The sequence below is a fragment of the Lepus europaeus genome, chromosome 22, assembly GCF_033115175.1.
Source record: "Lepus europaeus isolate LE1 chromosome 22, mLepTim1.pri, whole genome shotgun sequence".
Taxonomy (NCBI): domain Eukaryota; kingdom Metazoa; phylum Chordata; class Mammalia; order Lagomorpha; family Leporidae; genus Lepus; species Lepus europaeus.
In genome coordinates, this window is record NC_084848.1 from 39398007 (window position 1) to 39470095 (window position 72089).

General features: G+C 40.8%; 2 pseudogenes; both read right to left on the bottom strand.

The window, feature by feature from the left end:
* Positions 1-20202: 20202 nt before the first annotated feature.
* LOC133751454 (ATP synthase subunit alpha, mitochondrial-like) lies at positions 20203-21535 on the bottom strand (annotated as a pseudogene).
* Positions 21536-22677: 1142 nt separating this feature from the next.
* LOC133751736 (U2 spliceosomal RNA) lies at positions 22678-22819 on the bottom strand (annotated as a pseudogene).
* Between the last annotated feature and the right edge of the window lie 49270 nt (positions 22820-72089).

A 72089-nucleotide genomic window follows, 5' to 3' on the forward strand; every position in this document is an offset into this window, starting at 1 on the left:
ACACATATCTCCTTTTGAGAAATGTATATTCAGATCCTTTAACTGTATGATTTGTTTTATTGTCAATTTGTTGTGACTTTTTAAAAAAGATTTATTTATTTGAGAGAGAGAGACAGAGACAGAGAGGTCTTGCATCCACTGATTCACTCCCCAGATGGCTGCAATGGTTGGAGTTGAGCCAGTTCAAAGCCAGGAGCCAAGAAGGTGTTCCAGGCCTCCCATGTGTGTGCAGGGGCCCAAGCACTTGGGCCGTCTTCTCCTACTTTCCCAGGTCATTAGCAGGAAGCTGGATAGGAAGTGGAGCAGCTGGGACTGGAACTGGTGCTCATATGGGTCGCTGGCACTGCAGGCGGAGGCTTAGCCCACTTTGCCACATTGCTGGCCCCTTACTCCTCTCCTGCAGAACAGAACATCTAGACAACTTCCCCAGCTCCTTCTCAGTCAGCCGTGTTTCTCAGAGACAGGTGCCCTTCTAGGTTTCAGCACTGACTAGCTTTGTCTGCTCTAGGAGCTCACATAAGTGGAATCACGCAGATACTGGAATCCCGCTCTTTTCTCAGTATCTTTGTAAGGTCCAACCTTACAGCTACATGTGTCAATAGTTAGTTCCTTTCACGGCCTAGCAGCAACCCATTTGTTGGATATATCACAATTCTTTATCCATCTCCAGCCATCAATGCTCTGAGTCTGTCCAGTATTTGGTTTAATTATAAGATAACCTGAGTGTTTCTATACAAGACTTACACTCAGTCATTCCAGCGAGTATGTAATAATGTCTTATTGTGATTTAATTTTCACTTCCATGATGCAAGCTAATGATGTTGAACATTTCATTTTCTCATGAACATACTTTTGAAGTGTTTCCATAAAACTTTGTCAATTCTTTGCTTACTTTGTTTTGAGGTGTAGGAGTTCTTTATATATCTTGGATACCAAGTACTTCTCTTTTATTGCATTATTTGCTTTTATTGACACACAATAATTATACATATTTATGGGGTACAATGTTGTACATTTTAAAATACATGTTTCACAACAATATTCTCCTAGTCATATATATGTAATATTATCTAATTATATATATTATGTATATAAATGATGTCTTTTCATAATCAGAAGTTTTAAATTTTTACTAAATCAAATTTGTCATTTTTATTGTGCTTGCAATATCAAATCTAAAATCTCTTTAATGCATCCTAGTTCAGAAGGTTATTCTAAGGTTTATTCTAAAAACATGTAATTCAACATTTAAATCTATGATCCATTTTCAGTTGATTTTTGTACAAAATATGCGATTTACATTAAGATTCTTTTTTTGCATATGGCATCGAATTGTTCCAACACCACAGTTTCTTTTTTCTTTTCTTTTTTTTTTTTTTTTTGATAGGCAGAGTGGACAGTGAGAGAGAGACAGGTCTTCCTTTTTGTTCTGTTGATTCACCCCGCAATGGCCGCTGCGGCTGGCGCACCACGCTGATCTGAAACCAGGAGCCAGGTGCTTCTCCTGGTCTCCCATGAGGGTGCAGGGCCCAAGCACTTGGACCATCCTCCACTGCCCTCCCGGGCCACAGCAGAGAGCTGGACTGGAAGAGGAGCAACCGGGACAGAATCCGGCACCCCGACCAGGACTAGAACCCAGGTTGCCAGCGCCGCAGGTGGAGGATTAGCCTAGTGAGCCACAGCACCAGCTCCCAACACCATAGTTTCAAAGACTATTCTTTCTCCATGGGTTTTCCTTTGTGACTTCATTAGAAATCAGTTGATAGTATTTATGAAGGCTTATTTTTAGAATCTCCATTGTTCCATGATCTAAGTATCTATCCCTTCGTCAACATCACCATGATTTGACTATATGGTAAGTCTTTTTTTTTAATATTTATTTATTTGAAATTCAGAGTTACACAGAGAGAGAAGGAGAGGCAGAGCAAGAGAGAGGTCTTCCATCTACTGGTTGACTCCCCAGTTGGCCGCATTGGCCAGAGCTGTGCGGATCTGAAGCTAGGAGTCAGGAGACAGCAGCTTCTTACCAGGTCTCCCACACAGGTGCAGGGGCCCAAAGACTGGAGCCATCTTCTTCCACTGCTTTCCCAGGCCATAGTAGAGAGCTGGATTGGAAGTGGAACAGCTGGGACTTGAACTGGCACCCATATGGGATGCCAGCGCTGCAGGTTGGGGCTTTAATCTGCTGTGCACAGTGCCAGCCTATGGTAAGTCTTAAAAATAAAACAGCTTTGGGGCCAGCATTGTGGCATAGCTGGTGCCGATATCACATATGGGTGCTGGTTTGAGTCCTGGCTGATCCTCTTCAGATCCAGTTCCCTGCTAATGGCCTGGGAAAGCAGTAGACAGTGGCCCAAGTGCTTGGGCCCCTGCACCTATGTGGAAGACCAGGATAAACCTCCTGGCTCCTAGTTTGGGATCAGCACAGCTCCAGCAGTTGCAGCCATTTGGGGAGTGAACAGCAGATGGAAGACCCCTCTCTCTCTGTCTACCTCTCTCTATAACTATTTTATTAGATTTATAGATATAAGTATTATGTATGTATGTGACCTACTTAGGTAATATATTTTAAATTTTACAAAATTATTCCTTTCTAATATATGGAAATATGATTGATGTTTCATGTTAAGCTTGCTAAACCACTTAGAATCTCCAGGCGATTACTGAGGGTGGGCAGTTGGTGCAGTTGTTCAGACACTGATTGAGAGGTCTGCAGCCCATATCAAAGAGCTTGGATTGGAGTTCTGGCTCCACTCCTAATTTACACTTCTTGTTAATGTGCACTATGGGCACAGCAGTGATGGGCTCAAGCAATTGGGTCCCTGACGTCCAAATGGGTGTGTGTGGCCTGGTCCAATGCTGGCTGATGCAGGCATTTATGGGAGCTCGCTCTCTCTCTCTCTCTCTCTTTCTCCCTCTCTCTCTCTCTCTGCATTTCAAATGAATAAATATTTTTAAAAGTTCTAGAAGATCCTTTATAGACTATGATATTCTCCAAAGACTATCATATCATCTACAATGCAGAGTACTCTATTTCTTCCTTTATATTTCAATTACTTTTTTTTTTTCATTTTTTGCCTTACTGCACTAGCTAGTACTTCCAGTAACACATTGACTAGAAGAAGTGGTAAGAGTGATCATTCTTACATTTTTCTGGCTTTATGAGTAGTTGCTCTGCCACCACTAAATATGATGCTGGATGTAGACTTTTTGTTGATGCTCTTTGTCAGTTAGAAGAAATATACTTTTCAGTTTGTTAAGAATTTTAATCATAAATAAATTGTTCAATTTTTTTGCATCTATCATATGATCCTATTTTTCTTCCTTGGACTACTTTTTGTTTATTTTTTGTAAAAATTCATTTATTTACTTGAGAGGCAGAGTTATAGACAGAGAGAGGGAGAGGCAGAGAGAGAGGTCTCTCATCCATTGGTTCACTCTGCAAATGGCCGCAACAGCCGGAACTGCACCAATCCGAAGCCAGGAGCCAGGAGCTTCCTCCAGGTCTCCCACATGGGTGCAGGGGCCCAAGCACTTGGGTTATCTTCCACTGCCTTCCAGGCCATAGCAGAGAGCTGGATTAGAAGAAGAGTAGCAAGGACACTAACTGGCACTGCAGTCAGAGGCTTAACCCACTATGCCACATTGCTGGCCCCTTTGGACTACTGAGATATAAAACTACACTGAGTGAAACTTGACTATTTAATCAGCTTTGCATTACTGGAATGAATATCAAAATTATTTTAATTTTTTTCTGGACTGTCGCTAAAATTTTGTAAAGGATTTTCATGACCTGTGTTTATGAGAGCTGTTAGACTGAGGCGTCCCTTTTATTGCACCGCCTGTCCATCTTTGGCATTACAGTAATAATTGCATCATAAAACTGGCTGGAAAGTACTATCTACTCCTTATTTTTTTGCAAAAGCTTGCATAGAGTTAGAATGATTTATTCTTTAAATTCTGGTAAAACTTGCTGGTGAAACCATGTGGACCTGGTGATTTATTTTTTGGAAGGCTTTTCATTACTAATTCAATGGCTACAGTACTGTGTTACTTCAATTAGTTTTAAAACTTTGCAATTTTTGATGAATTGGTCCAATTCATTTAAGTTTCAAACTCATGTATGAGGAATATTTCTTAGTATTCCTTTATCCTTCTAATGTCTAGGGAAAGGGTCGTGGTGCCTCTCACTTCCTTCCTGAAAGTGGAAACATGCAGCTGCCCTTTCTTTTCAGTTTTATAAGAAGTTTATTCGTTTTCTTCATCTTTTGAAAGCCAACTTTCGGTTTGACTGGTTCCTTCCAGTGGCTTCTCACATCCCACTTCATGATCACTGGTCCTATGTTACTTATTTGCTTCTTTCTTTTTGCCTTGCCTTTACTTTACTCTGCTATTTCTTGATTCTCCATAGGGATTCTTTAACATTTTACAATATTTTTATTTCATGATTTATTAAACAGAATGCAAAAATATTAATGGAGACTTTATGTTCCTGAAAAAGCAAAAAAAAAAAAAATTGTTATGTGGACCTTTTTAGGAAAGTTTACCCAAACCTGGCTTAGATTATTGAACTGAAAATTACCTTCCTTCCTAATACGACCATTTAGCATTAAAAATTTTTCTCTCAGCATGGATCATTCAGTATCCCAACGATTTTTATTGCTGAATTTTCATTTTTATGGAGTTCAATACAAATTATAACTTTCCTTGAGTTGTCCTCTTGTGCTCATACATTATTTAGAACTACTTTGTTTAAATTGCGAATGAGGGGATATTTTCCTGTTATCTTTTTGTTATTGGCTTTTATTTAATTCTAAGGTCAGAGAACACACTTGGGTAATTTTGAGGCTTTTACTTTTTTATAGTCAGCTTTATGACTCAAAATAAGGTCTGTTTTGATGAAGGCCCCACTTGAAAAGAATGTTCATTCTGTTGATGGTGATGGAGTATTCTCAGAATGACTGTTAAATTCAGTAGGTAGCTGTTGAGGTTTCGTTATTATGTATACATCATGGCGGAAATGGTGGACCAACTACCATTCTCATTAGCAAGAAGCAGCAACCAGTGCACTGTACTCAGACTTCCTTGCTCTCCATGCCAAGAGGAGCTGACCCCTTGAGTCTGGACTCATAGGTAACTCTAGCTGGTCAGAGACTAGCCCTGTCGCCCAATGAAAGAGTCCAAGAGCATTTCCTTTTGAGTTTATGCACAGAAACCTAGTCCCATTACAGTACCTCCTAACAACATTCCCACATCAAGTCAAATCAAGTCATCCACATTCAAAATTTCATCACATCTATTAGGTTCCTGTTACACTTTTTATGGACATACTGATATCTTCAGTGTTAGCAAAGCAAGAGAACAAAATGATAACAGTTGCCTGATACTCAAAGCATGATACATGGGCTACGAGCAGTATCAGTCTACAGTCTTCAGCCTGAAGACCGACTAAGCCAGCATACCATCAACATGAACATTCCTCGTTTTCAGATCCATTGTTTCCTTCAGAAAACAGTGCTAAGTGTGACTACAGCAGCATCAAGATTTATGTACCATACCGTAGCTACATTGGGCTCACTTGAGAAATGTTAACTTATGCCTCAAAGCTTCTTAGATACACAGATTTGGAATTATACACGAAACTTACACTAAATGTTCCCTCCTCTTAATTCCTCACCTGTTCCACACAGAGGCTTCAGAAAACTCTGTGCTGATACTCTTCTCTAGTACTCTCTCCCAAGGCCATACCTGGCTTCTTCAATTTCCATTATACTTGCATTATAGAAGAAACAGCCCTTCGCATTGTATCTTATTTAAACATACTTTGTGTTAAACAAATCTATATGTATTTCATCTATTCTGCTTCTTAGACAAAGCTTGTTTTTCTTACATTAATATCTTCATTAATAAATTCATTTCTAAAAATTCTCACATTGTCTTTCTGACTTTATTTTAACTTATCAATATCATCATAAGGAGACTTATAACTGTAGGCTTTGATGACTTCAAGTCATAGTCTGGCAATAATTAGAAGACATTTTCATTGAATGGGGGCCTGGCAGAGAATGGGTAAGGAAGTGACTAAATGTCCACTATGTAAAAATCCACTTGAGAACAGTACCTGACTGTTAGCATATTTCTGGGTAACCCAAGTCCATATTTATGCTGTCTGCTGGTTCTTCCTAAAGCTACAAATCTCAAAATCTTTGAGTTGACCAAATTATAAGAAATGCCCTGTAGTATTCAGATTGCATGCACCTTGGAGAAATGGGAACAGCATTTCTTTCTCTTCTGATTACCATAGATTGTCACCTGGATTGCAAAGCAATACCTGCACCCTCAGTCTCAAAGAAGCCCAATGAAAGACACTCTGCCATCTTCTGTCATTACTTAAGGTGAGCAAACAGTGAGAAATAAAGTGGTATGACCAAGAACAGATTGGAAGCAGAATCGTTATGATAGCTAGGGTTCAGATAAAAATTAATGGGGGATTGAATTAACATAGAGAGACAAGAGAGGACAAAACAATTTTGAAGGAACATTAAAGAGATGGATAAGGAGCAAGGAGCGTGGGGCTTTGAGTCAAAAAGAATGTGAAATGAAAAATAAATAAAGTGTACTTTTTAGTAATTCAAATTTGAAGTGTCAATGGATTCCAAGTGGCAACCATAATTTTAGAAATCTGCATAATAAAATCCCCATGAAGATGTGAAATAATGGCAAGCAACATCTGGGTAAAAATATGAGTAAATTGTTGTAAAAACAGCAATTGCTAGTAATGACTAAGTGGTGAGTTAAGAAATTAATGGATGTATGTTTTCATGCCCAAAGGGCATTGAACTGCAAAAATATAGCTTTAAAATGTCCTACAATGCAGCATATAAAACATCATAATACATTATATAAAATTTCATACAATTAATTAGAAAAGCATTAAGATCCTAAGACCCCAAGAGAGAACAAGCAGTCCAATGGCAAAAAGTTGAAGTAGATAATTCATGCAAAAGAAAATACAGTCAATGAGCACTTGAAGTAACTTTTCTACTGAAAATTAAAGGAGTTTAAAATTAATTGAAATATGTCTATGTTTAATATTCTTGGCCTTAATAAATTTGCAAAGATTTTTAAAATATTGTGATTCATCTAAGTTAAGGAATAAGACCATTCCTAAAGTGCAATTTAAAAATATATGTCAAAAGCCTTAAAAATGCTGAAGACTGGACTTACACATCTAGCTTGGCCCTAAGAAAATAATCCAAAATACACATATTTAAGCACAAAGGAACATTATAACTTTATAATACCAAAATATGGAGAAAATCTAAATGTACAATAATTTTAAATTCATGGTAGAAAATGTATCTTTTTGAATTTTGGAATATATTGGGTACATAAGTTTGCATAAATAAATTGTGTGGATGTTGAAATAACATTTATGAATTTTGTGGAGAGTGGTGCTAATGTAACATCAAGTTAAAATGGAAACAATATACCACATGTGTATAGGGAACTGCATCAGGTTCTTCAGGGGTTTCTGTAATAGCCCAGCTGCTTTGCTGGAATACAGTTTCCCCTCAACACATTCTTGCAAGGCTGATGTTGGCATCTGCTTCCCAGAGGACCTGAACAAACAATACACTTACCTGCTGATGGACATTTAGTTTGATCCTACTATTTGACAGCTAGAATTAAAATTTCTGCAAAACAAATTTGGGAGAGGGATGTATGCTTTTATTTCATTTTCACTTAGATAACTATCTACAGTGAAACTATTAGATAATGAAGATGTGTATGCTACATTTTGTAAGAAACTGCCTAACTTTTAAAAGTAGATCTACCCTTGGTACAGTCACCAAAAATGTATGAGAATTGTCACTGTTCCACATCCACACAACACTTGCTATTGTCATTTTAAAAAATAATGGGTCTATTTAGGTTTCTTTTTGTGGTTGTAATTTGCATTTCCCTGAAGGCCAATTGTACTGAATGTCTTTCCAGGGCTTAATGGCCATGCATGTATCTTCTTTTGTCTACTGAAATTTCAGGATTTTTTTTTTTTATTTGGACAGCTTTTTGTGTTTTTTACATTAGATGAATTCTTTTGTAATATGTTCTAGAAAGTAATATTTTCTTGAAGATCTGAGCATTGTGAATATTTTCCCCTATTTTTGTAGCTTTTCAATTTCTTAATGGTATCTTTTGAAAAGAAGCTTTTAATTTTATAAAGAATACTCAATAGGTTTTTTTTCCCTCTGTTAGTAATTTTTTGGGCTACAGTTTCCTCCTACTTTTTCGAGAATTTTTTTAGTCTTGTTACGTATATTTAGGTCTGTCATCCATTTAGATTACTTTTTTTTGTGTGTGGTTTGAAGAATGGGTTGAAGCTCTTTACTTTTTAAACAGAGATGACAAGTTTATTCAAAATATTAGTTGAAAAAAAAGTACCTCTCCATTGATTTTTTTGTTTTTTGGACAGGCAGAGTTAGACAATGAGAGAGAGAGACAGAGAGAAAGGTCTTCCTTCTGTTGGTTCACTCCCCAAATGGCCACTACAGCCAGAGCACTGCACCAATCCAAAGACAGAAGCCAGGTGCTTCCTCCTAGTCCATTGATTTTTATATTTGAGCACACTTTAAAGAACCCACCACCAGCCTTATATATATGGGAATATTTCTGTAGAATCTACTCTGTTTCATTGATTCATTGTATCATTGATCCATTGTATCATTTCCACAGTGTACTATGAGCATGATTTTAAGGGAAGTCTTGAAATCAATTTTTTTGTTATTAAAAAAATTTCATGATCTCAAGCCTCTAAGGCTCCACAGAAAGCAGACAGTCCACTTAATATAGAGCCATAGTGTAACAAGAAAAAACACCACAGTGAAGAAACCAAATATCTCCAACATGCCAAACAACAAACGCAAAAACCGAGGTAACAAGAACAAGGAAGACACTATGACGCCCCCAAATGAAAAAGACACCCCAGTTCAAGATTATGAAGATGATGAGATTGAAGAAATGTAAGAAGAAGATCTCAAAAAATTGATAAGAACATTAAGAAGTTCTCAAAAACAAATTCTTGAACTACAGAAATCCTTAATGGACAAGATAGAAAATCTCTCTCGTGAAAATGAAATATTAAGGAGGAATCAAAATGAAATGAAACAATTAGTGAAACAAGAAACTGTGATAGTGACGAGAAATCATAATGAAATGAAGAATTCAATAGATCAAATGACAAACACATTAGAGAGCCTTAAAAACAGAATGGGTGAAGCAGAAGAGAGAATTAGAAGACAGAGAACAGGAAAGGAAACAGTCAAATCAAAGAAAAGAAGAGGAAATTAGAAATCTAAAAAATATTGTCGGGAATCTACAGGATACTATTAAAAAACCTAACATCCGGATTCTAGGAGTTCCTGAAGGCATGGAGAAGGAGAAAGGATTAGAAGGCATTTTCAGTGAGATACTAGCAGAAAATTTCCCAGGTTTGGAGAAGGACAGAGGCATCTTAGTACAGGAAGCTTATAGAACCCCTAATAAACATGACCAAAAGAGATCCTCACCACGACATGTTGTAATCAAACTCACCACAGTGAAACATAAAGAAAAGATCCTAAAATGTGCAAGAGAGAAACGTCAGATCACTCTTAGAGGATCTCCAATTAGACTCACAGCAGACTTCTCATCAGAAACCCTACAAGCTAGGAGAGAATGGCGAGACATAGCCCAGGTACTAAGAGAGAAAAACTGCCAGCCCAGAATATTATATCCTGCAAAGCTCTCATTTGTGAATGAAGGTGAAATTAAGACTTTTCATAGCAAACAGAAACTGAAAGAATTTGTTGCCACTCATCCTGCCCTGCAAAAGATGCTTAAAGATGTGTTACACACAGAAACACAGAAACATGGTCACCAATATGAAAGAAGGTAAAGGAAGGAAACCTCACAGCAAAAGGTCACAGGAAGCTCACTTTCTCTTTGACATAGAATTAAACTCTGATGCTCTGTTAAAGCAATGTGTTAAAGTAATCTATTATGTTCTTTTGATGTCTGTTAAATTCTAATTGTTCAAAAACAGCAGAATTTTTATTAAGAGCTATAGGTTATTTAAATATGTGCTTATTTTCAAAGATTTGAATAATCACCTTGTAACAATGATCAAATTTGGTCTATGTTATGTCATGATTTTAAGGAATCTTATTTCAACCAGATATTTTGGATTTTGAGCCTTCTTGGCATTCTTGACAGGCATTCAAAAAATCAAAGTTTCAAACAATCTGGTCTCTAAAATTTCCAGTACATCCTGGACTTTGGTTTTTCCAGTTTGGGCCCAACTGAAAAAATCGAAGGACCTATGTCTCTCATCTTATGGAGACACCAACTAATCAGGCTATTTGGATTATATTAGAAGTACTGTCAAGATGTGACGTGGTACCAAACCTTAAGTTTCTATAATGGAAAATGCTATTAATACAAATGTTTGAGAATTGAAAAGTCTAATGATCTTGTGTTACTAGACATGATAGTTATCTTAATGGGAAAGCCCTAGAGGCCGAAAGGGTTAAATACTTGTAAAATCCTACAAGTGCTTTCAAAAATACTGTGAAGTAAACAAGTGCCTCTTGTTGGTTGATGAGTTTATAATTTGAATAATGGTGACTTAAAGTCTTTTGTCATCCACAGTTATATATGATTTGCTGCTCATAAAACTAAAGCGTTGTTGGTTCTGTGTTTAGCTGTCCTCCGATAGGTTCCTATGGACTTTTTCCAGCCACTTCTATTGTATTCAGTACTTTGGGATGGCTCTGTAAACAGATGAAGCCAATAATGTATTAACAGTACCAACTGAGAGAAAGTATGGTTAACTGAGGTTACTAAAAACAAAAAGCAATTCAAATCAATTGGCAATCTACAAAAAGAGATAAAGATTTTAAAAGCTATTATTGAAATTGCTATATTGGTCTATTATGCTATGTTATATGTGTGTACATATTGTATGTCCACATGGGGAAATTTTATTAAGAGTTTTATTTTAAATGGTTTATAGATAAGATTGTCCATAAATTTAAGCTGCTAAAATCAATCGAAGATACATTTTAATTTGTGTGACCTGAATCTGTGTATCATATGTTTTAAACGTGTTGGTAGAAAGAAACTAAAAACATTTTATATGGTTGTGCTTAAGTTTACTGGCTAAACAAACTACACCATGTTAGATATTTAAGAGGTGTTTTCAAATACATGATTCTTAAAATTTATAGAAGGCATTGGACCTTCTGGTAAATGTTTCTTAAGTTGTTATCTAATGGTTGAAACTGTTTGCTAAGTATTCATGTGATATTGCTATTGTCAGCAAGTGATCTAGGACTTGCTCCCTCATTTCTCTATTCTAAGCCCAACTTGTTCTTTCATTTCTCTATTCTCTTCAAGGTAGGAAACTAAATCTATTATGAAGGAATCTGTAGGACGCACAATTTAATCTTTAGACCTTATAAAAGAGATGGCTAACATTTTTCTGTAATAGCAAAGCCAAGATAAAAACTTAAATAATAATCTCATAGCTAGATTTACTTCGCCATCAGCAAAGTATACAGTAAGTAGAAAAAACCTCCCTTTCAGACCAAAGGGAAAGAAAGTTTTAAAGTGAGAATATAATTTTCCTCATGGGCATTGTCTACCTTAGAAAAACTACTACAGAACATGCCTGTGACTATAGACTTGTAGTTCAGGCCACCGAAGATTAGAGATGGGACACGGGCACTCCCTTGACTTGCATCCTCTGGTCTGCTTTAACAAAAACCAGGAGGAAAAGAAAGCTAGGCATCAGAAGCAATGGGTGGCAGGCCTATTAATGGCTGATCTGTACAGTGATCTGCCCTCAAGGAGACCCAACAGGCCAGTCCACTGCAGTGGCTTTTAATGTGGTAAGGCTGGGCTTCAGCAGAAGTCAGCTTGTGAAGAGCCCTGGCAGCTCTGCCAAGAGTTGGATCACTTGAAATGGACCTGCCCTGGAGTCGAAGGATGCCCAGGTCAGAGCCACAGATCTTCTTGGCTCTAAGCTGAAAAGCCCTTCACTCAGCCCAACTTCCAAAGTGACCACTGCAGCTGAGGGTGTGGTCAAGTAGGGTCAGCAACATTGCAGGCAGAACTGTAAATTTCTTGTTAGAGATGCCCCCTGCCTTTACCTGGCCAGCTCTCCTCCCAGGCCAGCCAAGTAATGAAAGTCAACAGAGTGCCTTCCCCTAGGAGGTTCACACCTCCCTTAGGCTATACCCCATGTGAAGAGATAGATAGGTCTGGGCCTCTTAACTCACAAGGCCTAAAGCCCACCAGATTATTATCAAGCCCCTTCTATCAGGTTCTATTTGCCTCTCAATCAGAAAACTTAATTGTAGCTTAGACAGCACCTTTCTTAGCTCCTCTAATAATGACTCTGTCCTTTGTTCTAGACCCTGTCTAGCGTACTTGGGCCTCATTCCTTTGTAATCATAACCTCTACTCTACCACCAATGGCTCTACTCCCAACCTGTGTGTACTGATGGTCCTCTTCCCCACTTAATGCTGTATAATTGTTCAAACCTGGTAAATGCCACTCTTAGGATCATTGGTTACTATCCTCACTCTGTCTTTTATGACCTTGTCTAAATATGATCAGAGTCGGCAAACTTGGAAGGCTTCCATAGCCTTGGCAACTCATGACGACAGCCTAGGGTGGTTACTGGCACCATAAACTAAAGTGTCAATTTGTTGGGTCAACAACAGGAGCCACTGTGCACTTGCTCCTCATGTGGGATCTCTGTCCTTAATGTGCTGTACATTTTGATTTAATGCTATAACTAGTACTCAAACAGTATGTTTCACTTTGTGTTTCTATGTGGGTGCAAACTGTTGAAATCTTTATACTAAATTGATCTTCTGTATATAAAGAGAATTGAAAATGAATCTTGATGTGAATGGAAGGGGAGAGGGAGCGGGAGAGGGGAGGGTTGCGGGTGGGAGGGAAGTTATGGGAGGGGGAAGCCATTGTAATCCATAAGCTGTACACTGGAAATTTATATTCATTAAATAAAAGTTAAAAAAAATTTCATGTATTTCATATATATAGATTCAGAAACGTGCTGATTCTTCAAATCATAATTTTCATTAGCCTAATTTACTTTTATATATTAAATTCAGTTTCTTTTTTCTAAAACCTCCAATCTGATGATTCTACTCATAAAGTTTTAATTTAATATTGTAGTTTTCTTTCCAGAATTATTTGGGCATTTTTTATACTTTGTTGATACTCTCTCTGTCTTCATTCTTTTTTACTTTTTACTTGTTAAACTCTATATTTAGTGGAACATTAAGCCTGTGACTCCAATGTAAATTAAAAATGTGTTACCTCAAAAACTCAAAAAAAGGAAAGAAAAAAAGAAAGGGAGGAGGAGGAGGAAGGGCAGGAGGAAGAGAAGTATCATCACATCTTTAGAATTTTATTTATTAAATACATTGAATCTGCTGTTCTCTTTTGTGTTACTATCACATTAACATGATTGGTGAGAATCATGTTGTAATAGCTATCACTCATTTGCTATAACCCTGAGACTCTGATGTCGTAATTAATTCCTTTAAAATGTGTTTCTCCTTTATTCATGCAACATGTTTATAAAAGCTATTCTGAAATCTTTATTTAAAAATGGGTCACACAAAGGACCAGTTTCTGCTGACTTCTTTTTCCATGACTATAGGTTACTGTTTCCTATTTCTTCTTAACCCTACAAATTGGTTACATTTTAATACACACCAGAAAAGCTTATTAAACTCCCAACCCTTTTTAACTTGATTGACTTTGATGTTCAAACTCTGTCTTCTCTGTATTTGACTAAGACATGGCTTCAGGCTTGATTGAGAAAGACATAGAGTAAGCTTTTCTTTTCCCTCCTTTTTTATGGGGGGTTTTCTGTTGTCTCAGCTGAATTCTGGCCAGTTTTTAAAAGTGTACAAGAATTCTAAGGTAGCTGCACTCTGATAAGTCCCATGCTGCCTTTCCTGGCTCAGTCCAGTCCATTATTGAAAATCCACCAGGAAAGCCTCGGTGCAAATGCATTCCTTCCAGTGATTTAAGCTCCCAGTAGCTTTTGACATCCAGCTCCCAAGCTCAGCATGACTGCCACTGCTGACTATGCTACGGTCAGAATATTCTTCCCAGGCAGCTAGGTGTTTCGAAAATGGACCTCATCTTTAGTTTCCCAGCCATTAAAGCTTGCACTCTTGCAATTCCCGCTGTGTAGTGCCTGAATACAGCCGCTTCATTAACTTTGTTCAATTTCACAGTGTTTACAGGAAGTGGTTTAGTCTAGTGAAGCAAGACACAGAAATGGGCGTCAACTTGAACAATTCTGTGCCTGCGGATGCCTTCCCAAGAGGTAAGGAAAGCAGTGTGAGATCACAGTACATGGTTGTAGCACACTAAGAAAAGCTTCATGAAAGAGGGCAAAAAGGACACTTTTGGATGATCCACATCACTCCTCCCCTAACCTCAGGCAGCAGAGGATGGGGAGGGAGATAACCTAAGGGGAAAGTGAAGGGAGAGAGCATAGGAGTACACTTTAAACCCTCCAATCAGATCCACCACACTAAAACACAGCACCCAGATCCGAGGCCAGTACCTCAATGAAGTTCTCGAGAATCACCCAGGTGACATGGGATCCCACAGCTGCAGGTTTCAGATCTGTAAGGTAGACTCAATCTCCTGTGTACCCAAAATTCACACAGACTTCAGAGAGCCCAGGCGTTCAGGTCGTTTCAGATGGCTTGCCAAGAAGGCTCTGGACAGGTTGACCTTTGAAGGATTTTCCTAGACAAACCCAGTCTGTGAAACTTTGATAATTACCTACTTCTTCAAGTTAATATACATGGACACACAAGGAAAAGAATCAAAAACAACCAACAAAACATGATGTCACAAAAGGGATAAAAGAAAGTGCCAATGACTAACACTAAAGAAATGGAGGTGGTTGGGGCCAGTGCCATGGTGCAGTACGTTAATCCTCCACCTGCCGCACTGGCATCCCATATGTGTGCTGGTTCTATTCTTGGCTGCTCCTCTTCCAATCCAGCTCTCTGCTGTGGCCTGGGAAAGCAGTAGAAGATGGCCCAAGTCCTTAGGCCCCTGTATGCATTTGTGAGACCAGGAAGAAGTTCCTGGCTCCTGGCTTTGGATCTGTGCAGCTCCAGCCATTGCAGCCATTTGGGGAGTGAACCAACAGATAGAAGACCTTTCTCTCTGTCTCTGCCTCTCACTGTCTGTAACTTTAAATAAAATCTTTTAAAAAAAAAGAAATGGAGGTGGTTGAATCACCTGAAAAGGATTAAAAAGCTTTAAGAAAGCTCAGGGAACTTCAAGAAAATACAAACAGCTCCTTGAAGTAAGGAAAACGATACATGACCAGAATACAAAATTTAACAGAGATTGAAACAATAGTAGTAATGAAAAACAAAAATCTGGAGCTGAAAAATGCAATGAATGAAAAGAAAATGGTAATATAGAGCCTACTCATCAAGCAGAAGATGAAATCTGAACTACAAGATAGGTTGCTTGAACCTAGAAATTCGTGGAAAAGAAAGAAAACAGAATGAAAAGGAATGAAGAACTCTACAATATTTATGAGGCAGTAACAAAACAACAAATGTTCGAGTCATGCAAGCAAAGAAGAGAAAGCCAAAGATTTATAAAGGTTAAAGTACGAGTTAAAGAAATAGCAGAAAACTTGTCAAATCTACAGAAGATGTAAACATCCAAGGTCCAAGATGGTCAAAAGTCTCTAATCATATTCAATCCAAATAAGACTAACCCAAGGGGCCAGCGCTGTGGCGTAGGGGATTAAAGCCCCAGTCTGAAGCCCCAGCATCCCATATGGCTGCCAGTTCAAGTCCCGGCTGCTCCACTTCCAATCCAGCTCTCTGCTATGGCCTGGGAAGACAGTAGAGGATCGCCCATGTCCTTGGGCCCCTGTACCCGTGTGGGGGACCAGGAAGAAGCTCCTGGCTCCTGGCGTCAGATTAGTGCAGCTCTGGCCGTTGCAGCCAATTGGGGAGTGAACCAGCCGATGGAAGACCTCTCTCTCTCTCTCTCTGCTTCTCTCTCTGTGTAACTCTGACTTTCTAATAAATAAATAAATAAATCTTAAAAAAAAAGACTAACCTGCGACATATTTAATCAAACTGTAGAAGACCAAAGACAAAAGGAGGCCCAAGAAAGATCAGGATAGAGAAGCCCATCACAGATAAGGAAGTTTCAATACAACAAGCAGTATGTTTCTTAGTAGCAACCAAGATAGACTGGGATGATATATTCATAGTACTGCCAGCCAAGAATACATTAATGAGGATAGCTGTCCTTAGGAAATTAAGAAGAGAAAAAGATTTTTCAGACAGCTAAAAGCAGAAAAAGTTCGTCACCTCAGCTCTATTTTATAAGAAATAATAAAGGGGGGTCTGGCATTGTGGTACAGGCAATGAAACTGCTGCCTGCTATGTCAGCATCCCTGAGCACAGGATAGAGTCCTGGCTATTCCACTTCTGATCCAGCTACCTCCTGACATACGCAGGGAAGCAGCAGAACATGGCCCAAGTATTTGGATCCCTGACAACCATATGAAAGACTCAGATTCTTGGTTTCCACTTGGATCAGCCCTGAGAATTATGGCCATTTGTAGAGTGAATTAGCAGGTGGAAGATCTCTCTCTCTCTCTCTCTCTCTCTCTCTCTCTCTCTCCCTTTCTCTGTCTCTCTCTCTCTCTCTCTTTGTTTCTCACTTTCTCTCATTCTGTAATTCTGCCTTTCAAATGAACAATAAAATAAAGAACTAAAACAAAGAAGTTCAAAGTTTCCAAACAAAAAATTATGATAAGCAGCTGGAAATGCTAATTTCATTCCTTGATCATGGTATACATGTGTTGAAATATCACACTGTAACCCATAAAAATGTACAATTATCACACGTTAATCAAAAATTTTAAGCATGCTTCTGAATAACAAATAGAATAATTAAGAGACAAATATAAATGTTTTTGAAACAAATAGGAAGGAAAACTTAATGTACCAAACCTTATGGGACATACCAAAAGCAGTTCTAAGAGGGAAGTACTTAGTAATAATAAATGCCTACATCAAAAAGAAGAAAAATATCAAATAAATAACCAAATATTATAACACAAGGATCTAGAAAAACAAGAATAAACAAAATCCAAAGTTAGTAGAAGAAATCAAATAGTAATGATTAGAGCAGACAAAGAAATAGAGACTAGAAAAACAATTTTAAAAACAATAAAACTTAGAGTTCTATTTTTGTAAAGATAAACAAAATTCACCAAATCTATAGCTGTATCAAAAAACAAGAAAGCTTAAATAGGGGAAATCAGAAATGGAAAAGTAGACACCACAACTGATATAACATAATTAAAAGCACCCTAGGTATATTTTGAATAATTATACACAGGAAATTGGATCCCCAAATGAAATAGATAAGTTCCTTGACACATGCAACCTACAAAAACTGAATTATGGAAAAATCAAAAGCCTGGAAAGGCCTTTGAGGGAGGAGACTGAATGAGCAATGAAATTCTCCCATCCAAATAAAAAAAGCCCAGGGCCTGAAGTCTTCACTGACAAATGCCACCTGATTTGATTATCCTGTATTATATATTTTGAAATATTGTCCTATACCCAACACAAATGTACAAGTGTTACATGTTAATCAAAAAATTTGAAGTTAGAGAGAGAGACAGAGAGGGAGAGAGAAAGAGACAGAGAGAAATCTCCCACCTCCTGGTTCATTCCCCAAATGCCAACAACAACCATGACTGGACCAGGTTGAAACATGGAATGTGGAACTCCATCCAGGTCTTGCACATGGGTGGCAGGAGACCAAGTCCATGGTCCATTATTTGCTGCCTCCTAGTGTGTTAGCAGTGGCCAGATCAGAGTCAGGGAGTAGCCAGGACTCGAACCAGCACTTCTGTGTGGAAAAGAGGCATCTCAAGGTGTGGCTTACTCTGCTGTGCCACACCAACCCCAGTCACTGTCTTGACAAACTTCTGCTCTTTTTTAATATTATGAATAATTAGCATTTTGTTAGATATTTTGATTTTGAACCATCAAACAGCACAGAACTTTATATTTTTAACAACATCTGTACACCAGGAGTATGAAAGTAATCCATTTAACTGATTACTAGGAAAAACAATGACAAAACCAAACTGGCATTTGATATTCACCCATAGGACTTTAAGCTTCAAATCCAGTCAAGAAGTTTCTTACAGTCTCCTTCTAGCTTTGCATTTGAATGCTCTAAGTTCTTTCCATCAGCCATGATGTTGTCTAACAAGGCTGGATGTTGGCTGATAACTTTCACCAAGAAAGCATTCTTGAACTTTGTGACTTTCCTTGGCCCCTGTTTATCCTGACACCCCTTACATGAGCACAGATAGTGGCCATTTGTTTTTAGTAGATATTGAATAATGTCCTTGCCTCAGCAACTTAAGAGCAGGCATTCTGATGCAGTGAGTTAAGCTGCACCTTAGACAATAGCATCTCACATATAAGAGTGCCTGTGATTGAGTGCTGCCTCTGCTTCCAAACCAGCTTCCTGTAGGTGGGCACCCTGGGATGTCACAATGATGGCATCCTGGAAATTTGTGGAGACCTGGTGGAGTTCCTGGCTCCTGGCTTCTACCTGGCCCAGTTATAACTATTGTGGGTTTTGAGGAGTGATTCAGTGGGTGAAAGATTCTATGTCTCTCTATCTACCTATCCATCCATCCATCTATCTATCTATCACTATCTCTCTGCATCATTCTGCAATTCAAAATCAATAAAAATAATAAATATGATTTTTTAAAAAAGAATTGTTCTAGTATTTTTTGTTGTTTTTCATGCAAATTTTGAACTCTTTACATAGTATAGAGCTGGTCTTCTGTCTTTAAAGTTAATTGAAAAATGGATCTCAATGAAGAATGGGACTGCTGGGGCTGGCACTGTGGCTCACTTGGCTAATCCTCTGCCTGCGACACCCGCATCCCATATGGGTGCCAGGTTCTAGTCCCGGTTGTTCCTCTTCCAGTCCAGCTCTCTGCTGTGGCCTGGGAAGGCAGTGGAGGATGGCCCAAGTGCTTGGGCCCCTGCATCCGTGTGGGAGACCAGGAAGAAGCACCTGGTTCCTGGCTTCAGATTGGCACAGTACCATCCGTAGTGGCCATTTGCGGGGTGAACCAACAGAAGGAAGACTTTTCTCTCTGTCTCTCTCTCTCTCACTGTCTATCTCTATCTGTCAAAAATAAATAAATAAATAAAAAAGAATGGGACTGCTAATGGGAGAGGGAGGAGGAAGAGGGGTGGAAGAGTGGTTGGGAGGGTGGGTATGATGGGAAGAATCACTATATTTCTAAAGCTGTGCTTATGAAATGCATGAAGTTTATATTCCTTAAATTAAAATGTTTCTTTGGGGGAAAATGAGTAATTTATCTGAAGATATATTTTAAAATATATAAATAAATACATTTATACATACTTTAAAAAGTATTGTTCCATCATATTTCTTTTCTAGCCTTTTAGTACAGCAAATCATATATTATTTTCACATGAGCGTTGGTAATTTGGAGTATGGGGTACTAGGTAAGAAATAATTCTGTGATTGAGTTTTGTACTCACTGTACATGAATCATTTCTCCTCTATAACATGCCGCAAATGCAGCTTTATTTTTCCAGATACTTTGATGCAGAATAAAGTTTTACATCATTAAAAATTTTTTTGACTGGCAGCTTTGAAGTTAGAATCAGATTGGACAAAAGCAGCAGCTAGTTACAGCTATGCAGCACCTGCCTCCCAATTCGTGGCCTTGGTTTGGGCAGCCAATCAAAACAGACAAACAAACACCTTTGGGACAACTGTGTTTCCAGGAAGATCTATAAAAGTCTGTCCATCAGTAATGGAAAAAAATGCATTCATTGACATATAAAAAGATACATCCCCAGTTCATGTTTTTATGACCGAGAAACAATTAAGGAGCTGCTATTTAATAAAAATCACTTATTTGGATGGTTGCTGTCCCCAGCAGATGAGAATCTAAGTAGAACACATCACCTGAGAGGATGTTAGGCTTCTCAATCAGGCACACAACAGAGCAACAGAGACATCTCACAGCAAGCAAAAGTCTATTTGATTAGGTCATCATAGATGACCACAGCCTCTTTGCCATTATTTTTCTCAAGATTTTGTTCCTTTATTTGAGAGGTAGAGTTACAGGCAGAGAGAGGGTAAGACAGAGAGAAAGGTCTTTCATCCATCAGTTTACTCCCCAAATGTCCACAATGGCTGGAGTTGAGCAGATCCAAAGCCAGGAGCCAGGAGTTTCTTCTGGGTCTCCCATACAGGTGCAGGGGTCCAAGCACTTGGGCCATGTTCCACTGCTTTCCCCAGCCACAACAGAGAGCGTTATCAGAAAAAGAGCAGCCTGGATGTGAACAGGTGCCCATATGGGATGCTGGTGCCACAGGCAGAGGCTTAACCCACCATGCCATAGCACCAGCCTCTGCCATTGTTTCTAAAAGATTCTCTCATTGAACAAAGAATCAAGAGTCGGATACTGAAGTGAGCAAGCATCATAGGCAATAGCTGGAACCACAATGGTATACATACTGACATCTACACTTGCAGTCTCTCCACAACAGATTTCTTTTGACTTATTGTAACACAGATACAACACAACCTCTTTTTCTCAGATCATTGAAAAGTTTGTGATTAATAACTGTATCAAGAGCAATTGATGTTTTGCCAATGAGCCATCAATGACCAACTCACACTGACCACAGCCAGTTGATGCCAAGCCATCCACAGCCTTAATACGAGTCTGCTGGGTTCTTGCAAAGAAATTTGAAGAATGATTCCTGGGGCTTTCAGACCAACATGCCTATGGGTCTTTCAACCAACTTTAACCTAATAATAATGACATTACCATGGTCATTTAATATACAACCCAATAGCTCCTCACCAATTGGAGTAGCCACAATAGCTCTGTTCTCTTCACATCACTTTCTTTAGCATATTATGTGACCACACCAACATTGTCAGGTTCCGACTTCAGAGGCACGCTCATTAAACCTGAAGAAAACTACGGCTTCTATCGTCTGAATATTCCTCAGCTCATGAACTTGAGTGACACCATCCCTGGCGTTTAAGATTGTCTACTCAAGGTCAGCAGAGGCCGCAGCTCCAGGAATACACTCTCCAAGAATACAGGACCGCTCTGCTGTGTGGGTTATGAGGAAGAACTTCAGAGGCAAGGAGATTCCTTCTAGCCATTGAGGATGATCCCAATGTGTTCATGGAAACCACACCACTCTCTGAAAAGAAGGTGCCAGCACCAGCTACTGTGTTGACTTCAGTGCCCAAAGACAGCTTCTCCTTCTTTGCAACCCCTCCCCACTTTGCCCCTCTGTAGTCATGGCCTCTAGGCTGATGAGGTAGACATCTCTTATATTTTAGCATTCATCCAAGTGGCTCGACGTTTCAGCTTGATGAATTGCTCTTCATTGTTAAAGATTCCAATAGATCTTTTCACATCTCCCAAGACATTTAGTTTGGTGTTTTGTATCAAAGCACCCAAGTTCTTTGAAATGGCCCAGTCCTGCTAGCTCCAGAGTTAAAAAGTAGAACTCTGAACCCACTCGCTGATTGCCTGAAATCAGTACATGTTCTCTCATTCTATGCTCTATATCACTGTAGAGTTGGGTGTGAGTTCCTTAGTCTTCTCAAGTTGTTTTCTTGCTGATTATTCTCCAGCATAGGTCCTTAACTACTTAGATTCCTCTGCTGTGAATGGCCAGCACAATGCACAGTAACTATGAAACACTCAGGATAGTAAACGCTCTTTGTTCATGCAACTGGAAATGAGTAGTATTTGTATTTTTGCCGAGTTTTCATTCTTTTCTATGTGCTGAAGAGAAGCAGCCACATGGACCAAGGTAGCTGGGTTTAGGTAATCGGAGTGAAAAAGAACTGAAGACACAGAATCATTGCTCTGTCCACAGTGTATAAAAGTCTTGGGCAGAGAGGACATGGGGGTAGGGGTAAAATGACCAGAGAAGGGGAGGGGGACTTATGCTTCCTGATTAACAATTTCCTGACATTCTGATGGTTTTCTACCTAACTAATGTCACTTAACGTACACTGGCAGCTGGTTGGCCTAAGCTTCTACCTCTTTGAGTCTTTTTCAAGTGAAAAAGAAAACTCTTTTTAATTGATTGAATTCTAAATATCTTTTGTGCATGTTTCAAGGATAATTTGTGAGGATTCTGCCTTACCAAATACATATTAGACTTGTCCATTGATGCCAGAAATTCCATAGTTGGGACAGAAGGACAATTATAAACATCATTTAAAATAAAGTGAACCATGCTATTGGATCATTAGAAACAAATAAATAGTGACTGTCATGAGCTTTCTTTTAGAATTTCTCTGAGATATCAAAGGTAGATAAGAAAGAGCTGAAATCTTGAATATACCAGAATGAAAATTTTAATATTGTCATGTTCCATTCATAACAGTGATGAGAAAATCCTTGAATGAAGCAGCTATTTTAAATGTTACCTATGTTTTTAACCCTTTGACTTCTGAACAACCCTGCAAAAAATGACTTCTTCATATGTTGGAACCAGCAATAACTAAGTATGCACTAAGATACAAGAATACCTTGAGCAGCAATCCGAAGATAAAATACGTTAATTGCAAATTATCCTACACTTGATCTTAGCCAAAAGGCTGAGAAGTGATTACAAATTATCCTAGGTATATAAAATTCAAGATACTGATGATGATTATCAGAGGCTTTTTGATAACTTAAGATCATTACTTTTATTCATGTTAAGTATCATATTTAACATGATAGACATTCTTATATAAATGACCCTAAAGAAATAAAGTCCAGTCTAGTTTATTAACTTCTGTATATAGTAACACGACTGATTTCATTAAGTGTACATTGGCCAGCTGCTAACCATTCATTAGTGTTTTGTTTATGTAATTTAATTTTATGCAAAGCAAACTTTCCATGCTCCATAAGCTGGCCCAGACAACCATATCCATCTATGGCTCCTATTGTTTGCTTTTAAACAATTATTTATGAATGAGCTGACTCTAAGCTTGCAATTTTTATCATGTAGAAGCAAAACTGCCAATTCTGCTACACAATTTCACTTCTAAAACCTTATTTCTAAAATCACAGGTAAGTAAATAAGATAATTCTGGACTATCGATTCAGGCTGTGGCTAAGCTGGTCAAGACAAGTTTAAATCTCAGTTCATTTCTCTTTGTGTTTTTGTGGGTGGATTCTAATACTTTCGTGGTATAAATGAAATCTAAGATTATTTCTCCTTTGTAACTATGACAACTAAATTGGACATAGCTCAAAGAATACAGAGATAGGAAATAAGGAAACAAGCAGGGATTTTGGAAGAAAATTTGGTTATTTATAACACATAACAATGTTTTGTCCTTTTTTTTTTTAACCACAGTGAAGTTCTTAGCAACCATGGGAGTTTTATGGTATTTTCGCAAAATAAAGAAGATGATAAATACACCGTGCTGACCAATTTCTCTCCTGTTGTGAACATTTGCACCCTTTGCCAAGTGGCTGTCGTTAGCTGGCGTGCTAAGACAAATCCTGGTGCAGTGAAACTGTAATTTTAAATCGCATGTGTTCAGTTTTTTATATGCTAATATTTTATTTTCTAAAACTTGTTTTATTTTTCTTGTCTAATAAATTAAGAACAGATTGATCTGGAAAAGAAGTTAAGAATGTGGTATCCCTTTAAATCTCTCTGAGCATACTGAATAGAGCTGTATTTCTCATTGTTACTTAATTTGTCATGTCACTTTATACCAGAATTTTGTTATGTTGATTTTCCCCAAATATTTGATGATCTGTGGCATTTCATTTATAATTATTAATGAAAGGTGTCATTCAAACAAGCTATAAAATATTTCTGAATAAATGTAACTTTACCGATGTACATGGAAATATATTTTTTCTGTATGATGTGATATGTTTTTCTTCCTTCCTTTTGTATTTTTACTTTCCAGTAGGATTTAAAAATTAAAAACTCATATTTTGGGAAATCAGTCATTTAAATTTAAATGTAAAGAAATAAAACACTAGTGAGGGAGCTTCTGCTTCTAGGGATTTTGGGAATAACTGTAGAGGGTTTTCAGTATAGTAAATAAAAATATGAGGGAGAATGAGCAGTGCTTCATGTGAAATTGTATGAAATTATCTAGGGGGCTGGCGCCATGGTGCAATAGGTTAATGCCTCGGTTCCGGCATCCCATAGGGCACCAGTTCTAGTCCCAGCTGCTCCTCTTCCAATCCAGCTCTCTGCTATGGCCTGGGAAAGCAGTGGAGGATGGCCCAAGTCCTTGGTCCCCTGCACCCACATGGGAGACCTGGAAGAAGCTCCTGGCTCCTGGCTTTGGATCTGACTGTTGATACCAACTGGGGAGTGAACCAGCAGATGGAAGACATCTCTCTCTCTCTCTCTCTCTCTCTCTGCCTCTCCTCTCTCTGTGTAACTCTGACTTTCAAATAAATAAATAAATCTTAAAAAATTATTCTAAGTAGACACTTGAGTCTGTGAAAGTTCTAAAGGCTGCTAGAAATGGTAAATGCATGGATATTTTTTCTCCTTTCTAGATTTCTTTAAAATATAATTGACTGCTTGAAGCACAAATTATATCATTTTGCTCTGGCTATATAACCTTATATAAAACTAAAAGGTATAAAAATTATTAGAAGGAATAGGAGGAGCAAATTCAAGATGCCACCCAACTGATATTATTGGGAAATGATATTTCATGCTTTGAAGGTACAGCATGATAAACTGAATGTGCATATTGAGAACTTTAAGGTATCCACTAAAATTAAGGCAAGGAGATGTAGCTGACAAACCGTAAGAGGAGACAGAGTAGAATATGAAAAGATACTGAATTTTAACAAGACAAGAAAGAGTCCCAAAAAGAATAAACACTATGGAATAAATTCCAAATATACATCAAGAGAGGAGACAAACACAGACACATAAATAAATGCATTTAAAACAAGTTTTGGGGGGCCAACATTGTGGCACAGCAGGTTAAGCCAACTCCTGTGATCCCAGCATCCCATATGAGTGCCGGATCAAGTACCGGCTGCTCTGCTTCCAATCCAATTCCCTGTTAATGCACCTGGGCAAGCAGCAGAACATGGCCCGAGGGCTTTGGCTCCTGTCACCCACCTGGGAGACCGAAATGAGTTTCAGGCTCCCAGCTTAGGCCAGGCCCAGCCCTGACCATGGTGGCCGTTTGAGGAGTGAACCCGTGAATGGAAGATCTATCTCTTCCTCTCTGTGTTATTCCGCCGTTTAAATAAGTAAAACAAATACTTTGAAAATGATTTATGAACACTCAAATTAAGAGTTAGATGTGACTGGCACAGCAGGTTAAGCCAATCTCATTTGGGTGCAAGTTCATGTCCCGGCTACACCACTTTCAATCCAACTCCCTGCTAATGGCCTGGGAAAAGGAGCAGATGATGGCACAAGTGTTTGGGTCCCTGCCTCCCACGGTGGAGACCTGGAAGAATCTTCTGGCGTCTGCCTTCTCGCTTCTGCCTGCTCCAGCCCTGGCAGTTGCAGCCATTTGGGAAGTGAACTGGTGGATGGAGGACAGTTTTCTTTCTTTATTCCTTGCTCTGTAACTCTGACTTTCAGATAATTAAATAAATCTTCAAAAAAAAAATAAGATGCAGAGATTGTAATACAGCACATAAAAATGACTTAACTATTCTGGGCCAGCGCCGCGGCTCAACAGGCTAATCTTCTGCCTGCAGCTCTGGCACCCCGGGTTCTAGTTCCAGTTGGGGTGCTGGTTCTGTCCCGGTTGCTCCTCTTCCAGACCAGCTCTCTGCTCTGGCCTGGGAGTGCAGTGGAGGATGGTCCAAGTGCTTGGGCCCTGCACCCACATGGGAGACCAGGAGAAGCACCTGGCTCCTAGCTTCGGGTCAGTGTGGTGCACCGGCCACAGCGCACCAGCCGCAGAGGCCATTGGAGGGTGAACAACAGCAAAGGAAGACCTTTCTCTCTGTCTCTCTCTCTCTCTCGCTGTCCAATCTGCCTGTCAAAAAAAATGACTTAAATATTCTGGCTATAAGAAACATTTTTTTAAGATATTTATTTATTTATTTTAAAGTCAGAGTTTCAGAGAGACAGAGAGAGACAGAGACAAAGAGAGGTCTTCCATCCATTATTTCACTCCCTATATGGCAACAACAGCCAGCACTGGGCAAGGCAGAAGTCCGGAGCCAGGAGCTTCATCCAGGTCTACAACATAGGTGCAGTGTCCCCAAGAATTGGGCCATCCTCTGATACTTTCCCAGACCATTAGCAGGGAGCTGGATTGAAACTGGAGCAGCCAGGACACAAACCGGCATCCATATGGGATGCCATTGTTGCAGGCAGTAACTTCACCTGCTGTGCCGTAATACCTGCCCCAATAAACATATTTTAAACCTACACAAACACATATCTTAAAAGTACAGGATAGAACCAGTATATTAATATTAAGGACTAGTACAGAACATGCAGTATCACAAGAGAAAATGGTGACATTTCATATTTAAAGGACAGACTATGAAGGAAACAAATTTCCTAAATGTGTGTGCCTCAATGTGCAAGCATGTAAAGCCAAAACAGAGAATTGCAGAAAGTGATAATTACACCATTTTAATTGAAAATACCAGTGTTCCTCATTCAACAATTAATAAAAATAGACAGGAAATCAATAAATTATAGCAGACATTAAACACTATATTCACAAACTTGCACTAATCGGTATTCATGAGCCAACGTCTATAGAATGGACTATATTTTCCAGGGCAAATATAAACATTCCCCAGGAGAGAGCATCCACTGGAATGCAACACAAGACTCATGAACCTGAAAGAATTAAAATAATATAGAAAATATTCTCTGATTATCAAAGATCGAAACTAGAAATGAGTGGCAAAATATTTCCCAAAAGTCTCCTTGCATTTGGAAAATGAACAATACATTTCTCAATAGCCTATGGATCAAATAGGAAGCAGTGAGATCACTTAAAAACATTTGGGGGAGCAAATATTTGGTACAGCGGTGAAGATGCCACTTTGGACAGCTGCATCCACATTGGTTTGAATCTTGGCTCAACTTTCAATTCTAGCTTCCTGCTAAGGTGGACCTGGGAGGTAGCAGGTGATGATGGCTCACGAACTTGGTCCCAGTCCTCCATATCAAAAACCAACTTGAGTTCTGGGCTCCTGGCTATGGCATGGCCTAATCTGGGCTGTTGTGGACATTTTGGGAGTGAACCTGTGCATGAACACCTTGTGTTCATGTGTCTGTCTGTTGTTGTCTCTGCGTCCTTCAAATAAAAATAAAGTTGCAAATGTAATGTTAATAATGTATATTGAACTGATAAGAACAGATACTACACTTAGCTAAAAGGCCGAGAACCGATGTTAATATATATTAAAATAAAAAAGAAAATACTTTGGGAAGAATGGTGTTGAAATAGACCAAATAAAAATTAGTGGAATGGAATTAAGTTAGAACTTACATGTAAATATATAACCCACATCCTTATATTAGAGATAAGAAAGGGCTAAATAATCTATCTGAAGTTCTACCTTGAAAATCTTGAAAAGGGGGAGAAAATTAAATCTAAAACTCTAGACTAAGCAATAAAAGAGATAAGCAGAGGCAAGAGGGAGAGTGCATAAAGATACAAAGAATCAGTAGCAACGACATCCACAACATCCCCGTAGAGCCTGCAAGAGCGAAGGGACAATAAAGAGCATTGTGCTGAAATTTGCCAATAAAATCATCAATTTTGATGACACTGGTAAAATCCTCAAATGACACAATGTATTACAGTTGACACCAGAAAAAGAGACTATGGCTATAGCTATTAAAATGTGAACTAAAATCCCACAAGAAAAGTCTGAGCCCACATGCTTTTTTCTGTTAAATTCTAAGATTTAGTGATAAACAATGCCAATCATACAAAAAGCCCATCTCTGATATCTAAACAGAAAAATACATGAAAAGGAAAATGTTCCAAGCAAATATTGTTCATAAAGTTCTCTATAAAATCCTTTAACAACACATTAACAAGTTGAATCCAGCACTATACAGAGATGATAATTCACTATGATTAAATTGGATGTATTTCAGGAATGCAAGATTAGTTTAACACTGCAAACCTCAATTGACATAATTCATTTCACTAACAGAGGAAAGAAAAAAAATATTGTGAACTCCACGATGCATAAAGTATTTGTTAAGAGAGACATCCATATTCTCAGAAAGAAATTGTGTATAGAAATAGTCCCAATCTGATAAATAACGTGAATGCAAAATCTATAACTTTTTCCTTAGGGTTAAAGAATAAATACCCCTCTGATACCGGAAATGGGCAAACCTGTATCTCCCGGCATTTAATTTGTTATTGTCCATGATGCTCTAGATAGTGCCAATAAGTCAAGAGAAAAAACACAATACTGTAGGGAGAAAAAAATAAATAAATAAACATTTGTAGACAACATCATTATGTATCTAAAAATCCTCCAGGATCTACAAGCATGCCACTAGAGCTGGTCATTTAATTTATCAAGTTTTCGGAAGACAAGGTCCACATAGGAAATACACCAGCAGAGAGAAACTGAAAACGGAGACTGAAAGAGAAATGACATCACAATCCAGAATGTACAAGAAAAATCTATCATGCACTAGGGAGGCAATAAGCAAGCTAAAGATAGATAGCAAGAGGGCTTTGTCTTTCCAAACTGGCATGTGAAGACCCAAGAAGCCGTCACATCCTTCTTCCCCGCAGGAAAAATGCTGAACGAACTGAAGAACATGTCTTCTTGGAGCCATCAGTGATCTGGGGCCAGGAAGCAAGCTGCTGCCCGGAATCCCAGAGCCACAGAGGGGCCGACACAGAGCACCAGGGAGTTCAGGAAGCAGCAGTGCCCAAGAGGCACCTGTGTCTCTGGGAACCCTTAAATAGGCATTGGCAAACGGCTGGTGGCTCGAGGGAGAATAGCTTGAGAGTTATAAAGCCCAAGAGAGCCCAGTCTTAAGGGAGGCCTCAGCCTTGTGAGCTTCATGTCCAGGGTCTCTGGTGCTTTTGTGCAAAAGAGAGAAAGAGGGAACCAGTTTGAAATACACCCAGACCTTTCCATTCCTATTTAAGCATTATGTATGTGTTTATTTATTTGAAAGTCAGAGAGAGAAGGAGAGACAGAGAAAAATCTTCCATCTCCTGGTTTACTCCCCAAATGGCCACAGCGGCCCAGGCCTGGGCCAGGCCAAAGCCAGGAGCCTGGAACAAATGGAGCAGCTGGGACGCGAACTATTGCCCATATCGAAGGCCGGCATTGCAGACAGTGGCCCAACCCACTACACCTCAATCCTGACCCCTTTTTGTTCCTATTCATAAGCTGTACTGGTAAAGGAAATTATTAAGCAGAGCCTTAAGCAGCTGCTATTTTACCAAAGCCTTCTCTGACCTGGGGAAAGAGAAAAACCGCACTCCCTCCTATTCAAGCCTTTCTTGGGGGAGCAGGAAGCTGTGTGACCCAGGCTCATGGAAGGATAGATGTAACCATAGGACTACAGAATGAGTTCCCTCTCCGTTCATCTCACCACTCCTATATAACAGCCGGGATTTGCACCTAAGAAATGCCAAGACTTAGGCCCTATTTAAGCAGTGTTTAAGAAAACCCAAAGGAAACAGAGACAAAAGAGCCCATGAGAATATTTTAGGCATGGAAAGTCAAGACATTCTGGCAAAAACAAACAAACAAACAAACAAACAAACACCAAAAACCTAAATGAAAGATCTCTGTGCGATCCCAGTGTAAAGAACGGGCCATCAAAGAAGGAGGTGCCTTTCTCTGAAGGCAGGAGTGAACTTCCACTTTGACTATGACCTTGTCTACATAAGATCGGAGTCAGCGAACTCAAAAGGCTTCCATAGCCTTGGCAACTCATGACAAGAGCCTAAGGAGATTACTGACACCATGAACAAGAGTGTCAATTTGTTAAGTCAACAACAGGAATCACTACGCACTTACTCCTCATGTAGGATCTCTGTCCTTAATGTGTTGTTCAATGTGAGTTAATGCTATACCTAGTGCTCAAACAATATTTTACACTTTATGTTTCTGTGTGGGTGTAAACTGTTGAAATCTTTACTTAATATATACTAAATTGATATTCTGTATATAAAGATAATTGAAAATGAATCTTAATGTGAATGGAATGGGAAAGGGAGTGGGAGAGGAGAGGGTTGTGGGTGGGAGGGAAGTTATGGGGGGGGGGGGAAGCCACTGTGATCCATAAGCTGTACTTTGGAAATTTATATTTGCTAAATAAAAGTTTAAAAAAAGAAAAATTAGTTTCTGATAGCACAGCTACAGCAAACAGTAAACAGCCTATTCCCTGCCCAGATAAACATGGAACAACACAATTTAAAGGCTTATCTTTTTTTTTTCTTTTTTTTAATTTGAAGGCAGAAAGAGACAGGGATCTCCAATCTGTTGTTTCATCCCCAAATGCTTAGAACAGCAGGGGTTGGGCCAGGTCAAAGTTAGGAGGATGGCACTCAATCCAGGTCTTTTCTGTGGGTGGCAGGGACCCAAGTACTTGAGCCATCACCTGCTCTGTGTTAGCAGGAAGTTAGCATCATCAGGCACTCTGGATGCAGAGTTCTCAAGTGGCATCTTAACCATTGCTCCAAATGTCCACTCTCAAGATATATCTTTGTAAAACATGAATTTGTCCAGGTGAATGAATAAACAGAGGAGGTATTCCATACCATTGAATGCTACTTAGCAGTAGAAAGAAACAAACTACTCCATAGCCACAATATGGAAAAAGACCATAACATCATGTTGAATGACATTAGCGAGGCACAAGCGTTTATCTGGTATGCTTCCATTTATGTGAAATTTTAATCTGGAGTGACAGAAAGAAAATCAGAGGTTGCTTAGGGTCAGGGTAAGACAACTGCTGAAGGAAACATGATGGGAACTTAGAGCTCCTCATTCTCATTGACACTCACAAATGCTTCCTTCATTGTACTTTATGTAAATCATGCCTGCCCCCAATTATACCTCCGTAAAATGTACTCCAAAAATGCTAGTATGAATTTTTTGGGTGACACAGGATTGATGAGGTAACTAACTCATTGGAAAAAAATAAAAAAAGAATATTTAGAAAAATTCTGTGATACAGGATAATTGAAAGCATGTCCCAAAACAATGATATTTTTTGGCATATAAATAGTCTATTAAAATTAAATTATGCAGATATTAAACTTTGACAAAGCATTATCATAAGTTATTGGGAAAAAGTGGACATTTATAATTAATGTGTGGACAACTGACAGCCATGAGGAAATAGATGAGGGGACACTGACAATTCATGTTTCGCTAGTATAAATTTACACATAAAATCTAAATGGGTCAAATGGAAACATATTTGCATATTTAATATTGAAATGAACCATCATTACATATGAGGAGGGTTGAAAATTTCATGAAGTAAAGCTAAGTTTATTTTGGTGCAAAGTTTTAAAGCCATGCATTCAAAGGGTCTTCAAAAGTGCATAAAAATGTTCTTTACCAGAAAGCTGCCTGGACTCTGGGTCTCGGCTGTTGTGAATTGTACTGCAATAAACATGTGGCTCACGTGTCTCTGCAGCATACCGATCTCATTCCCTTTGGTATACACTCAGCCCTGGGACCACTGGATCGTATAGTACATCTATTTTTAATTCATTGAGTAACCCCCATACTGTTTGCTATATCTTTCATTTTTACTAATGGTGTGTGAGAGTTCCCCTTTGTCCAAATCCTCGCCAGTGTTTAGTTTTTGTCTCTGAATTATAGTCATTCTAACTGGAGTGGGATGATAGGAGTGAAATCCTGCCCTTTGTGACAACATGGATGTAGTTGGAGAACTTCATGTTGAGTGAAATATGACAGGCACAGCAGAGACGAGTGTATGTGCTCACCCATACTGAAGCTCAGAAAGTTGATTTCATGGAAGAAAAGAGTAGACTAGAGGTCAGGAAGAGGAGGGTGGGGGTGGATGGAGGTCAAATAATGGATCGGGCAGAGTGGGAAAAGCTGCCAGCTCCGAAGCTGGCATTACATTTGGTCACTGGTTCAAGACCCAGTCACTTCAATTCCGATCCAGCTACCTGCAGTTGTGCTTTAAAGAAGCAGCAGAAAATGACCCAAGTCCTTGGGTCCCTGCACCCATGAACAAAACCAAAAAGAGCTCCTGGATCCTGGCTTTGGGCCAGCCCAGCTCCAGCCATTGCAGCCATTTGGGGAGTGAACCAGTGGATGGAAGATTCTTTCTCTCTCTCTCTCTCTTTCTCTCTCTCTCCACCTTTCAAATAAATAAAAAAACCTTTTAAAAAATGGGTATCAAAATAAGTTAGGGGGAATAAGTTGTAGTGTTTTATGTCAAAGTGGGGTAATTATAATTCCCAATTTATTATAATAAAGAATTGGAAAGGAGAACTTCAAAGGTTCACAACACAAAGAAAAGATAAATGTTTAAGGAACTAGAAATGCTAATAACCCTGATTTGGTCATTGCATTGGTATGAAATCATCACACTGTGCCCCATAACTATCTAGTATGTACCAATCAAAAATAAAATTAAAAGGTGAAACAATAAAACTGCTAGAAGAATCCATGGGAAATAATTTCAAAATTGTCAAACTCATGTTTTAAACATTGTGACTACACAGAGTCAGACATTTTTCACTCACTTCACTGATAAATACTTAAAAGTTTGACAATGACTGGGATCAAATGAGCATTGTCATAATCTTCTGGTATTTATTTAATTTTTGTAATATATAATTGCTGTGAAAAAAAATTTTGCACAACCAATGACTTCAATCACATTGAATTGGGGCATAGAACCCATTCCTTCTAATCTTGCTGTTTTGTGTCTTCTTGTCTAAGCATGTATCTGAATTGCACGTCTATTTCCTTAAGATGATTTTCCCCCAAGGGTACAAATTTTCTTTTCTTTTTTTTTTTTTTTTTAATTTTTGACAGGCAGAGTGGACAGTAGAGGGAGACAGAGAGAAAGGTCTTCCTTTGCCGTTGGTTCACCCTCCAATGGCCGCCGTGGTAGGCGCGCTGCGGCCGGCGCACCGTGCTGATCCGATGGCAGGAGCCAGGTGCTTCTCCTGGTCTCCCATGGGGTGCAGGGCCCAAGAACTTGGGCCATCCTCCACTGCACTCCCGGGCCACAGCAGAGAGCTGGCCTGGAAGAGGGGCAACCGGGACAGGATCGGTGCCCCAACCGGGACTAGAACCCGGTGTGCCGGCGCCGCAAGGAGGAGGATTAGCCTACTGAGCCGCGGCGCCGGCCAAGGGTACAAATTTTCTAACAAGTGTGTATGAACTTGTGATTTGGCAAATCAGTGGTATCCGTATTCTTAGGAGTCTATGTTTTACAATAACACTACTACATCATTCTAAGGCTAAAGTATATTCTGTTTCTTAGGAAACAAGATTGAGAAGCTTCAACATAAAATACATTCAGTATGGGCCCTGTGTTATGGTACAGCAGGTTGGGCCACAGTTGCAATGCTGGCATCTTGCATTAGAGCCCCAGTGCAAGACCAGGCTGCTCTGCTTCCAATCCAGCTCCCTGCTAACGCACCTGAGAAGGCAGAAGACGATGGCCCAAGCACTGGTGCCCCTCCCACCCATGTGGAAGCCCAGATGGAGCTCCCAGCACCTGGCTTTTTCTGGTCCAGGTCTGGCCTTAAGCAGCAATTTGGGAGATAACCACTGGATGGAAGATCTCTGCCTCTCTCTCTCTCTCTCCCACACTCTGTCACTCTGCCTTTCTGATAATAAAGGTAACAAGTATTCCCAAAATTAAATGTTTTGCTTTAATTTCTTTCTTTCTTTCTTTCTTTCTTTTTTTTTTTTTTTTTTTTTTTTGACAGGCAGAGTGGACAGTGAGAGAGAGAGACAGAGAGAAACTTCTTCCTTTGCCATTGGTTCACCCTCCAATGGCTGCCGCGGCCAGCGCACTGCGTTGATCCAAAGGCAGGAGCCAGGTACTTACCCTGGTCTCCCATGGGGTGCAGGGCCCAAGCACTTGGGCCATCCTCCACTGCACTCCAGGGCCACAGCAGAGAGCTGGACTGGAAGAGGGCCAACCGGGACAGAATCCGGTGCCCGGACTGGGACTAGAACCCGGTGTGCCGGCGCCGCTAGGCGGAGGATTAGCCTGTTGAGCCGCGGCGCCAGCCTTGCTTTAATTTCTAATTTAACTAAAACGTCACTCCACCATAATAACACAAATGTGTTTGAGTTAAATTTGAAACATTTTCTTAGATTATAGAATAGCACATTAGGCAAGTTAATGTGTAACATGTCTGGTCACCCAGGGATTAAGAGAGCAGAAATTGGGGGAGGTTTTTAAATAAGCTGTAAGCTTATTGCAATTCTGAACTATTAAATAGCAGCACGGATTATTAAATATTTACAAAGACTGGTTACAAAACCTTATCTGAAATATATCAAAAATCACATTTCACATGTAAATGATAAATATCTCAGTCTTCACCATCATCTTGAATCTGACTGAACTTTTTTCCAGTTAGTCTTCAGTCCTGGCCTAAAATAAATCTGACTAACTTGTTAGAAGAATAAGAAATTGTTCAGGCGGGTTAAAGCCTTGGCCTAAAACTGTCATCCAGTATGGGCGCCAGTTCTAGTCTCGGCTGCTCCTCTTCCGATCCAGCTCTCTGCTGTGGCCCAGGAGTGCAGTGGAGGATGGCCCAAATCCTTGGGCTCCTGCTCCTACATGGGAGAACTGGAAGAAGCTGCTGGCTTTCTAGTGTTGGATCAGCCCAGCTCCAGCAGTTGCAGCGATCTGGGGAGTGAACCAGCAGTTGGAAGACCTCTCTCTCTCGCTCTCTCTTTCTCTCTCTCTCTCTCTCTGTGTGTGTGTATCTCTGACTTTAAAATAAATAAAAAATAAATCTTTTGGGCCATCAAAGAAGGAGGTACCTTTCTTTGAAGGGAGGAGAGAACTTCCACCTTGAATAAGGCCTTGTCTAAATAAGATCAGAGTTGGTGAACTCAAGAGGCTTCCATAGCCTTGGCAGCTCATGACAAGAGCCTTGGGTGATTATTGACATCATAAATAAGAGTGTCAATTGTTAAATCAACAACAGGGTCACTGTGCACCTGCTCCCCATGTAGGACTCTGTCCTTAATGTGTTGTATTATGCAAATTAACAGTAAAACCACTACTCAAACAGTACTCTATATTTTGTGTGTCTGTGTGGATACAATCTGTTGAAATCTTTACTTAGTATATACTAAGTTGATCTTCTGTATATGAAGATAACTGAAAGTGAATCTTGATGAAGAATGGGACGGGAGAGGGAGTGGGAGATGGGATGGTTGCTGGTGGGAGGGAGGCTATGGGGGGAAAAGCCGCTGTAATTCAAAGGTTGTACTTTGGAAATTTGTATTTATTAAATAAAAGTTGAAAAAAAATAAATTGTTCAGAACAAGAGGGAATGCTTCCAGGAATGAACACATACACACAAGGGCACTTGGAACTTCAAAAAGTTCATGGCAATGGAATTAAATGATGTTTATCTTGGATGCAAAAAAAGTTGAAACAGGAGCAGATTTTTCCATAGTGTGTATCTCCATGAATTTTATAAGATCCTACATAGGCATAGATTTCACAATGTTTTCTACCTGGATGTAGAAGCTCTAAATTGTCTCTTCACAGGTAAGGGCCTGGGGGTTGGGGCAGCAGGGCTCAGTCCAAGTGATTTTTGCTTTGTTTTTGTTTTGCAGAGGGCCTGGTTCTGGTATTTAGTTTGCTCGCTCCCTTTCGCAAACAAGAGGCATCTCTCCACGCCATGCCCCTTGGCACTGAAGAGGGTGGAGGGTGACAGGGAATTGCTCTTTCCCTCTTGCCTTCTTCACTAAACTTCTCCTAAGATTTTAACATGATGAGGCACTGAGGTCTCTCTCCTGGCCTGTGTAACTCTCTTGAGGGTGACTTTGTGTGCTGCAAGTTGGTGTCTATGCTTGGAGGTGGCCCCCAGGGTGTCTTACTCAGACACCATCTTGGTTCCACTTAGAACGTTTACGTCTTCCTATCCAGAAACAACTCTCGATGAGGGTTTCACCTGACAGAATTGAGCAAGGATCATAATTCTCTTTTAATCCAAAGTGGATTTCTCTGGACTTGGCTATTTTAGATTTGTCGGTGCTGGCTCTGTGGTGTAGCAGGTTAAGTCATAGAGTGCAATGACGGAGTCTGATATGGGTGCCAGTTCAAGTCCTAGTGCTCCACTGGCAATCCAGCTCCCTTCTAATGCACCTGGGAAAGCAGTGGAAGGTGGTCCAAGTCCTTAGGCCCCTGCACCCGCATGGGAGACCCAGAAGAAGCTCCTGGATTGCAAGCTTCAGCCTTGGCTGTTGCAGTCATTAGGGGAGTGAACCACAGGATGGAAGATCTCTCTCTCTCTCTCTCTCTCTCTCTCTCACTCTAACTCTGTCTTTCAAATAAGTAAAATAAATCTTTAAACAAAAAAAAAAGATTTCTCAGCTGCATATACTAGGTTGGTATTCTAGATTTCATTTCTGTGATCCCCATGTTCAAAGACAATCACCAAGGGCAATTAATATGAAAATAAAGATGGCAAATTAAGTGTCAAGGCTGCCAAATAAAGCAAGATTTATAACATCAAAATATCCAAGCTAATTAGAGAAAGAACATCTTAAACATTCTGATAAAAATACATTTGAACGAAAGCAAGAAAACCCCCAGTGTGAGGTGTAGTAGAAAATTCGTTCATCATTTGGTACCCATCAGCATCCCGGATACAGCTGAGCCATATCTCAAAGGAGCCTTTCCAGGGGGTATACTGTTTCAAGCATGTGTAAAGGCTAAGCCTTTCTACACTTCATAGTATCTTTCAAAATTTCCTTCTCTCCCACTCCATCCACTTGGCCCCCATTACCATTACTACACATATCCCCAAACAAGCATCAGAAGCCATTTCAGGAAGGCTAGGGTGAGTTAGAACTCTGTGTTGATTCCCAAATAGGAGGTAGTTGTTATTAGGGCTCTCCTGTGGTGGTGGTGCAGTTGTCTTAAAACAGGAACATTTTGATGGCACTTGTACCAGGATTAAAAAAAAAATACTTACTTCACCTGCGATTAGAAATGCTGGATGTTGGATACAATAAATGGAAATTAGGAAATATCTTGAGAGCCAAGTCATTGACCCATCCTTGCTTATCTTGTTGGGGTGTTATACTTTTAATGAAAGTGTGTTATACCCCAGACACAATATTTCCCTTCTTTCCTCATTTGTTCAGCTTCTTTTTTGCAGACAAACTGTTCAAAGGAGCTCTTCCTTCCCCTCTGCCCATCGTCCAAGGCTCTGTCCCAGGCGGTCGTATCATTCTACATAATCTTCTGTATGATCCCATGTAGTCTCCATGTTATCACTGAAAGTTAGAAACCGATGACTCTCAAAGATGTATCCTTAGCCTAGAGATGTCTTACAAACTATCATCTATGGACTCAAGAATTCAGCAATTTGTTGGGTATCTTTCCTGAACCTTCAAATTCATCACATACAGAACCCATTTATGTCCACCTTGGTCACACGTCTCCCTCCCATTGCTCACTACCTCAAAGAACAGCTTTGTGCTTCTCCCAAGTGTCCAGTTGCAAATCCTGAGTATTTCTTTTCTCAACTTCTTTCCACCTCCCTCTAACTGTTTGTCTATAATCTCCAGACTTTGCCAATTCCACCTCCTATCTGTCTCTCACATTATTTCAAAGCTCTCTATATCCTCACTGTTCTTAAATATGATATCTCCATTTTTTTTCTTTTTTTTTAACTTTTATTTAATGAATATAAATTTCCAGTGTACAGCTTATGGATTACAATGGCTTCCGCCTCCCATAACTTCCCTCCCACCCGCAACCCTCCCCTCTCCCGCTCCCTCTCCCCTTCCATTCACATCAAGATTTATTTTCAATTCTCTTTATATACAGAAGATCAATTTAGTATAAAGATTTCAACAGTTTGCACCCACATAGAAACACAAAGTGAAACATACTGTTTGAGTACTAGTTATAGCATCAAATCAAAATGTACAGCACATTACGGACAGAGATCCCACATGAGGAGCAAGTGCACAGTGGCTCCTGTTGTTGACCCAACAAATTGACACTCTAGTTTATGGCGCCAGTAACCACCCTAGGCTGTCGTCATGAGTTGCCAAGGCTATGGAGGCCTTCCAAGTTCCCCGACTCTGATCATATTTAGACAAGGTCATAAAAGACATGGTGAGTGGCATTTACCAGGTTTGAACAATTGTACAGCATTAAGTGGGGAAGAGGACCATCAGTACACACAGGTTGGGAGTAGAGCCATTGGTGGTAGAGTAGAGGTTATGATTACAAAGGAATGAGGCCCAAGTACGCTAGACAGGGTCTAGAACAAAGGACAGAGTCATTATTAGAGGAGCTAAGAAAGGTGCTGTCTAAGCTACAATTAAGTTTTCTGATTGAGAGGCAAATAGAACCTGACAGAAGGGGCTTGATAATAATCTGGTGGGCTTTAGGCCTTGTAAGTTAAGAGGCCCAGACCTATCTATCTCTTCACATGGGGTATAGCCTAAGGGAGGTGTGAACCTCCTAGGGGAAGGCACTCTGTTGACTTTCATTACTTGGCTGGCCTGGGAGGAGAGCTGGCCAGGTAAAGGCAGGGGGCATCTCTAACAAGAAATTTACAGTTCTGCCTGCAATGTTGCTGACCCTACTTGACCATCCCCTCAGCTGCAGTGGTCACTTTGGAAGTTGGGCTGAGTGAAGGGCTTTTCAGCTTAGAGCCAATAAGATCTGTGGCTCTGACCTGGGCATCCTTCGACTCCAGGGCAGGTCCATTTCCAGTGATCCAACTCTTGGCAGAGCTGCCAGGGCTCTTCACAAGCTGACTTCTGCTGAAGCCCAGCCTTACCACATTAAAAGCCACTGCAGTGGACTGGCCTGTTGGGTCTCCTTGAGGGCAGATCACTGTACAGATCAGCCAGTAATAGGCCTGCCACCCATTGCTTCTGGTGCCTAGCTTTCTTTTCCTCCTGGTTTTTGTTAAAGCAGACCAGAGGATGCAAGTCAAGGGAGTGCCCAAGTCCCATCTCTAATCTTCGGTGGCCTGAACTACAAGTCTATAGTCACAGGCATGTTCTGTAGTAGTTTTTCTAAGGTAGACAATGCCCATGAGGAAAATTATATTCTCACTTTAAAACTTTCTTTCCCTTTGGTCTGAAAGGGAGGTTTTTTCTACTTACTGTATACTTTGCTGATGGCGAAGTAAATCTAGCTATGAGATTATTATTTAAGTTCTTATTTTGGCTATGCTATTACAGAAAAATGTTAGCCATCTCTTTTATAAGGTCTAAAGATTAAATTGTGCATCCTACAGATTCCTTCATAATAGAATTAGTTTCCTACCTTGAAGAGAATAGAGAAATGAAAGAACAAGTTGGGCTTAGAATAGAGAAAGGAGGGAGCAAGTCCTAGATCACTTGCTGACAATAGCAATATCACATGAATACTTAGCAAACAGTTTCAACCATTAGATAACAACTTAAGAAAACATTTACCAGAAGGTCCAATGCCTTCTATAAATTTTAAGAATCATGTATTTGAAAACATCTCTTAAATATCTAACATGGTGTAGTTTGTTTAACCAGTAAACTTAAGCACAACCATATAAAATGTTTTTAGTTTCTTTCTACCAACATGTTTAAAACATATGATACACAGATTCAGGTCACACAAATTAAAATGTATCTTCGATTGATTTTAGCAGCTTAAATTTATGAACAATCTTATCTATAAGCCATTTAAAATAAAACTCTTAATAAAATTTCCCCATGTGGACATACAATATGTACACACATATAACATAGCATAATAGACCAATATAGCAATTTTAATAATAGCTTTTAAAATCTTTATCTCTTTTTGTAGATTGCCAATTGATTTGAATTGCTTTTTGTTTTTAGTAACCTCAGTTAACCATACTTTCTCTCAGTTGGTACTGTTAATACATTATTGGCTTCATCTGTTTACAGAGCCATCCCAAAGTACTGAATACAATGGAAGTGGCTGGAAAAAGTCCATAAGAACCTATAGGAGGACAGCTAAACACAGAACCAACAACGCTTTAGTTTTATGAGCAGCAAATCATATATAACTGTGGATGACAAAAGACTTTAAGTTGCCATGTTTAAAATTATAAACTCATCAACCAACAAGAGGCACTTGTTTACTTCACAGTATTTTTGAAAGCACCTGTAGGATTTTACAAGTATTTAACCTTTTAGGCCTCTGGGGCTTTCTCATTAAGATAACTATCATGTCTAGTAACACAAGATCATTAGACTTTTTAATTCTCAAACATTTGTATTAATAGCATTTTCCATTATAGAAACTTAAAATTTGGTACCACGTCACATCTTGACAGTACTTCTAATATAATCCAAATAGCCTGATTAGTTGGTGTCTCCATAAGATGAGAGACATAGGTCCTTCGATTTTTTCAATTGGGCCCAAACTGGAAAAACCAAAGTCCAGGATTTACTGGAAATTTTAGAGACCAGATTGTTTGAAACTTTGATTTTTCGAATGCCTGTCAAGAATGCCAAGAAGGCTCAAAATCCAAAATATCTGGTTGAAATAAGATTCCTTAAAATCATGACATAACATAGACCAAATTTGATCTTGTTACAAGGTGATTATTCAAATCTTTGAAAATAAGCACATATTTACATAGCCCATAGCTCTTAATAAAAATTCAGCTGTTTTTGAACAATTAGAATTTAACAGACATCAAGAGAACATAATAGATTACTTTAACACATTGCTTTAACAGAGCATCAGAGTTTAATTCTATGTCAAAGAGAAATTGAGCTTCCTGTGATCTTTTGCTGTGAGGTTTCCTTCCTTTACCTTCTTTCATATTGGTGACCATGTTTCTGTGTTTCTGTGTGTAACACATCTTTAAGCATCTTTTGCAGGGCAGGATGAGTGGCAACAAATTCTTTCAGTTTCTGTTTGCTATGAAAAGTCTTAATTTCACCTTCATTCACAAATGAGAGCTGTGCAGGATATAATATTCTGGGCTGGCAGTGTTTCTCTCTTAGTACCTGGGCTATATCTCGCCATTCCCTTCTAGCTTGTAGGGTTTCTGATGAGAAGTCTGCTGTGAGTCTAATTGGAGATCCTTTGAGAGTAATCTGACGTTTCTCTCTTGCACATTTTAGGATCTTTTCTTTATGTTTCACTGTGGTGAGTTTGATTACAACATGTCGTGGTGAGGATCTCTTTTGGTCATGTTTATTAGGGGTTCTATGAGCTTCCTGTACTAAGATGCCTCTGTCCTTCTCCAAACCTGGGAAATTTTCTGCTAGTATCTCACTAAAAAGGCCTTCTAATCCTTTCTCCCTCTCCATGCCTTCAGGAACTCCTAGAACTCGAATGTTGGGTTTTTTAATAGTATCCTGTAGATTCCCGACAATATTTTTTAGATTTCTAATTTCTTCTTCTTTTCTTTGGTTTGCCTGTTTCCTTTCCTGTTCTCTGTCTTCTAAGACCAATATTCTCTCTTCTGCTTCGCCCATTCTGTTTTTAGGGCTCTCTAATGTGTTTGTCATTTGATCTATTGAATTCTTCATTTCATTATGATTTCTCGTCACTATCTCAGTTTCTTGTTCCACTAGTTGTTTCATTTCATTTTGATTCCTCCTTAATATTTCATTTTCACGAGAGAGATTTTCTATCTTGTCCATTAAGGATTTCTGTAGTTAAAGAATTTGTTTTTGAGAACTTCTTAATGTTCTAAACAATTTTTTGAGATCCGCTTCTTGCATTTCTTCTATCTCATCATCTTCATAATCTTGAATTGGGGTGTCTTTTTCATTTGGGGGCGTCATAGTGTCTTCCTTGTTCTTGTTACCTCGATTTTTGCGTTTGTTGTTTGGCATGTTGGAGATATTTGGTTTCTTCACTGTGGTGTTTTTTCTTGTTACACTATGGCTCTATATTAAGTGGACTGTCTGCTTTTGGTGGAGCCTTAGAGGCTTGAGATGAGTGTGGACTGAGAGCTTTGTTTGGTTCCTCTGGGCTGAGAGTGTGTCAAAGATGACACTCCCAGGTTAGGTGTGGTAAATCTCTCTTTCTTTCTTTTTTTGATTCAAAAGGGAAGTAATTCCGCACAGCTGAACGTAATTGGAGGTAGTTAGCAGGCAAATGATATACCCACAGGAGCCAGAGATTGGAAGCTCTTTCCCAAGGACCACACAGGGAATCTCTGCTGCCCTCAGTGTGGGCTCCAATTCTCCTGCAGTCTCCCACTGGGTTGCCAAGTTAGATGCTAATCTCCTGTTATTTCACCCCTCCCCCAGAGTCAGGTTTTTCTGCTAGGCTCAGGGCTGGTGCAGACCTGAGGTCGCCCTGCTTATGACGTATGTCAAAATGGTGCCTGCTCTTTGTCTTGCTCACCTTTGAGAGGTGAGCGGAGAGAGAAACTCGTGTCCGTATCGGTCACTTTTTTTTTTTTCCTCTCTCTCTTCTAGATAGCCTGGTGAACTTTTCCCCACGGAGTTTCAAGCCTCGTTCCCTCTAGCCTCCTCTTTCCGCTTGCCCACTGGTATCTCGGGCTATTGAGGTTTGGCTCACCTCGCGTTCCAGCGCTGGTGTGTTGAGTCTGCCGCTGGTGTCCCGAACTTGGGCTCCCACGCTCTCCACGCAGGTCCACTGTGAATCACTAGTTCTGGAAGAGTTTCCTCTGCTGTTTCTTCCCCTACTCTTCCTTGACCCTGCAGTATCTCCACTTTTATTAACGTGTGTCTTGACGAACTATCAATGTGCTCCCTTCCTATTCCGCCATCTTACCGCTCTCAGATCTCCATTAATCTTTTATTTCAAAGCCTCTCAGTCAAACTCAGTGTACAATTTTATTGCTCCTCTAACTGATCCTCCACAAACCTAGCCCAGAGGTCTTAACACTATATATCCAGTTATGTCAGTTTCCTGCTTAAAATGCTTCATTGACTTTTCAGTTGTCTTAAGCTTAAAATTAAAATACACTTGCTTGACATGTTATGAGTTCTGGTCCCTGTCCACCTGTCCAACTTTGTGTCTGACTGTTCCCTGCCACTTGCCTCGTGCTGCAGGCACAGCAATGTACCTTAATTGCAATTCGAGGAAATTGTCCTGCACATAATAAGTCTTCTCTTAGACAAAATTTTGCCACTTCCTAGAATGCTCTTGAGATCTTTCTTGCTTGTTTGACCCCTGCCTGCCATCAACAATTCTTTCCAAAATTTGCTTCCTCTGTAATGTTATCATCGACCTTCTCTGTGCTCCCACCACTTATACAAGGTGTCCTTTCTCTGAATTCCTCTATTATGAAATTCTATCACAAAATTTCATTTCTCACCAACATCAGTGTGTATTAAGAACGGAATTCAGGTCCGGCGCTGTGGCGCAATGGGTTAATGCCCTGGCCTGAGGAGCTGGCATCCGATATGGGCACCGGTTCTAGTCCCGGCTGCTCAACTTCCGATCTGGCTCTCTGCTATGGCCTCGGAAAGCAGTAGAAGATGGCCCAAGTGCTTGGGCCCCTGCACCCATGTGGGAGACCTGGAGGAAGCTCCTGGCTCCTGCCTTTGGATCAGCACAGCTCCAGCCTTTGCAGCCAGTTGGGGAGTGAACCATCGGATGGAAGACCTCTCTCTCTCTCTCTCTCTCTCTCTCTCTCTTTCTCTGTTTCTCCTCTCTCTGTGTAACTCTGACTTTCAAATAAATAATAAATTTTTAAAAAGCCTGTAAGAAGAAAATGTGCATGCATCTTTATATAGATATAAAATATATATTTATATATACTTATAATATAAATATACATTTATATTATAATGTATTATATAATAATATATATACAATAATACAATAATATATTATATAATATAGAATATATATATATATATAGAGAGAGAGAGAGAGAGAGAGAGAGAGAGCAGGATTCACATGCTGGCCATTGCTTCAGAGATACACACAGGTGAAGACACAAACTCTTCCCTCTGGGAAGCACTTACTCTTATCTAATTCCAATATCCATTGGGTAGCATTTGTTCTCATGTCTCTTTCACTATATCAAATGTTTGTCAGCTAAGGGAATTTTGGTCTACAAATAGTTTCAGCTTTACCCAAGTGTGGAAGATCATTTTAGGAGCCTTCAAAACACTTGAGACAGTTTAAAATAAGCACGCCTTTCTGCAAATGGGAAGAGACAGTTATCCGCACAAGGGAGTAGGGTGGTCTTCAAAAAGTTCAACAAAAATACCTGCTATGACTAAGCTACACATGCACCTCACAAATCTTGCACCAAAATAAACTTATTTTTAATTAATTCTTTCCACAAACTTTATAAAGGAACTTCACATATGAGTGAACGAAATTCTTCCTGGTGTACTGCTGTATGTCTCCCTTCCACACCAAGAGCATGTTGGCAGAAGCTCAGGCTGTATCCAGGCATTTCTTGTATAATGTTGAATCTCAGTATGTGTCTTGGCTGAGTGGCATGAAAACACCCGTCTTGCAGTAAATCAGGTCCTTATATGACAGAGCACTCAACTTTGTTTTCTTGTTTTGCATTCCAGTGGTTGAATAGACATCCTGGAGGTTTTACTTATTAGGCCCCACTGGAGCACCCCTGACAGCTGTAAACCCGGGGTTGCTGGGCTGGGCTTGCTGCAGGCTGCAAAGACTGTGCTGTGATGGTGTGGGTGTGATTCATCCGATTCACATGGCAGCCATCATTCTGAATTTCCTATGGCGTTTCCATAGGAGTGTTTGGAGACAAAGTATCTCAGAGCTACTAAAACACATTTTGCTTCCCAATCAATGCCAGAATGAATTTGAGTAAGTATTTCTTTTTTGTTTGCTTTTAACAATCAAAATGGGAAAAGAAAAGAAAAAAAAAAAAAACCCTCATCTGTCTTGGCTGATGAGGTAAATTGTTTTGTATAAAACAACTCTCCAAAACTTATGTCTGTCATTAGGAACATGAATTGTCTGCACACGGAAAAGGGGAAGTAAATTGGAAAAAGTCTATGCACACTCCATAAATGGTCCCCAGCTGCATTTGTGATGGTCTCTTTCCTCACCACAGAGGTGCCCATCAATCACACGCTGATGCAACAGAGTTGCTAGGCCCTGAGGATCCCGTCTAAAGGTACAATATTCCCAAAGGGTCTCTGAAGATCAAACAAAATCTTGATCATCACTGCAATCTTATGCTTCAGAAATTTAAAGTGGAGACAGACACCAGAAGAAAAATACATTTTTCAGACATTATCTCAGCCCACTGTAGCTATTCAAATAATTGATGAAAATGTGAACTAGAGACTCTAGGATATTTCCTGGAAACTTGGCATCCATCTCAACCTGCTCTCCTGAGATTCTGCTTATGCAACAGACTGACAGGGAAGAAAATATTCCCTCATAATGGACAGCCTGCTACTACGTCTGATTGCCAAGTTTCTGAAGAATATGAACTTTACTTACTATTTATAAATTTATTCTGTAAATTCTTCTTATGTAACTACCTTGTGACAAGAACTTGGGGGGTGCTGAGAACCCTTAAGTGTTAAAAATAGACATCTTAGGGCTGGTGCTATGGTGTAGGGGGTAAAGCCACCACCTGTGGTGCCGGCATCCTATGTGGGCACAGTTCAAGTCACAGCTGCTCCAATTCCAATCCAACTCTCTGCTATGACCTGGGAAAGCAGTGGAAGATGGCCCAAGTCCTTGGGCCCCTGCACCCATGTGGGAGATCCAGAAGAAGCTCCTGACTCTTGGTTTCAGAGTGGACAAATTCCAGCAATCGCGATCATCTGAGGAATGAACCAGTGAATGGAAGATCTGTCCCTCTCTTGCTCCCTGCCTCAGCCTCTCTGTAGCTCTGCTTTTCAAATAAATAAATAAAGTTTAAAAAAGAGACATCTCTCAAATCTGTCATGAATTTATAACTTAAAAGAAAAACATAACCAAACGTTTGACACATAAATAAATGATGGAGCAAATAAAGCATAAAAGTTAGCAACAGAGCATGAGCTAAGTAACTTTCTCTTCTTCACCTCCAACCCCACCACACATGTGCAGAGCAACCATGGCCATGGGCAGGGTAGCCCACTCTTTGGCTGGAATCAGGGTCCATTTGTGTGCTGGCCAGGAACCAGTTGGAGAGACCCTGACACCTGACAGTAAGGGTGCCTCCTTCTCTGGCCTACAAGACTGTCTACAGTTGGCCACTGCCTGAGAAGTTCTATTTAGTGGTCATCAAAGGTAAATTTTTTTCAAAGATTTTATTTATTTATTTGTAAGGTAGAGTTACAGACAATGAGAGGGAAAGACAGAGAGAAAGATCTTCCGTCCACTGGTTCACTTCCCAAATGGCCATAGTCAGGAGCCAGAGGCTTCCTTTTGGTCCCCCATTGGGGTGCAGGGGCCCAAGGACTTGGGCCATCTTCTACTGCTTTCCCAGGCCATAGCAGAGAGGTGGATTGAAAGAGGAGCAGTCAGGACTAGAACCGGCACCTGTATGGGATACTGGTACTGCAGAGGGAGGATTAGTCTACTGGGCCACAGCGCTGGCCCCAATCAAAGGTAAATTTGATGTTTGTTGCAAGATATGAAGGCTGAAAACACATTCTTCTAGCTTCCAGAGACTTCTTCCGGACTGCTCACGGAAACAAAGATAACATTGTTGATATATCATTCTGCAGCTCCAAATTCACCCACACACACCATCCAAGTTTCATCTCATGCTCACCACCCTCCCCCAACCCCCCCTCCCCCGGGGAAGCACAGTTTACTATTTTCATTCACGGGACAGAGTATCAAGGCCCTCAAGGGTCCGGTGACTTTCCAAGGTGACACAGTTAATACCTTAGGGCACTGGGGTTTAAATCCAGCTCTGCTGAATCTAAAGGAGAAACTCTTTCCACCTCACCAAATAGCCCTCATTCCCCAAGACGCCCATCACCCCACTTCCGGAGCTCGTATTTGCATCTTGATGCTAGCTGCTAGAGTGTTTTTGAGCATTCTCAGGAAGAAGTTTAGTCTTCTTACTGAATTGGGATAACATGAGCCACAAAGAACAGATGTGCCCAGAGCATCTCTTGGAAGGAGAAGGCAATGCAAATGGGCAGTGCTGCTATCTTGATGAGATAAAGATCTGGAAAACTGAAACATGGGAAGCAATAAATAGGATCTCAAATGAAAAAATCATAAGGAAGCAGGATGCTGAGTTCACAGGTAAGGGATATTTTTTGTTAAGACCTGGAAGCCAGTATCCTGGTGGCAGAATTCATTTTAGCAAATTGAGTGTTTAGTTTAAACACTTCAGGAAGGCAAATATATCAATGGGGAGGAAAAATTGTATCAATTGTATCAAAGGGAAGAAAAAATTGTATCAACTTTATCAATGGGGAAGAAAAATCCTGGGGGAAAAAATACTCTTTTAGGGACAATGGAAATCTCTCTCTCCTCCTCTCTCTCACTCTCACTCTCTCCTCTCTTGGTCTCGCTCTCTCTCTTACAGTTCATAGAAGGACTGAGTTCAGCTATTAATGCAACAGTCACAGTTGCTTTTTGCTCCTCCCCAGAGCATGAAAGCAAGAAGGATTGTGAGCCAGACCTTAAAAAGGGCAGCATAAAGGCAAGTGGGCTTTACCTTAAAATACCCCAGGCTGCACATGGAACCAGTCTTTTTTTTTTTTTCCCTTTTTCTTTTCTGGCTTGCATCATGCACACACAGTGTTCAGTTTTTCTCAATTAGTGGACCCTTTTCTGAGGGAAGCAGGGTAGTGCTCAAATCCAACTAGGATGCAGTCTGGGAAGGTAGCTGACCTCAGCCAGGCAGACAGCAGTGGCAAGTGCACCCCCCCTCTATGTTTCTGCACAGAAAGTGTGCGGTGCAAGAATAGCAATGTGATTCAGTGCCCAAACTGTGATCTCAGGCTGCTGGATTTGAATCTGGGCTCTTCTGTTTATCATATGTATGCCCAGACGGAAGCCACTTGTTTTACGTGTGGAGACACGGGTAAGAGAGAAGGCCGAGAGTGCCACAGAGGCCGGATGGGGCATCCAGAGGCACCAAGGTCAGTGTCCACTCGCCCCTCACTGCCCCCAGCAACCCTGACCTCCCAGCTCCCCAGCCATTTCCTCAGCCTCCACCCCTCCATCCCTCAGTTTCTTTTCTAGGTTAACCAAAGTCAGGTTCTATTGTTTTCCTCTAAGAATGCTGACAGATGAACTGGGGAAAAGAACACAGTTGCAAGGACTGAAAAAGAAAGTGCAGGCTAAGCACTTAATATTACTGACCTATACTAAGCACTCAACACTACGTTAGCTATTGCAAGTGCTTAAAACTACTGTTCTAGCCTTACAAGTTATCCTAGTGTGTATAAACTCATTTTTTTCTGGACACAATTTAAAATATGTTTCAGATTCAATGTGAATGAATCAGGAACCTATAACAAATTTTGAAAATATGGAAAAGCATGAAAAAGGATGTACAAATAATTCCCACCCTCCTTAAGATCAGAAAGAGGCCGCTGTGGAGATGAGTCACTTGGATCCCTTCGAGAAAGAACTTGCATTGTGGCTGCCCGGAGCATGGTCTGCAGGCTGACAACCTACAGGTGTTAATAGCTTCAGGATCCTCCTCAGCTTCTGAGGTGAGGATGTGGTTTCCCAGGCAACACCAGCCGGGGACCAAGCAGAAGCAGGGTGGACGTACTGTGGCCACCCAGCAAAGAACTCTGAATGGTCAGTCTCATGCAGCTCTCCCTCCTGGGTTGGCAGAGATTTTCATCTTGTCTATGTTGTGAATCTTTCTGGTCCAATCCTGCTCTCTCCTCTTTCCTATCCAGGGCATCAAATCCACTCCATCATCAGAAGATATCTGTTTCTGCCCAATCCTGCCCCCTTCCCCATTCATGTTCCCAGGTACCATTCCCCCCACAATATACCTAAACTCCTAACTCCATCCTAACATCCCATTCCCAGAAGGCCCAGCTAACATAAAGAAATATTTGCTTTCATTTTTTTTTCTAAATGTATCAATCTGTTCACATAAGTGTGAGTTTTACCACATGATTGAGCTCATACCCAAGACTTTATTCCACACAACATTTTAATTTTTAGTTTTGCCTTCACATTAGACACTAGACCATTTCCATATCATCGGTATCATTCTAAAGATGAATGATTGTGTTAATGACTTGTGTACTTTAACATCTCCATTATTCATCCCCTTTTTATCAATGAGAAAAATAAAGTGCACGGAACTCAGGCAACTCATCTGTGGGTACAAAGCAAGCAGTGTGGTGGTGGAGCTGCTCACCCCGGTGTAACAGACCTGATGAACTAAGAGGAGAAGAAGCCACAGAGGCAGCAAGAACTCAGTTAGGGAGGCTGTTGTATGCTGTGTTTCCAAGTTTATGCTTTTATGCTAAAGGCAGTGAGGTGAGGCCAGAGAATTTGAATCAAGAAGAGATATAATGTGATTCATGCCTTATCCATGGATAACCTTGGTCCCCATTCATGTCTCAGCAATGGATAACTTTGGTACCCAGTCATTTCATTCCTGTCCCTTTCTGCCTCCTCCTTGCTGAGGGGAAATGGGGGTTTGGGTGGAATTCAAGAAACCATGCATTGGCTGCTTACTTGTGAGATGGTCAGGTTTCAAGCTGCAGTCTCTAACAACTTCGTTTCTGGCTTGTCCTTGGTTCTAGCTTTTTTCACCCCAAATAACCTGAGTCCACAGCTCAGAATTTCTTCCAGGTCAGGAGCCCTGCCTGTCTCACCGAATCTCATCACTACCTGTGACCCAGCATGACATTTAGGGAAATGTGGAAATAACTTAAAGAGGCTACCAAATGGAGCGGTTTGTAAGAGAGACCCACTTCTAAGTCAAGATTCTGATTTGAACTCATCTGGGTGCAGCTAAAAACATGAGTGATGCCCTGTTGATTGAGCAGGCCAGACACACTCACTGGTCTCTGCCATCCTCAGCAGTCCAGTTCCTTGCATGTATGTAAAGGGATGGAGGCGAGCTGGACAAGCTGGTCGCATGAGGTTCTGGTGAGAGGTAGAGAGAAGGACTGCAGGTGACAGGGTAGGGTTAGAGGAGATTTCCCCAGGAAGTCACTTAGCACAGGCCCACTCAGGGGGAGCAGAGCAGAAGATCACAATGTTGGCATGGGAGTGAGATTTCCTCCAGGAATTAGGTAGAAAACCAGGTATAAACACACAAAGCATTCCCATGCCCTGGGAGACTGCTCATGGCACTTCAGATAGTGTTAGAACCGGTGTCCCTGGGTCATGGGCTTGTGAGGCCTGGGGAAATGAATCCTTCCCTAGAGAGGCACTGAGTGCCATTCACCAGTTATTATTCTTTTAAAAAATATTTATTTATTTATTTACTTATTTATTTATTTATTTGAAAGGCAGAGCTACAGAGAGGCAGAGGCAGAGAGAGAGGTCTTCCATCCACTGGTTCACTCCCTAGATGGTCACAATGGCTGGAGCCAGGCTAATCTCAAGCCAGGAGCCAGGACCCTCCTTCAGGTCTTCCACATATGGATACAGGGGTCCAAGCACCTGGGCCATCCCTGACTGACTTCCCTGACCACAGCAGAGAGCCAGAGCAGAAGTGGAGCAGCCAGGTGTCAAACCAGCGCCTACATGGGATGCTGGCACGGCAGACATCAGCTTCATCCAATACTCCACAGCACCGGCCCCTCACCAGTTGTTATTGTCATGCATTTCCCATTCTTTCTTTGATGTGTGGGTGTTCATGTAGCACAATGTATAATAAACTATTATCTCTCTAATGTCTTTCCCTCTAACAGACTTTGCCTCTCTACACATAATGCTACTTCCCTGCCTTCATAAATGACTTGGTAATGAATATTGGCCCTTTTTTAAAAAAATATGATGGAGTACTTGCAATGTGCTGCTATTTTCTAGTAAACATCACCCCCATGACATTTGGTGTGATCTGACTCAAAGAAGACAGTAAAACTTCATTGCTGTTTTCAAAGATGCCAAGGTGGAATACCCAACTGACATGACAAATTGCAAAAAATGGGAGGTGAACAGGTGGTCATTCAGGAAGGGCCTAAACTGCTTACCATGTTCAAGTCCTTGACCCCCATTTTCAGCTTCCTGTAGCTGCATCTGGCATGGATCCGACCCGTAGACCAAAGAGCACCATGGTCATGAATTAACTGTGCCTGTGTCTGAACACAAGAGAGGTCTTCAGAAAAGCTCATAGGAAATGCATCTAGTGAAAAACCATGGATTTCAAAAAACAAAAATGTACACTTACATTTTCATTCAATTTTCCATGAAGTTCTTCAAGGATCTTTGTATACCTATCAATTGAGTTACACCACCCACTTAGCCTTAGGAATGGTACTGGCAGATTGTACTCCTAGACTCTGAAGTGGCCGTGGTGATGTGTATGGTCTCACATGCTCGACACACACACACCCTTGGTTTTCACAGACATCAGTACCATCATGTTAGCTGGGAAGAAAGCCCTCCATGATAGAATATACTGAGACCAGGATCTAGTCTGTTTTGCTACCAGCCTCACCCCAAGCTTTCTGTCACTTGGCAAATGAGAGCAAGTCACAAGCTCAGAAGAATTTATGTTGTTTCCAAACCTCAAATAAATCAATGTGCCTCATTCTCCCCAAGAAACTTTTTCCTAAGAGTTAGACACTTGAAGTTTCATGGTGCTCATCCTCCACACTCTGCCATATCTTTGTCTTCCAGGGGGACTTCAAAAAGTAAAATGGAATTTAAAAAGAAAATGGAATTAAAAGATAAGCTTATCTTGGTGCAAATTTTTTTTTAACTTTTATTTAATAAATATAAATTTCCAAGGTACAGCTTATGGATTACAATGGCTTCCCCCCCCATAACTTCCCTCCCACCTGCAACCCTCCCCTTCCCCACTCCTTCTCCCCTTCCATTCACATCAAGATTCATTTTCAAATCTCTTTATATACAGAAGATCATTTTAGTATATAATAAGTAAAGATTTCAACAATTTGCACCCACATAGCAACACAAAGTGAAAAATACTGTTGGAGTACTAGTTATAGCATTAAATCACAATGTACAGCACATTAAGGACAGAGATCCTACATGATATTTTTTAAAAATTGATTAATTTTCTATGCAATGTCCAATTTAAAACCAAGTTTGTTTTTTTTCTTTTCATTTTCAATTATCTTTATATACAGAAGATCGATTCAGTATATACTAAGTAAAGATTTCATCAGTTTGCACCCACACAGAAACACAAAGTGTAAAAATACTGTTTCAGTACTAGTTATAGCATTACTTCACATTGAACAACATATTAAGGACAGATCCCACATGAGACGTAAGTACACAGTGACTCCTGTTGTTGACTTAACAATTTGACACTCTTGTTTATGGCGTCAGTAATCTCCCTAGGCTCTAGTCATGAGTTGCCAAGGCTATGGAAGCCCTTAGGGTTCGCTGAATTCGATCTTATTTAGACAAGGTTATAGTCAAAGTAGAAGTTCTCTCCTCCCTTCAGATAAAGGTACCTCCTTCTTTGATGGCCCGTTCTTTCCACTGGGATCTCACTTGCAGAGATCTTTCATTCAGGGTTTGTTTTTTTTTTTTTTTTTGTTTTGTTTTGTTTTGTTTTTTGTTTTTGCCAGAGTGTCTTGGCATTCCATGCCTAAAAGACTCCCATGGGCTCTTCAGCCAGATCCGAATGCCTTAGGGGCTGATTCTGAGGCCAGAGTGCTATTTAGGACATCTGCCATTCTATGAGTCTGCTGTGTATCCCGCTTCCCATGTTGGATTGTTCTCTCCCTTTTTGATTCTATCAGTTAGTATTAGCAGACACTAGTGTTGTTTGTGTGATCCCTTTGACTCTTAGACCTATCAGTGTGATCAATTGTGAACTGAAGTTGCTCACTTGGACTAGTGAGATGGGATTGGTACATGTCACCTTGATGGGATTGCATTGAAATCCACTGGCACGTTTCTAACTCCACCATTTGGGGCAAGTCCGATTGAGCATGTCCCAAATTGTACATCTCCTGCCTCTCTTTTTCCCACTCTTATATTTAACAGGGATCACTTTTCAATTAAAATTTAAACATCTAAGAATAAAGGTGTGTTAATTACAGAGTTCAAACAATAGTACTAGAACAAAAAAAAATACTACAATAGATAAAGTATTGCATTGTACATCAACAGTCAGGACAAGAGCTGATCAAAATTTTTGAAAGCCAGGCATAAAACGGGATCTCCAAAATGGTCAGGTAAAAATATTTATTATTAAAACACTACACTTGGTTGGTGCTGCGGCTCACTAGGCTAATCCTCCGCCTGCGGCGCCAGTATCTCCCAGGTTCTAGTCCCGGTTGGGGCATTGGATTCTGTCCCGGTTGCTCCTCTTCCAGTCCAGCATTCTGCTGTGGCCTTGGAAGGCAGTGGAGGATGGCCCAAGTGCTTGGGCCCTGCACCCCCACAGGAGACCAGGAGGAAGCACCTGGCTCCTGGCTTCGGATCAGTGCAGCACACCGGCCGTAACGGCCATTTGGGGGATGAACCAATGGAAAGAAGACCTATCTCTGTCTCTCACTGTCTAACTCTGCCTGTCAGGGAAAAAAAAAAAAAACACTACACATGGAGTTCAAAAAAGCCTTTGCAATGAGGCCGGTGGAGTGGCCCAGCAGATTTAACCATTGCTTGTGATGCCAGCATATCGTATGGGCACCAGTTTTAGTCCTGGCTGCTCCATTTTTTGATCCACCTCTCTGCTAACATGCCTGGAAAATAGCAGAAGATGTTCCAAGCACTTGGGCCCCTGTCACCTATATGGGAGACACAGATAGAGTTCCAGGCTCCTGGCTTTGGTCTGGCCCAGCTCTGGGACATTGGGGCCATTTGGGGAGTGAACCAGCAGCTTGAGTATCTCTCTCTCTCTCCTTCCGTGTGTGTGTGTCTGTGTGTGAGTGTGTGTGTGTGTGTTTCCTCCTTTTCTATAGCTCTGCTTTTCAAATAAATAAATCCTTAAAATAAATCTCTTTTAGTGTCAATTGTTAAATCAACAACAGGAGTCACTGTGCACTTACTCCCCATGTAGGATCTCTGTCCTTAAAACTAGGACTCAAACAGTACTTTATACTTTGTGTATCTGTGCAGGTGCAAACTGTTGAAATCTTTACTTAGTATATACTAAGTTGATCTTCTGTGTATAAAGATAATTGAAAATGAATCTTGATGATGAATGAGATGGGAGAGGGAGTGGGAGATGGGAAGGTTGTGGGTGGGTGGGAGGTTATAGAGAGAAAAGCTGCTATAATCCAAAAGTTGTACTTTTGAAATGTATATTCATTAAATAAAAGTTAAAAAGTAAATTTCTTTTAAAACAGTGTATAAAAGAATGTGTAATTTTTTATAATTCATTTATAAAAGAGCCAGAGAACTCTCATTCACTGGTTCACTTCTCAAATGTCCACAACAGCTGGGACTGGGCCAGGCCAAAGCCAGGCGTAAGGAACTCAATCCAGGTTTTCCATGTGGGTGGCAGAGTCCCAAGTACTTGAATGTCCCAAGTACTTGAATTTCCCAAGTACCCAGCTGCTTCCCACGGTGCACATGAGCAGGGAGCTAGAACGGGGAGTGGAGCCAGGGCTTGAATACAGACACTCAGGGTGGGAAGCAGGGGACCCATCAGCATCTTACCCACTGCAGCAAACGCCTACCCCAGTGAACTTACCTTTTACTTTTCCAGGCACGTGTTGAAGCACACTCGCGTAAAGGAGTCTAGCCTACTTGTCATGTGTTGCGCTTCAGGTCAGACTGAATCATTTGTAGGATGTCCAAAGGTTTGAAGCTCTCCACACCCTAATCTGACTGAGGGGAGCACTGACATGGCCTTCTCCCTTCTCATCCTCCTTGGTGGTGTTGTGGGGGGAAAAAGCAGTTTGATGAGAATGCAGATCAGCTGTCAAGGGCTGGGCTGATTTGCGTTGGTAAATATAGCACATCTGGAACAGCAGCTGTAACCCACGGCAATCACCACCTAATTGGATTTATGGCACCCAGCAGTCATTCTCTGCAAGCTATTTGTCAAACAGGGCAGTCAAGGGACGATGGGACAGGAACCATCACCCCCATAACTCACATCTTCCTTGGCACATATTCTCTGCTGTACTCCCATAGATAAAGCTGTGGCTTTCCATGATGATAAGGTAGAGAAACTCCTGGGGCTTATCCAGGAACAAGCCTATGTGCTGATTTTTGCCTTTCCTGGGCATGTCTATTCTGCCTTTAAGAAAAACGGAGGTGGCCACAGAATGCTTAGGCAGAACTGTCAGGTCTCTGGGGAGACAAGTGGCTCAAGCCAAACTCCAAGTAGCAATTAATCTCCATAAAGTTTCTCTCAACTCTTTGGCATCTATAGATAGAGCTCCTAGGAAGTTAGAACTTTTACTTTCCTTTCTATAGCTTTCTATACTTTGGTTAGGGGATTAGAAGTGATTCTGGTTAGCAGGGGTGAGAATGAGCGTCTTCTTTAGACACACCTTGTTTCAAGGGATCTTCTATCAAATCAATCTCTCTAATAAAGGTGGAAAAAATTGTGCTATTGGCAGCATTGCTCAGGAGATTGAGAGAGTCATGACTTTCAGATGTTACCCAAGTGGCCCATGCCAATTCTAAAGGTCTCTTTCCTTTCCAGTTAAGATGCAAACTTTCAGGGTCATGAGTGAGTAGCAGGTAAAGCCACCTCATGCAGTGCCAGCATCCCATGTAGATGCCGATTTGACTCCCAGCTGCTCCACTTCTGATCCAGCTCTCTGCAATGGCCTGGGAAAGCAGTACAAGATGGCCCAAGTGCTTGGGCCCCTGCATCCACATGGGAGACCCAGAAGAAGATCCTAGCTCCTGGCTTTGGATCAGCACAGCTCCAGCTGTTGCAACCATTTGGGGAGTGAACCAACAGATGGAAGACCTCTCTCTCTCTCTCTCTTTCTCTCTCCTGCCTCTCTGTAACTCTGCCTTTCAAATAAATCAACAAAATCTTAAAAAAAAAAAAGGATTCGAGCTTTCAAATGAGACACTTGGAAAGTATGTAATCACTAGTTAAAATTTACAACAGCAACAAATTCCGAGTCTCCTTTTCAGCTTTTAAGTCCTTGCAGATGCTGCAAGTTTTAAGTATTGGCTTTGCTGATTTTGGTATTGGGAAAAGAGATAAGTTTTCTGATGCAGTCAGAGCTAGCCAAATCATGTCACCATCCTTATGCCATCACCACCACTGGAATGGATAGGCTTAGTGTCCAACCTGCCTGGCACACCCTTCTGCAGGCACCTTTCCCCAGGTTCCAACAGATAATACAAGTATACTTTGTAAAGTTTGCAGAAAATGCATGTTATGAAAATATCTATGTGTGGATTTCACTTTTTTGGATCAAAGTAAACTTTTCTTCTTAAAATGTTTTAAATTAATTTATTTTCATCTATTTGAATGATGGAGGTGGTGGGGGGGGTAGAAATCGATCTTTCATCCACTGGTTCACTCCACAAACACTGACACAAAGCCAGGGCTGGGCCAGGTGGAAGCCGGTAGCCAGGAACTCCATCTGGGTCTCCCACACAAGTGGTGGGGAACCAAGTAGTTGCACCACCATCTGCTGTCCTCAAGATGTGCATTGAGAGGAAGCTGGGCGTGAAGTGGAGCTGCAGATCAAGCCAGGCATTCCAGTATAAGATGTGGGTGTCCTAAGTAGCATCTTCACTACTGCAACAAATGCCCACCCCCACCTACCTTTCAAGTCCATTCTTCCATGAGCTTTTGAAGTGTCCCTGTCCATTAAGTAACTGAAAATAAAGCATGCCATGATTTAGCGGTATCATCATTTCCACAGGTACGGAATTCATCAGTTCAAGTTCAATGTGAATCTGATTGTGAATATCTTTTTATGGCATCTAGCTCTTGTGTTACCGATTATCAGCCAAGCTCTGTACCCAAAAACAACAACAAAACCAAACCAGGATTTCAAGCAGAGATCATTTAACATAGGAAGACAGTTCTAATGTATGATGAGGAGTGAAGGAACAAAAAAAGAAGTCACCCTAAAATCAGGAAAAAAATCCTATCATCTCTGTAATGGAGCTCATTTTGCATACACTTTCTAATATGTGGGGACAAAGATTTCCAAAACGTGCTACTTCTGGCAAAACTGGACTTAACGAAGAGTTGGCTCACTGGAGTAAATGTTCAGCCATCTGGTCTTTTACACCCTCTTGCAGCCACCACCAGCCACTGAGCAACTGCCAATGCATTCAGAGCCAGCATCGTAACTGTTCTGTCTCCCTCCCACTCTCAAATCTATCAGTGCCTCCTTCTTGGAAGAATCTAACAAGATACCAGCTGCCTGGAAAACATTAACCGCAGAACCACAGGTGCAGTAGTTGGAAGCAGAGGAGGAAAGAATGGGTGTACAGTTGGTATAAAAGGGATACGTAACCAAAGATGGCTGTGTAGGAAGATAGATTCTAGGAGAAAGACAGATTGAGGGGTTACCTCATCAGCTCTGAAAGATGCTGTTTTGTGAAAAGTAAAATTCTCACTTGTTCGTATTCTGCCCTGATGTCTCTCTCTGCCTGGACAGAATCTGGGGAGGAGAAGGAGGATACTACAACACAGAATTGACCAAGCAGGGCTGTCAGAGGGAGGACACACTTTTCTGTGGACTGGAGAATTCCCAACCTTGTTGTGCAGTGATGAAACATTTGGCCAATCTTCACAGGCCTTTTCTTTAAACAAGTTGTACACTGGTTCCCGCTGAAGTGTCAGGGGAAATGGCAAGAAATCCACATTGGTGGATCCTGATTATTTCTTACCGTTTTCAGCAAGAATATCTTTATACAGAAAGATCCGCTAGAACTGGACTCACTTGAGTATCTCAGTATGACAGGAAATCCACAAACCAAGTTAAGACCTGTAGCAAGCCTTGACTCTACCAAGGAGTCTTCCTAAGCCCCTTCATTAATTCTCTCCTCCACTCTCCTAATAGATGATCTTATATTTCTTCTCTTCCCTAGATTTTCAACACCACCCCAGCCCTAATTGAACCTTAGCTGGGATGAACTCATTCTCTCAATCATTTGAGAAGATAAAAGCAAATCATTGTTGAATAGCAGCATATCACCATTGCTGAATCTACCAACCCTGTTCTCTATCTTTTGCCTTCTTTTGTGAGGCCTCACATCAAACTCTCCAACAGAACACTCAGTCTCAGACCTCTGGCAATTGTTGTGTTAGTCCACAGCACCAGCTTGTGCCTCTCTTCTCGATGAATCCCAACATTATACAAACGCACCCTAACATTTCCCCCCCATAATAGAAAATAGCCTGGGCTCTACTTCTCTTCTCTAGTTACTGCACATTTCCCTGGGTCTTCTTGCAGCAAAATTTTAGAGCTTTCAACTTGATTTCCTCTTGTTACTTCTTCAATCCACACCAAGCAGACATCCACCACCACCTCCAAATCAAAAAGTTACTGTGGCCATTTGCAGAATGAACCAGCAGATTGAGGATCTCTCTTTCTCTCTCTCTCTCTCTCTCTCTGTCTCTCTCTCTCTCTCTCTCTCTCGGTCACTCTGCCTTTAATAAACAAAAATAAATAAAAATAAATCTTTTTTAAAAAGCACTTCATGTAAATGCATATTATGAAAAGTCTATGAGTGTGTTGCAAATATTTTTTGCTCCAAATACATGTTTCTTTTAGTCCCATTTTCCACCAAGTTTTGAAGTACCCTCCTAGATTAACTTTGCCGGTTTCTTCATTCAGTCTCTTGAATTTTGCTATCATTGCTTTGGTGAGGATTTCAAAATCTTTGTCTCTGGCACCAACTTTTAGGCTGAACTTTGATCTCAGACATATAAAACTGGTTACTGACACCTTCAGTTCAATCTATCAACACCCTCCCACTTAACATGGGCTCATTCAGCTGAAGACTGCCTCTGGTGGCTGGCACTGTGGTGTAGCAGCTAAAGCCTCTATCTGTAGTGCCCGCATCCCATATGGGCACTGGTTCAAGTCCCAGCTGCTCCACTCCTGATCCAGCTCTCTGCCATGGCCTGAGAAAGCAGTAGAAGATGGTCCACGTCCTTGGGCCCCTGCACCTGCGTGAGAGACCCAGAGGAAGCTCCTGGCTTGTGGCTTCTGATCAGCACAGCTCTGGCCATTGCAGTCATCTGAGGAGTGAACCAGCAGATGGAAGAAGGCCTCTCTCTCTCTCTCTATCTCTGCCTCTGCCTCTCCTCTCTCTGTGTAACTCTGACTTTCAAATAAATAAATCTTAAAAAAAAAAAAAAGAGGTCTGTTTGCAGCCTCAGAAAAGAGAAACGGCTTTCTTGTGGTCATTTAGGCCAAAATCCCTGACTACACTCTTCTCTCTCTTTCACTTATATCCTGTATTGGACCCTTAATCAAATCCTGTCTTCCCTTCCTTCTAAATATGTCCAGAATTTTCCAATGATTTTCAATCCTCCTGGTACCAGCTTTCAAGACAGCATCATTTCTTACCCAGACTATCGAAATATTCCTGTTTCTGGGTCTCATTTTCTTCATCCTTCTGCTGAAAACCATTGAATAATGGTGAGGGACCAGACACACAAATCAAGGATAACACAATATTTCAACCAAGCGACCTGAGTAAGTTCTAGCGATCAGCTTTATACCTATTGTCGATATACCTAACTACAATGCAGTCCACACTTACAAGTTGTTAGGAGGACAATGTTCCATTAGGTGTTCTTTTCACCATAAAAATATTTTGCAGTCTTGGTGCAACAACACACAGATACAAGCTTCAGGATAAGGCAGCAGATTTGCTTGGACAAACCCCTGGAACCTTGATAGATTGTCCCACTGCTGAGGCACCACCACCACAAGTCTTTATGGAGTGCTTTTTATATAGACATTCTGCTATTCAAAATTCAAGTTGCCTGGGTATTTGGTTTCACCAGTGGAGTAGAAGATAATTCACATAGATTTGAAGATCCAAATAAAAGCATTGGATAATGAATTTGTAATCACACACACACATACTCATACTCATATATACAAAGGGGGCTTTGAAGAACTTGTGGAAAAAGCATATCATGACAAAACAATGCATGAAATTAAAAAATTTCACATCAATATTATGAGAAACCGATGCATCAGTTTCAACAAAAAACATTGCTACAAAATAAATTCTTAATTCCAATTCCGTTTTCCATGAAATACAGTCCTGTGTGTGTGTGTTTGTGTGGCTGTGCTTGCTATTTATTTTAAATCCCATTCATTGGCTGTCTAGTGGTCATTGTTTTAAAACGAATTTAATTTAATTTATTTGAGAGGTAGGGTTATAGACAGAGAGAGGGAGAGGCTGAGAGAAAAGTCTTCCATCCACTGATTCACTCTCCAAATGGCTGCAACAGCCGGAGCTGATCTGATGCGAAGCCAGGAGCCAGGAGCTTCTTCCAGGTCTCCCATGCAGGTGCTTTCCCAGGCCATAGCAGAGTTAGATCAGAAACTAGAACTAGCACCCATATGGGATGCCGGCACCACAGACAGAGGCTTAACCCACTACCCCACAGCACCAGCCCCAAGTGGTCATTGTTTTAATTCTAGGAAGTTTTCAAAACGTTGTTGAAAATGTTTTAGATAGAAACTTGTATGATTTTGTTGTTCATATTCTTCCAATGCTTTCAAAATGTGTAAAGAATATCTCACTTTGGTATCCATGTTTTCAGTGCTTTCTCCATAGCATGTTTTCCAAAGTAATTATTTTCCCATTTATTATTTAAGCATTGAACGTGTAATGTATTTTAAGTGTCTGAATTTCCATTGCACTCCGCCCCACACACAAATACATCAGACAACATAAAACTAACAGCCATTTGAACTGATAAAAGTGATCAACAACTTTGGAACATTTGCCTTTTTATACCAAAATGCATAATTTATCCTGAAGTTCTGTATCTTGCCTCTTCATAAGAATGCAAACTTTTACACAATATAAACCATTCTCCCAATTACTCTCCATATCATGTAAATGTTGCAGATTCTCCTGTTCTGAAAAAGCTTTGTATGTTAAAACTAACCTCATCAGTTATACTATGGCTTCTATCAAAGTGCCAAATCGCATCCAATTACTTTTATGTAAGGGGCTAGCTTTACAATATTGCTCTGGGATCCTTGCTCCATTAAGAGTAATTACTTACTCTTATGTACCCCTTCCTTTAAATACATATGATTAGGAATTGGAAAACATTGCATTAACATTCAAATCCCCCCATGAGCTCCTTCAAAATGTTTTTTTTTTTTATAAATGAAATTGAAATATAAAGTTGAGCGCTAACGATGTGGCCTGTGACACCAGCACCCCATGTGGGCACCGATTCATGTCCCACCTGCTGCAATTCCAATCCAGCTCTCTGCTGTGGCTGGGGAAAGCAGCAGAAGGTGGCCCAAGTCCTTGAGCCCCTGCACCCACGTGGGCGGTCCAGATGAAGTTCCTGGGCTCCTGGCTTCATCCTGGCCCAGCCCTGGCGGTTGTAGCTATCTAGGGCATGAGTGAGCCAGCAGTTGCAAGATCTTCCTCCGTGTCTCTGTATTTCTGACTGACACGGACTTCACGTGATATGATTGTTGCTCTAGCCCTTGTTTTCACTCCCATGGAACTGTGGCCTTCCCATTTTTGACTTGTTCAATAATACAATGAGTCATGAATTCAGCCCGTGATTATAGATGGGATTGAAATTATGTCTTTGCAAAAATTAAAGAATAAAAGGAAGGAAAGAGGGGATTGAGGGAAGGGAGTGAAGTGTGGTTATCATCTTAGAACTGTACCCAGAAATACATGAAGTCTGTTCTTTTTACATTAACTTTTATGAAAGAAAAAAATCTTTAAAAAATAGATGAAGTTTATTTTACTGCAAAAACTGAAATAATTGCATAATTTTTCATAAATACTTTACATCATTTTGTCATTAATTAAGCCATAAACTAATTCGGGCCATTGAAACATAAGTTGAAGTGGCCCAAGTAATTTCCTGCACAAGGCAGTAAAAGCCCCAACAAGAAACTTGAGGGCCTTGATTTCCTGAACAGCTAGAGCTGGGTGGATCCAAAGCCAGGAGCCAGGAGCTTCTTCCAGGTCTCCCATGTGGATGCAGCATCCCAAAGACTTGGGCCATCTTCCACTGCTTTCCCAGCCATAGCAGAGAGCTGGATTGGAAATGGAGCAGTTATGACTTGAACCGGGGCCCACATGGGATGCTGGCAATACGGAAGACAGCTTTACCCACTACAGTTACCCACTACTACTACAGCGCCAGCCTTGAACTAATTTATTTTTAATACTATGGTGCTTCTTCTCTTGAGAAATACATTGAGCAATTCACTTTATGATGATGACACATAATTTTTTTAGTGGCTCACAAAGATGCAGTTATTCTTATAGTCTTTGTTTTCAAGATTTATTTATTTGTTTATTTGAAAGGAGTAACAGAGAGTGACAGACACAGAAAGAATCTTATATCTGATGATTCACTTCTCAAGTGCCTGCAACAGCCTAGGCTGGGTCAGCTCAAAGCCAGGAGCCCGGAACTCTGTCCAGGTCTCCCAAGTGAGTGACAAGCCCAATCACTTGGAATATCATCCCTCGCCTCCCAGGAGGCGTCATCAGGATCAGGAGAGTGGATGGGAAAGAAAGGAGAAAAAAGTCTCAGACGTGCACTCTGACACTGAATGTGGATGTCCAAAGCAGCAGCTTAACACACTGCACCACAACACACACCCCTACACAGTCCATATTTAACAAGAATCTTGAGGGAATGGCATTGTGGCCTAGCAGGTACAACCGCCACCTGCGAGCTTGCATCCCCTATGGGCACCAGTTTGAATCCCAGCTGCTCCACTTCCTTAGCCAGCTGCCTGCTAATGCACCTGGGAAAGCAACAGAAAATGACCCAAGTGCTTGGACCCCCCTGAACCCACATGGGAGACCTGGATGAAGCTCCTGGCTCCTGGCTTTGATTTGGACCAGCCCTGGCTGTTGCAGCCATTTGGAGAGTGAACCAACAAATGAATGAACCCTCTCTGTCTCCTCCCCGCTTTCTTTGAAACTCTGCCTTTCAAATAAATAAAACAAATCTTTTTTAAAAAAATCTTAAAAAATACTTTAAGCTGAGACAATCAAACATATTTAAATTTTCTATCCAACCCTATAACCATTCTCCCACACTGGATGATTTAACCACATAGTATCTGCTTCAGGTTTACAGCAGCCAGGTTTTCCCATGTGCCTTCCCAGAGTTTTGCTCTCATGTAAATGAAGTTTACTTTACACCATTCCCCACATGTCATTTCAGCCAACTAGGCTCTGGCAAAGGAATGTGTTTCGCCAATGATACATTTTTGTTTTTCTTTATTAGGCTAGAAAACAGCTTCAAAAAACAGTTCCAAATATTCTATCAATAATTCTGCTGAAACTTTTAAAGTAATGACTGAGAATCCCATGAATTTAGCAGTGCTTTTTAAAAAAGCTGTAAAGATTTATTTGCATGTTCTGAATGTTTGATGCTAACATATTTTAAATTCTGAGTATGTTGTCTTCTGACACAACAGCTTCATGCTAGTGTCTCCAGAAGCCTTATGCACTTGGGGTAAGACTCATCCCTAAAGATTTTTTTTTTTGTTTTGTCTTGTTTTTTGTTTGTTTGTTTTTAGCAAGTTTGGTTTATTTTTCCTGACTTCTGCTTATCTGTTTAGATTGTGATAATTTAAAGCCAGTGTTTAATAGTGACCTTGTCCCATAGTTTATGCCTCTTTAATTTCATTATTATGAGATTATAAAATTCAACTGTGGCTTCTTTGCAAAAATAATTTTTAATACTCTTGTCCTTTTTCGTGAAGTTATGTTCAGTTATCATTAGAAAATATAACCAATGCTGGGCTGGCATTGAGGCTGACATAGCTGGTTAAGCCACTGCCTGCAATGCCAGCATCCCCTACCAGAGTGCCTGTTTGAGTCTTGGCTCTTCTGCTTTTGATCCAGCTCCCTGCTAATGTGCCTAGAAAAGAGGTGGAGGATGGACCAAGTGCCAGGCCCCTGAAATCCATGTGGGAGACCCACATAAAGTTCCATGTTCCAGGCTTCAGCTTGTCCCAGCCCCAGTCATCGCAGCCATTTGCAGAGTAAGCCAGCAGATGGAACATCTGTGTGTGTGTGTATGTGTGCTCATATGTGCATGTGTGTTTTTGTGCATGTGAGTGCGTGTCTCTCACTCTGACTTTGAGATAAATAAAATAATTTTTACAAAAGAAAAGCAAATATAACCAGTGAATCCAGCTGAGAGTCTTGCTTAGGTGGAACATGATAAAACACTCGAGTTGCATAAACAAATAAAGGTACTATATCAAGTCTTCTGCATTGGTGGGACTTTGAGAGCTGGGGGTGGCTCCTTGAGCATTATTATAACCCTTGTCTTCATCCATCCCTCAATTTCCTCTCTACTGAAGACAGGGAGTTGGGGAGGGGGGAACCATTCCAAGCTATTCCTTAGTGTATGATGGCCATGTGACATCATTCCAGCCAATTGGGTTATCACCAGATGTGTCTAGATAAAGCAAACCATCCTAAATGAAGCTATTGAAGGAGAAAGACTTTCACTTTAATCCTTCAATTTCATTCAGTTTGACACAGATACCAAGGACAGAGGGACAAGACTGAGAGACAGAGGTGCCAAGAACCAAGTTAAAGGGATTAAGATATGAACTATGACCCAGAGAGTTCTGACGCCAAAACCAAAATACTCTCAATTCCTGTGATATATTGCTCAGCATGGCTGGAGCAAAACAAGCTTCGTGGGATCAAGAGGATTCCAGGGGAGATAAGAAACAATAGCAATGGAAACTGAGAAGCTGAATGGTGTAGGGCAACCAGATTTTGGAAGGGCAAGGAGTTTCCATGGCACAGAGCAAAGAAGGAAGTGATGACCTCAAGATATTTGTGGGGGGAGGGTATTTTGACGAAGCATTGTTAGGATTAAATATAATCATACATAAATCAACTTCGTAAGGTTGGTAAAGTTGCAATAAAAATGGAGCATGCTGTGTGTGTTGTACTTCAGGATTCATAGAAAGGCCATGGAGTCAGTGCAGGAAAGAATTGATAACACATTTTGAGATTTTTCAAGCATTCTCTACTTATGTAGAAAGCGAAATTGCACATGTTCTCACATCAGAGCTCTGGAGAAGAACTTTTTCATACATACAGATGTGTTGTTACATTTCAGGTTACTTTGAAGAATTTATGGAAAGTAGAATTAAAAGATAAAGTTTATTTTAGCACAAAAAAAACTGAGACACACATAAAATAAACTTTCAAAAGGTTAATGAAGGGATTGGTGCTATGGCACAATGGATTAAAGCCCTGGTCTGAAGCGCCGGCGTCCCATTCCAATCCAGCTCCCTGCTAATGCACCTAGGAAAGCAGTAGAAGATGGCCCAAGTCCTTGGGCCCTTGCACCCATATGGGAGACCCAAAAGAAGCTCTTGGCTCCTGGCTTCTGGCTTTGGATCTGCACAGCTCGGGCCCTTTCGGCCATTTCGGTGGTGAACCAGTGTTCGCAAGACCCTCTCTCTCTGTTTCTACTTCTCTCTGTAACTCTTTATTTTTATTTGACAGATAGGGTTAGACAGTGAGAGGGAGACAAAGAGAAAGGTCTTCCTTCTCTTGGTTCACCCCACAAATGGCCGCCATGGCCAGCACTGCACCGATCTGAAGCCAGGAGCCAGGTGCTTATCCTGGTCTCCCATGTGGGTGCAGGGCCCAAGCACTTGGGCCATCCTCCACTGCCCTCCAGGGCCACAGCAGAGAGCTGGCCTGGAAGAGGAGCAACTGGGACTAGAACCTCGCGCCCATATGAGATGCCGGCACCGCAGGCGGAGGATTAACCAAGTGAGCCATGGCGCCGGCCTTCTGTAACTCTTTCAAATAAATAAAATCAATCTTTTAAAAAACAAAAGGTTCATGAAAATGCATGTTACAAAAAAAAGTGTGCGGATTTCAAATTTTTTGCACCAAAATAAATTTATCTCTTAATTGCATTTCAAGTAATTTGTTGATGTACCTTTGAATTTGAATACAGTTTTTATTTGAATACATCTCAATTTTTTTCACTCAATTTTTACAAGCTATGTTTTAAAGAGTATTAGTGAAAATTTAACTCAGTAGTTCTCTCCATAAAAGTAATTAAGGGCCGGCGCCGTGGTTCAATAGGCTAATCCTCCGCCTGTGGCGCTGGCACACCGGTTCTAGTCCCGGTCGGGGCGCCGGATTCTGTCCAGTCACTCCTCTTCCAGGTCACCTCTCTGCTGTGGCCTGGGAATGCAGTGGAGGATGGCCCAAGTGCTTGGGCCCTGCACCCACATGGGAGACCAGGATAAGCACCTGGCTCCTGGCTTCGGATCAGCGCGGTGCGCTGGCTGCAGCGGCCATTGAGGGGTGAACCAATGGTAAAGGAAGACCTTTCTCTCTGTCTTTCTCTCTCACTGTCCACTCTGCCTGTAAAAAAAAAAAAAGTAATTAAAAGTCTTTGGTCTTATTGCCTTGGTGCTACATTTTTAGAAGAGTTTTTCCCATGGTACAAATCTTCCACTTCAGAGGCACGTGATTTCAGACTGAGTGTTTCTAGAACAATAATCACACCAGTTTGAATAGAGAAGAGCTTCATAGATAGAATTAATGGGGGGAGTGCAGAATGGAGGGAATGGAGGGTAGGCTGTGGCCAGGCTGCGACCTAGTTGAAGAGATCCTGGAACTAAAGAGGACTATGGAGTTCAACCAACAAGTGCTACTGAAAATATCCAACTACTGATAGATGTGGTGGGCTGAGTGGTGCTGGTCTCCCTGAAACTCACACAAATGTTTAGACTCTGTTATCTTAATGTTCATGGATTTAGGGTACACACACGTAATCTAATTTTTTAAGATTTATTTGGGAGGCCAAGTTACATACAGAGAGACAGAGAGAGAGGTCTTCCATCTGTTGGTTCACTCCCCAAATGCAACAGCTGGAGCTTGGCCAATTCAAAGTCAGGACTCAGGAACAGGGGCTCAAGCTCTTGGGCCAACTTCTACTGCTTTCCTAGCCCATCAGCAGAGAGCTGGATGGAAAGAGGTGCAGCCAATGCATGAACCAGCACCCATATGGGATGTCAGTTCCGCAGGTGGAGGCTTAGCTCACTATGCCACAGTGCAGACCATAATTGATCTAATTGCAGCATCTGAGAGGTAGGTCCAGTGGAAGATCTTTAGGCTATTCTCATGAGAGAATTGATTATTTGAGTTCAAGTTCTGCCTAGATGCTTTCTCTCTTCTTCCTGTTTTATCATGTTATTTCTCCTCCATACCACTCTGATGAGCTTGCTCCAGACACAAACCTATGAAGCATCCCTACCTCCAAGCAGTAAGCTGAAATAAACCTCTTATTTCCCATAAAGCTCCTCTTGGGTATCTTTGGTATGGTAACAAAAGCAGGCTAACACAATAGGACATTTTGCAATTTTGTATCAGGGATTAATGTGATTATTGTTCAGATATCCCACAATGTAATAAAATCTTAATTTTAATAAGTCTGCAACCAGCCCCTATGCCCGAGTACTGATGAACAGACACTGAAGCTCCATTCTTCCGAATCCAATAAGAAAAAGGAGAAAGAGGGATAACAAGGCTCTCTGTGGAAAATTCCCTGGCATTAGTTTCATGGAATTGGATTTTGAGCACTGCTAATAGGAATGCTCCTGCCGACCTAAATATCATAACACACGGGTGGATTTTGAAAGATATCCAGACTGCAAATCCCTTAGGAACCTCTAGCTGGTAGTTAGCACCTGGTGTTACATTCTGGCAAACACCCGGAGCCTGGTCACGATGTGCTGCCTGCACCTTTACCGTTTCATCAAACTCCTGGGTTCTGTGCCAGCTACCACAGTGGAAAATGGATGTGGAATAAAAATTTCCATAATGCAATTATGGCCATGTAAACTGGGTGGATCTACTTGGAGTTCAAACCACAGACAATTGCGAGACTTTTCTTGGACTTTTGCTTTATAGGAAGGTTTCTCAGTTTTCCCGCCTCATCACTGTTGCACTGGGCAATTCTTTGCTGTGAGGAGGCTGTGCTTTGCAGGATGCTTACCAGCATCCCTAGTCTCTGAGGCCATTTCAGGCCAGTAGCAACCTACCCCACTCTGGTCTATCAATAGAAGAGGCAGGGGGACATTTGGTGTCACACTTAAGACATCACTTGGGACACTAACATCCCAGATTGGCACATCTAGATTCAAGACTCTAGTCCATTTCTGATTCCACCAACCTGCTAATGTGCGCCGTGGGAGGCAGCAGGTAATGGCTCAAGTACTTGGGCCCATACCACCCACCTGCAAGGCCTAGATTGAATTCCTGATCCTTTACTTCAGCCTAGTCCATTCTCAGCTGTTGCAGGCATTTGGGAAACAAACTAACAGATGGGGCAATCCCTTGGCATCTTTCCATCTCTACTTTTCAAATACATAAAATAAATTTTTAAAAATTAATATATATATTAATAGACACTGAAAAATAGGCCCTGAGGACAAAATTGTATAACTTGCCCATCTGATAGGGAACTACAACTATACTCACTCAGAGGTTGAGCCTATGCTGAGATATTACAAATGACTCTGGTTCATAGAACCAAAGAGGTCATATTGAACAAAGCAAAAACAAAAACAAAAAAAATCCCTTCCGTTTGACAGTGTGGAAACCAGAGGGTGAGAAGGCATCACTCTGACTTAGTGACATGGACGCAGACTACATTCCATATATGGAAGAGAGAGATACTGTAGGGATAGAGACTGGCGGCTTTTCTACGTGATGGCATAAAGGAGAGATGTGAACTGGCATCGAGTGGGCTTCGCTGCCTTACTAAGTGGTGCTCCAAACAAATTTATAATAGTTTGATTGTGTGACTTAAAAAGCTTTTTTTTCAAGTTAGAAACAGTCAAGCAGGTTTGAAATTGGCAAGAAAATGAAAGCAAATACACAGAAGGGAACAGGAGGTGAGAGCCAGAGCCCAAGAGGAAGAATGGGAGCTATGGGATGTCTGGACAGCAGGCTAATGAGGAGGAGACAGTACCATGGCTGGGAGAATTTGGAACTTTAGGACCTTGAACTGGGCTATCTGATTTTACATCCAGACTCTCTCACTTATGAGATGTGTGACTTCAGGATTTAAAGCAGGGACTGTGTTGTGTTGTGTCAGGTTAAGCCACCACCTGAGATGCTTGCATTTCATATGGGCCCGGTTTCGAGTCTAGGGTGCTCCTCTTGGGATCCAGCTCCCTGAGTGATAATGCACAGTGGAAAGATGTGTTGCCAGTCATGGAGCTCATAACTCAGTGATCCTGAGTCTTCAGGCTTTTTGTTATTAAAGGAGTTCTTACATTGCTCAAATTTCTAAAACTCTGGTTTGGGGGAGAAGAATCCTCAACTAAATATCAGGTGACCAGTTTCTATACCTAGCTCTGCCAGTAAAGAGGGGCAGGGGATGAATTTGATGATTTCTGAATTTGCTTTATGCCCCAAATATCTGCTTCTAAGCAAATTGAAATTTTCAGAGGAAGAGGAAGCAAATAAAAATGAGTACAAGATTGTGCAAATCTTAGGAAAGGTATATGCATTGCCTCTGGAACAGTGAAAATCACACATCCAATGTGCCTTTCCCAGGTTCCACTCCATGTGTGGTCTGACTACCAGGCACGTAGAATTCATCAGTGCCCAAATTAAAACCCCTGCCTCCAGGAAACTTGTACTAAGGGCACACTTGGGCAGGTGAGTGAGCAGGTTAGAAAGAAAATAAACAAGTAGGTAAATAAATTCATGTGTGATGTAGGGAAAAAAAACTATATACTGCCTAGAGGATATCTTATCTGGTTCTAGGCATTTGTCTTTGGGAAGGTTTATGGTTCCATAAGTTATAAATAGCTGATAAAACTGTAGTCTGAAACACTTGTGAGTTCTAGTAGAGGTACAATGGTCTTATCTTCACCATCTCTCTCCACTCTGCCCCTCTCCCAAAAAGAAAAAGCCAGCTTGGTCTCCACGTGCATAACTATCAATATGCCTGATTTAGATGTGTGATTTACAGATTGTCTCTGAACTGGTGACAACATCTGCCTGAATGTTAATTGAGAGGTGGAATTGAATCTTAAAACTGTTCATTTTTCACTTCAGCATGAGGATTGCTGTATTACCTTTTCCTGAAAGCAATCTTTTAGCTGTGGCTGAAATCTCTGAAGGAAATAAGCCAGGTTCGTTTGACAGACACCCATGAGGCGGGAGGAAGGCAGGCACCGCTTTCCCCTGCTCGTCAGGAACAGCTCCTTGGAGGAGGAAGCCTTCGAGTTGAAGATGACATGATGATGGGGAAGACGCTCAGTGGGGGAACATGACGGGAAGCCTCAGGCAGACATGCAAAGGTCCTGGGGTGATAATTCTTGTGGTGTGTGCAGGGGACCAGCAGGAAGCCAGCGCTTGAGACTTGCATGTCCTAAGGGGTAGGGGACAACTTGATATAATTCAAGGACAGAGATACAGGCAAGTGACTGTTGTTAAAGTCCTCAAAAGCCATGGTAGAGTGCTTAGATTATATTCTCAATTCAATTAGGAAGACATAAGCGGTAAATGATCTGACTTCTGTTTGCAAGAACTTCCTACAGGCAACATGCTTGACTTGCTGACTTACAGGAATTACTTTACTTAATCTTCCATGAATTCTGTGGAGAAGGGATTATGATTGTTCTTGCTCCATAGTTGAGAAAAGTGAGAATTAGAGAGCAAATGACCATGAGTGTCTACAAGATAGTGATTGTTATCCATCTGCATAAACAGGAGTCTTTACTGTTGTTAGGACAATGCCTGTGATTAAGTCTGGACTAGACTCAACCATGATGAGCACTCCCTTTCTGAACCATGAATTAAGTTTTGTGGATTTGCTTTTCAGAGCTTCTTTGCCCCCTTCTCTCTTAAGATGGTTTCCTGGCTCTTCTTTCAAGAAAGTAATTTTATGATTGGGAATTTGCGTCAATGCTATTACTGAAATGCAGCTGGCTATGAGTAGCTTGGAAAACTTATCCAACTTCTGCATTGTGTCTATGGATTTTTATTTGTGTATATAATGGGGCATGCATATCTTCCTAGTCAAGCTAATGGTTCATTACTGATTAATCAATTAATGCACTCTTGCTTCTGATAACTACTTTCTATGTCACCAGCCAAGGAAAATGTATGCATCTTATTGTAATAGCTTTCAGGTTAGGTTTGCAATCTGATGACTATGAGAATGACTTGTTTTTTTTTTTTCTGTTTGGTAAATCTGTTGTAAATTATATTATTCATATTGACCATTCACAAGGTAAAGCTTATAATATTTTCCTTATTGGAGTAGGTAAGTTGCATTTTGGGGGAAAAATTGTCAGTGAACAGGCAGGTCAAGTTTCATCCAGTGAGCCATGCTGAGATCTGTCAATATTTGCAACTTGTTTTTTTTTAATGATTTATTTATTTATTTTTAAGTCAGAGTTGCACAGGGGGAGAAGGAGAGGCAGAGAAACAAAGAAAGAGAGGTATTTTATCCATTGGTTTATTCCCCAATTGGCTGCAATGGCAGGAGCTGCAAGGAGCCAGGA